The 60,948-nt window shown below is 35.3% G+C and overlaps 1 protein-coding gene and 1 pseudogene across 3 annotated transcripts; both read right to left on the bottom strand.

Annotated features, from left to right (window-relative positions):
- Positions 1–1,685: 1,685 nt before the first annotated feature.
- ADAM28 (ADAM metallopeptidase domain 28) lies at positions 1,686–53,430 on the bottom strand. 3 transcript variants are annotated; one of them, XM_016148177.2, is made up of 24 exons: positions 53,273–53,429; positions 47,790–47,893; positions 44,181–44,257; positions 41,500–41,578; positions 40,084–40,160; positions 38,302–38,494; positions 35,517–35,588; positions 34,354–34,425; positions 30,002–30,171; positions 27,362–27,446; positions 26,027–26,157; positions 24,839–25,016; positions 23,215–23,304; positions 20,759–20,954; positions 12,128–12,230; positions 10,243–10,402; positions 9,477–9,557; positions 9,091–9,169; positions 6,988–7,096; positions 5,989–6,067; positions 5,261–5,326; positions 4,680–4,745; positions 3,740–3,802; positions 1,686–3,182 (listed from the first exon to the last, which is right to left on the bottom strand). In XM_016148177.2, exons 1-24 carry the CDS (start codon positions 53,322–53,324, stop codon positions 3,162–3,164), a joined length of 2,403 nt encoding a protein of 800 aa, XP_016003663.2. In that variant the 5' UTR covers positions 53,325–53,429; the 3' UTR covers positions 1,686–3,161. The 3 variants fall into 3 exon arrangements, with proteins under 3 accessions (XP_016003663.2, XP_016003664.2, XP_036089517.1); XM_016148178.2 differs by lacking the exon at positions 4,680–4,745 and having other exon boundaries at positions 53,273–53,430; XM_036233624.1 differs by lacking the exons at positions 1,686–3,182; positions 3,740–3,802 and adding an exon at positions 3,822–4,042 and having other exon boundaries at positions 53,273–53,430.
- On the bottom strand, positions 23,871–23,989 carry LOC118612656 (annotated as a pseudogene).
- Positions 53,431–60,948: the final 7,518 nt, after the last annotated feature.

Here is a 60,948-nt window from a genome sequence, read left to right as displayed (position 1 = left end):
AGAACATATTATTTGAGAAGAGTGGATATCAGAGATGTCAAGCGATTAATCAGTGCCACTAAAAAAGAGAGAAAAATGAATGAGAATATAGAGAGATAAAGAAAGGGGAAAAAAATTGAGATAATGGAGGTCCTGTTTAAATACAGTGGTTAATTCAATTAAACCTGTCTGGAATATTTGAAACATTTGCTCTCTAAGCTCCTTATAGGAGTTACTATTGTCATATAACAAATTTCCTCCAAACCATAGCAGCTTAAAAGAATAATACAAAGTTATTACCTCACGGTTTCTGTGTTTGTAGGATCTAGGCAAAACTTAGCTGAGTCTGCTGCTTCAGTTTCTCTCACAAGGTGTCTGTCAAGATCCCATTGGGGTGAGAGCTGTTTTCAAGCTCATTCAATGGTCATTGACAGGATTAGTTTCTGGAGGACTATTGGACCGAAGTGCTTGGTTCTTTGCTGGCTATTGGTCAGAGGCCATTCTCAATGTTTTGCTACACAAGTATCATTATTACCAACTTAAATAATATAGCTCCACCCTTTCCATAACTTCTGGTTGCAACTGAAATTTGCTTTTTTTTTTCTTTTATACTTCATTATTTCATAGGAAATTAGAAGCATTCTCAAAACTCATAAAAAAGCAGTAACTGGGTGAAGTGCTAAGGAATATTTAGAGAAACTCCATGGTATACCAAAGACTACATGGAAAAGACCACAATTTAATCTATTAAAAAAAAATAGAAGGCAAAAATCACTAATTGTAAAAACAGGCTTGGTGACATAACTGAGATGGTTAAATTTAATATCAGTGGAATTCCTTTAAAGTTAGCTGCGAATTTAGTTTGGAAACAGAACTGTGAAATCAAAGTCTTTGCTTTAAAGTGTCTGAATTGTTCTATAGTTCAGCCCAACAGGAAACGTAGTGCTTTGGTTCAAAGTGAGGATAAAAGAATGGTTTTTTAGTCATTGTCCTTCAGTCATCTGTCTCCATAAGGGACCTATAGTGCCTATGCCTCAAGAACCTACTGTAATTATTTCAGAATCCACAGGAATATTCAGACACCACTTCTTGAGAGCATGGGTTTTACTTCTAGTTCGGGTTATGCAAATGGCTAATTGAAGATTTACAGGTTCAGAATTTCCATTCCATCAATATTAAAAAGAATGAGATAGGAACAGGTATTAAGGCAAAACAAACAAACAAATCTTACTTGATCACAAGTAAGATTATGGCCTTACTGAAAATAGTGATTTATTGCTAGGTCTGTCAGGGTCTTCTGAAACTTCACACTACAGATAAAGCTATATTTTAAATGTATTCTTGAGTAAATTCCCACATGGAAAGAAAAGATACCACCATGAGAATGATTTGATGGGTGAGTACTGGGTTTGTTGGGGATTACGTTTCACTTTTGAGGCCAAAATAAGCTTATCTAGAAATTCACACTGCAAGGCCCCAATGAACTTCTTGTGGGCAAATCCCTCATGTTAAAAAAAAAAAAAAAAATGGCCTGTAGGGCCAGGTCCATGTTGCAAATGGGTAAAACATGCCAAGTACAAATATATATATATATATTTATAGCAGTAATGATGAAGTGAAAAGTATGTGCACTAATAATGAAAGTAGCTATTTATGAATTGGGATGATTTCTGTTACAAGTAGTAAGAGAAAAATACAACTTGAAATGACTTAAACAATTAGAGATTTTATTGATTATATAACAGGAGGTCCCAACAAAGTATGGGGTGACTCTAGTAGTTACTAATCTATCAGTTCAATGACATCATTAAAAAACAGGGCTTTTTTTCCTTTTCATTTTTCTGCTCTGCCTTACTCAGAATATCAGCCTTGACCTCATAATTGGAACAATTAGAGATAGACTATCCAGATGCCAACATCCTGAAGGGACAAGGATATCTTTCCTAGAAATTCCCCAGCATATCTCTTCTCTTGTCTCATTGACTAAAAGGGCAGAGGGGCATATGTACTCACCTCCAAATCAACAACTGGTAAGGGACATGAGATTATTATGTTGATGTAGAGTTATGGAGATTTTCCCTTGAGATGGTATTAGGATTCTCATTTTTAAAGTATGGACAATGGAACAAATAGAGGGTTTGAAAGCAGGAAAGAAGAGGGTTATTTGGTGGGCGACCAACGATGTTTGTTTTACCACCAGCTAACTAATTTGTATGAGCAATGTGATTCCAGTAATCCAGTTTGATTACTTTTAAAAAGCTGGAAATCTAGATGTTTATGCAAAATATCTCAATTTTAAAATGTTGGCAAAAAATTCAAAACATGTTAGAATACTTTATGGCCCAAATCATTCAGGTTTAATAAAATAAACCTGTAGTCCAGACTTGTTCTGTAGGCCACCAGTTTACAATCTCTGATCTTTTAAAAATTTAACTAAAACATTCTCTACCTAGAAAGGGAAATTCACTTTAACCTTGCCAGTAACTGAATTCCACAAATTTCTAACAAAAAATTTTAATTAATAATAAATTTTATTCCATTGTAGTAAACCTCAAATAGCATAGCTAATAAGGATTATAGAAGATAGTGTAAGAAAGAGATACTACATAAGTCAAAAATGTTTATATAATATTCTTAACTGAGGGCTCTGTTTTGATAGGGTAATAGTTAAAACAATCAAGTTGTTGTTAGCCTTCTAATGATGAATGTATAATTTCCTTCCATCTGTCCCAGTTTCCTGTGATTTCTTGTGGGTTTTTTTTTTGTTTGTTTTGTTTTATTTTGTTTTCATTAGAGGGTGAATTAATTCCTACCAAATGAGAAAATCAAGGCATTCAAAATATTTTAACAACTATTAGTCAACATTATAATAAAAAAAAAGTAGAGCGTCTAAAAAAGTCACTTAATTCACGATTTCAGCTTCATAGCTGTATCTTTAGAGTTATCTTCCTCCTTCTGAGTAGGGAGAATAGAAATGTTAAATTTAGACAAAGATTTTCAAGAATATGTATCTCTTGAAAATTTTTGTTTATCTTTCAAAGTGTAACAGGAATCAAGAAATGTTGACCTCTTTGGGTATCAAGACCAATAGTAGTGAGAAAATTTGTATATTTCTCTTCCATCCAGATTGTCCAGTCTTCCAAGCTGATCATTTACCCACCAATCCTTGCTTAGCTGTTGCTTCAGACATTTGAATTGGAGTCCTAAAAAAGACAAAACTCTTGAATGATCATCAACGTTTCCTAAAAATTTATGTTTCTCATAACTTTGAAATATTAAGAAATTAAAATCAATTCTCTACAGTCACAGGTCCTAGTTTATAGATTGTTTGATACATCACAGTGAAAGAGTGAAAACATGGATGTGCAGGGAAAGAAACTGAGAAAAATACTACACTGTGGTCTAAATATCCATCTAGCTAATTAGCATAATATGGAGAGGGTGAGGGATCAGGAGAATTATGAGATATTGAGTAATTATTTTATATGTATCTTTCTCCATTTCATATCCTTGGTGAGTATTTCTGAGAAAATTGAGAATGTTTCAATTATCATACTTTTTTTGCTAAGACCCTTCCATCTTGTTCCCTTTGGTTGTTGGCCAACTCAGAAGGAAGACATATGTTAGCATCCATTCTACAATACCACACCAGTGCTGTTCTTAGTGAACATCTCCTAGGAAGACATAGAACTTCTCTCCTTGACACTAGGCATGCTACAAGATTATAATAGTTTGGCTATGGATCTCTTGGATCTCTTACCTTAGGTGTAGACATTGGCTTATCCTTAAAAGCAGTAGAGGGAAATACTTTTGTGTCTTTATGCTATATTAAGGATAAAAATAATGGTAAGTTATTAGAAATGCTATGTATTTCCCATCTTAGCTATATTTATTTGCTTATTTAAATCATTCTTTACCTCTTTGTCACTCATTTAAATAATGTACAAATTTCAGGGTCCAATTCAAATTTCAACTACTTAATCAATGGATCTTTCTCTTGCTTTAACCACTCAAACCCCATTCATTCATTTTCCCTTCACCACATTCTTCTCATTAGTATCACCTGCATTGGCACAAATAATTTATGAGGAATTAAGTGCTTCATATGTATATGACTGGTTTTCCCACTAAAATTGTAAAAATTCTTGAAAAAAAAAAACCTTAAATTTTAGTTCTTTCATTTACCCACAACAGAGTACCAAGTATGAGGAAATATGCTCAGTAACTACTTGAGTGAATGAATTCTACCTTTTACTTCATATGTGCCTGATTTTTATCCCAGGTTTGCCCATATATTGTCTATTCTTCATTTCTTACCTTCTATAGAAAACTGTGACTAATACAGGCCTTATTCTACTGGTAATAAATAAGAAAGTAAAATATAACTTATAAAAAAATTTTATATCCTCCAGTCATCATCTAGAAACTGTCTTTTGAAGGAGATAGTTTGCCTTCTACAGTAGAACTACTTTTCATTTCTTAATAATTATATAACAGAACTACCTTTAATAATAAGAAATACTCATAATAATTTATAGATATTAAGTAGGCCTTCTTTCTCAAATATACCTATGTGCTATGACATCTCAGATTACCCTAGACAGCACAAATCTTGATAATAAACCCATGGAATTAGAGACACTATTCACCTTGGGCATAAGAGACATTTAAAAAATCACCAGCAACCATTTGATACTTACAAGGAAAGAGAAAGATGATAAAGATGTAGGAATCGGTGGTGGTGGAAAATCTGGCTTTGTAATTAGCTATAAGAGGTAAAATAATAATAGTAATAATAATAATAATAATAATAATAATTCAAAGATGGGGCCTTGAAAACACATGTGCTAAATAGAAAGGCTTAAATCATTTTCTGATATGGAGAACTCAGGACTGTACCCTTGAGAAGAGTCTAAGCCCATAAGTTCAGTTGCTTTTATTTAAGCATACACATACAATTCAGACATAAGTCAGTGCCAATAGACACGTGATGTAGATGGCACTCTGTGAAGCAGACTGGCACTTTTCTTGTAATGAGTTATCAGCTTTATCGACCTGGTAATTCTGGTTTAGGGGATAAACGTGGGAGTATAATGGGGAGGCACACATTTTCACACTTTGTAGTTTTAAAAAGTTTTGCAGAAGAACCTATATTTTTATTCATATTCACTCAGATTGCAACATTCTTCTGAAGAAATAATTGGGCACTGTGGGTTGTCTTTTATGAGCATTTCCATGAAGCTAGATTGGAAGTGATAGCTAAGAGAAGTCGCTAACTTACAAAAGAAGCTGGAGGCTCACTGCCCTCTACTGGCAGATCAGGTGCATGAAGCTTCATTTGACTGATCTAAAAAGAAAAAAGCAAACCTAATTTTAAAATGAAATTATCCATTTTCTAAGTTCAGTTTTCAAATAGGCAGACCCTTCAAGACAGGGGAGATGAGAACTAAGATGACACTAATAGACCAGATGGAAAATCTCTTGGGCCAGCTGCTTGGATTTTTGCTGTGGCCAGATTAGAGAATGGTAAATTTCCATACAACACATTCTTACCAATGTCTTTGTCATTAACCAACTTCTGCTAAAATTTCTTAATTTGCAAAACACAACCATGGCATGGGGGGTTAGACATATTACATATATTATCATACAAATATACATACTGCTATCTTCACTGGGATAGTTCCAAAAGGAAGGACTCACCAGAGAGAGAGAGAGAGAGATCTGACATCTGCCTTTTTTGTTTCCTTTATTCTTTTTGCAATTTGTAAACCATAGCAAAGCAGCCTCTGCATTTTAGGGAGCCTCTTCTGCATTCAATAAAAGGCAAAGGAGAACTTTCTTCCTGAATTTATAGTTGTGGAGCCCACAATCCTTGCTACATATTCACTAGTGAGGTGGATTTATTAAACACTGCTGAGTAGAAGTGATAGATAAATGGTCAGGACAAGAGAGGGAGAGAATCACAAACTGGGGTTCACAGCAAGCACAGCGCAAACTATGGTTCACCTCTTGGGGTTGAACAGCCTTCACCGTCTGTGGTTTCTTCTTCTGTTGATGCAGCCTGCTGCCGGTGGTAGACAGTGACCTGTTGGTGAAAGGATGGCATACGAATTGACTTAGTAGTTCCTCCACCAGGAGTGGGAAACTCAAGAGAAGTTTACCTATTTCTTTTGCCCTCTGTGTCATCCTTGGCTATTGATTGGCTTTTCATATGTTCCATAGAACATTCTGTAGGTTTCCATGTCCTGTAATTCATAACCACCACCATTGATTTTCTTTTTGATTCTCTTACAGAGTCCTGTAATAATGATGGTGTCTAATCCAACTTTTATCGAAATGAGATCTTTTGATTGATTATTTATTTTATTCATTTAATATTTATTAATTGCTCATCCTGGGTGAATAAGTCAATCTTTAAAACATACGAGAATGATACTGTGGCAAGACCTCGTTTGAAAGACTGATCCATCAGGTAAAAGTCAAGGGTCCATCACTTACTCTGCATGACTTTGAACATGTTTATTAACATGTCTGAATTTGTTTCCACATCAGTAAAATATGAAGTGCCTGACCTTGTGTGTTTGTTATAAAATTAATGTATAACATATTTTTATCTATGAGATAGAAATAATACTTACAATCTCATGCAGTTCTTGTGAAGATTAAATAAGATATATGTAAAAAGACTTATCATAGTTCTTGTCATAAAGATAGTGATCAATAAATGTTAGATATTGTACTCTCATAATTGATGCAAAATCTTTAATAATGAGTTATTAATCTTATTAATTATAAATACAGTAATCAACAGAAGCAAAAGACATGTCTTGCTGTAAAGGATTTCTTTATAAAAGGGATATACAGTCTCTAGTCCAAGAAAAATGTATCTGTACTTATTACTGAGTAGTTGATGTAAACCAAAATTAAATTTGAGAATTTGGGTCATATGCTTGAATTTAAAGTAAATTAAAGTCAACAAGCCCCCAAAGCAAGATAAAAACCTACCTCCGGACTTTCTTCTGTTTCCCTCGGGTGCCTTGGTGTCTGATTACTATAGCAACCACAACAAATATGACTGTCACAGGGAACAGCACCCCAACCACAATGGAGAAGTCTGCAAGAAAGAGAGCCCAGGTCTAGTGAGAATATGAGAAATTCACAAATATACACTACTCTAGTCCTTATTTCTTCACTTGTTACAAATTCCATCTGTCCTTTTCCCTAGAGAACATGCATTCCCTAGAAAATCCCTAATAGCCAGTAAAAATGCATTTCGATCATGAATATTGTAATATTATTTAGATAGAAGAAATAAAGGGGAATTGTATAGAAATCTCAAGCAAATACTACTGAGAATTCTGAGAAGGAATAATGTTTATAATAATTGAAAATGAATGGCTGGTAGATTAGAGAGCATATAAAGTAAGGTGGATGGCAGAAGAGTGGTGAAACATCTTTAAGATTCAGCCTTGAAATAAAACAAGGAAAAAGAAGTTTGAAATCATATTCCAAGGAGCTGAGACATGAGTAAGAGACATAACTGAGTGTTCTGATGTTCGCTCTGTATTGCAGTTAATATGAGCAGGAAAAAAAAAAAAAAATATGTGCTCCTGTGAATTGGAGAATGGTTTGAATGAATTTCCTGGGTCTATATAGTGTTTTTTCTTTTACCTACTAATCTAAGTAATGAATATAACTTCAATCTTTTGCTATTTCAATCATTCAATTCTCTTATAATAATCAGAAACTACAGGAACCATGAGGCACAAATTTGAAGAATAATTCAAAGAGCTCCACTTTGTTATTACAGAGATCAGCAAATCAATAACAAGATTAATTTTTGTATAAATGCAACAAAAATTCACAAATGCAAACACACATACATGCAGACAGAGGTAGATACATCAGAAGTAGAATTCTAGGTAAAATAACAACTGCAGTTCAAATATCTGATACTCTCTACCCTCCATAAAAATTAAAAGAATTTCCGAAATATAGAAAGTAAAGGGATTTAGGTAGACATAAATAGAGTAAATTATGGCTCCAAACATCAGAATTAAATGCTATTCTTTCTTGGGAATCTAATGAAGAATCAACTAATTAAAAAAAAAAGTCCCATTATCAAAAGTAGATGCTATTCTTTCTTGGGAAGTCAACAGAGAATCTGAACTTGGGACAGATGGTTCATTCAGGCCCATGCCCATCCCTTGTTTATATAGAACAAGAGCTGCTCATGCCTCAGGGCAAAGCCCTGAGAACCTCTCTCCAGAAGCAATGGGGCATGCAAGAGCCTGAGAAGCTTCACAGAGGCTAATTGCAGATACCCATACTAAATCAGAGAGAGAAGGGAAAATCAAGGAGTTAATGAGTACAGAGGAAAAGCAACTCTCTTCAGGAAGTAAATGACATGAAGACCTCTTTCCTCGAGGCAAAGTACTCTTCACCATGGCAACTAAAGGTGAGGATCCCCACTCTGGCTTCTTCCCACTCTGATGGCCTGTAAAGAGATGTGCTTATCCAGTGGTAGAGCTCATAACTAGATCTCCCATGAGGAGAAGCATTGGTAGATACAATAAACACACAACATACAAAGAAAAACCACGTGAGCTAATTCAAGTCAACCTAAATCCATATTCAAGGAAAGATCACAAACCCTGAAGAGAACCAGCACAATGAAATACAAGAGACAGGGTGAAAAAATAGTCAAACTCAGAAGAAATAGAGATAAGTCAAAGAACAGAATTAAACCTATGAAAATAATCTGTCATATATTTGGAGAGGTTTATGAGGATGTCATATTTATGCATTAAGTCAAGACTGCTATAATAATGGAACAATTATAAAGTAAGAAAATTTGTGGAATTGAAATAAAATTACAAATATAAAATCAGAGGAGATCTTTTTGTATGTAGAGTAAAAACAGAAGGACGTGGAAAATATGAATAAAAAGTTGTTAACGAGACTTTGACGATGAATATTGTAAATTCAGTGTCTATAGAACAGAAATTCCAAGAGAGAGAACAGAGGCCATGCAATCTTATCTTATATGAAATAAAAGCTTAGAGAAGAAGAGCCATTTTCTCAGGCTAAATGTGTAATGTTACCTACGGAAGACCACTGAAGAGTCATCACAGTCGGGAGGGGCCCAGCCTTCTTTACACTGACACTGGAGCTCGTGGTCACACACCTGGGGGGGTGGGTAATAATTCTGTCAGTTTCCCCTCCTGACTGACAACCAAACTAAGGGCCTAATCATCCACAGGTAATCTATTCTGAAAAAGGAATAAGCCCTGTTGTGTGGCTTTTAGCTATCTACATAACATACAAGTCAATAATAGGAATTTCAGTACATGCCAGGTTCATAGAACTTTTCTTTTGATCCAAACTACTGAGGAGTTAGACAAACTTAATTTTAATCATTTCATGCTAGAACATGATATCATATGAAATTATGTAAGCTTCAGCAAGCTTGGGGAAACATTGTCAAAACTCACAGCGTGTCCTTTGCACTTAGATGAACAATTGGCGGATTTGTAGGCTCTCTCGATATCCACACATTCTGCATTGATGCAAACCTGAAAGTGATGTGAAACACGTGAAGTTGACGCTAACGTCCAACGGCTTCGGCTCTGCAAATTGTTGACTCTTTGGAATTTAGTCTTATATTATCAGCCACTATCACTTTTATCAAATTTACTATTTTCTTAGGGAAATCGGCATTCTTTGGAAAATGGGAAGATGGGATCTAGGTAATTTTTATAATAAAATATTTGAAAGTCCTCTTTAAAGTTTCCTCACTTCGTTCCATTCCTCAGGGGTCATGCCCTTAACCCTTTTCTTCAGTCCAACTCTTAAGAGTGACATTCAGTACTGAGCTGACCACTGCTTATGACTCAAAGTACCTGTTCCAAACAAAAGTATTATGGAAAACATATCAGTAGTACATCATCTGCAATAGTAAAAAATATTATTTATGTAAAAATGAATATCATTGTTATTATTCTCTTTATTATCCTTAGAGTGACTGTTGTTCTTTGAGAACCTACCATTTGGAGGCAATAAAACTTTTGTAAGTTTAACAACCTACCACTAAATACATAATTGGTACTTATTAAATAATATCGAAGAAATTCAAGCAGACCCAAATGAAGGACATAAGTTTGAAAACGGCTCCCATAAAACACAAAAAGGCCTTGAGAAATAAAACACAAAATAAAAACTAAAATAACACTTTGAATAAAAGCCATAATTTCAACTTACCTTCTTGTTTCCACACTTCGTTCCATTGGCAACCATGCCTATTTCTTGACTGCTTTCTTCGGGATCAAATGTTTTACATGTCAGGAAAGTTACTATGCGTCCTTTCCAGGGCAAATTGTTTGATCCACCTTGACAGAACAACTTCCCACATGTAATATCACTGAGGAAAAGACAAAATTTGCTGCAGTTGAAATACCGGGCTCCAAATTGCAGTTTTATACAAATGTGAATAAGCTCCTGGACTATCAATTTTTAACTAATGGTATTTCTCCCTATAGCACAGACTCCTACTTCTCCTTCAGATTAATTTTACCCCTTATTCTTTAGTGAAAGAACCATTGAATATTGGCAGGCACATTGTTGCTATTAAAAAAAGAAAATACACACTCATTTCCCAGCTTCTCATGCAGCTACTTTTGGCCAATTGCCTAAGGTCTGGCCAATGGAGAGAAAGCAGAGTCTTAAGTGTTAGGGAGTATGTCCTTCTCTATTTATTTTTTCCTTTTCCTTTTTACTTATTGGAAAGTGATAGCTGGAGCTGGAGAAGTCAACATAGACTAAGAGAAACAGTTAAGAATGGAGGTCGTAACCACGATGGAGTTAGAAGATATGAGGTTGGCTTACTAACATCGCAGAGGACACCTAGGAAATTGTTTTCTATCCTGTTTTAGCTAACATTTCTTATTTATTTCCATGAATTACAGAAGAATAATTCTCTCAGCTATGGTTGTGTTACTATAAAGCTGAGCCTTGGTGTATACGCCAAGGCATCATGTGAGGTTACACAAAGGACTGTCTACCTGCAAATACAGATGAAACTGCTCAGCACTCAATGAAACCATTCATCTACCACCAAGGTGAATAAAGTCAATGCCAATAAAATTGCAGTCAATTTTAGAGAATTCAGAAGAGGGCTGAGAAAAAGTATTCTCAGAATAGATAGAATCAGATTCTTCCGATGTCTTTGGTGGTTGTTAGAAAATATGATTGAGGCGTGGAGAAAGACATTCATTTTCTCCAAACTTGAGAGGGTGTTTTTCTTGAATCGTTTAAGTCTTATAAGGAAGATTTGAGGACACAGGGAATTCCAGGCTTACTCTCCAGTCAGTTACTATTAACAAGTGATTACAAGTGATTTCACTATTACAAGTGAAACCCAGGTTGTGGGAAGAATTAAAGGCTTGTATTTCTAGTTGTAGAAATTATCCAGCACTCATACAAATGGTGATATGGGACAATGGTGTGAGCACATGCTATAGAGGAAAATAACCCCATTCTCTTTTCCTACATGCTAGTCCTCATACTAAATATTGCCCATTCTCCCTTTATTTCTTTTTACATAATTTTTTTTCTTTTGAATCTGCCCTCATATCCTATAAAAGATAGACCACAGGATATGACTATCCATTCTTTAGACCCAAACGTCCCAAAAGATGAGGCTATGTTCAAAATATATTTTGTTTGGTAATATCTATCATTTAGAAAAGTTCGTATTTAATAGAAAAACTTTGAGAAATGCTCATCTTGTTCAACCTTTTGTTGTATATTACTTTGTATATGCAAAATTTTGACCAGGTACAAGGAATTTAATCTATTATAATTTGAATTTTAAACATTAGCTTAAAATTGCAGAATCAAAATAAGTCTTAAAAATCTCAAGTTCATTGAGTGTAATATTCTATAATTTTCTAGAATATCAATACAAAAATTAAAACAAATTCTTCAGGTGAACTGACAATTTTTTCTCTTACCATGTTTTTTTCTTTATGTAATTCTATGGCAAGTTTAAATAAAACTGTACAAACATTGTATTGGCTATTTCTCTGGCCGAAGTGAGTGTCCCTAGTCTGTGGAACAGAAAGATTCAAACAATAAGGTCACTTACCTTGCTTTACAGGGCAAGTGTGTGTCATTCACTTTGCGACAGTACCCGTACTTTGACCCACCTTCATTCTTGCTGTAACATGATTTATCTGCAACCTCGGTTCCTGGGATGAGGCACAATCAGTAGGGATATATTTAAAAAGAAAAAAGATAGAAAATTCAATGCTATAAATTATTAATGAAATATAAAACCAGCAAGAAAAATACTATTTTAGCATAAGTCTTGCATTGCTTAACAATGGCACTTCTCAGTAACAGGTCATTAGATGATTTCATCATTGTGAAAACGTTATAGAGTGCACTTACACAAATCTAAATGGTATAGCTTACTACATACCTAAGCTATATCGTATAGCTGTACAAAAACATTTTCTTTCTTTATATCTTTATTCTGTAAGCTTTTATAACTTTTTTTTTTTTTTTTGCTTTTTACACTTCAAAAAACTGTACACAAATGACAACAGAAAAAACTGACACAAACACACACAATAGCCTAGGCGTAAACAGGATCAGGGTCATCAATATCACTGTCTTCCACCTCCACGTCTCCTCCCTCTGGAAGGTGTTCAGAGGCAACAACACATATGGAGCTGTCACCTCCTAGGGTAACAATGCCTTCTTCTGGAACACCTCCTGAAGGACCTGCCTGAGGCTCTTATTGAGAAGGTGTCACAATTTTCAGGAATATGTCCATGGTAGTTGCGTGGTTTCTGTTTCTCATCATAGATTTGCTTGTAAATGGATAATGCACCATGAGCATTCCTCCCTATTAATGAAAACCTTTCAGTGTTCGGGTCCATGTTTTCAAACTTTTAAAGGAGCTTATTGAGGTCTGCAAAATATTCTCTTCTTTAAATTTTATATTAGCTTCATGTATACAGTACAATGGTTAGACATTTACATAATTTACAAAGTGATCACCTCGATTACTCTAGCACCCATATGACACTACAAAAGTTTCTTTTAAACCCTTCACTGTGAATTTTGGGGGGCATTCTTCCTTTTCTTCTCCTACAGTTTCCTTTTCTTTTGCTTCTTCTTCAGCTTCTGTTCCAGTTCCAGTTCCAATTACTCTTCATTAGTCAGTTCCTTCAGAGCCACCTCTAGGAGCTCCTCAGTGTCATCCTCATCCACACCCAGGTTAAAGTTTTTTGCTGTCTCAACCACAGACTTATTGATTATTGTAGCCTCCTCATCCTTGGCAAATCCTTTGAAGTCATGAATAAACCCCCTAGGTATCTTCATCCAGATGACATTTATACACTCACTTCTTGGTGATGTCACTCCAAGCCCAAGCAAGGTTCTTTTTTTTAAAATTAATTTTTGTTTTATTGAAATATAATAGACAATTATTTGCTTGTATTTACATCATACAATTCAATGAGGTTTTTTTTCAATTATAATTGGCATAATTATAGTTATGCCAATAATTGAAATTATAATTATTCCAATTATACTTGACAATAATATACCAGTTTCAGATGTATAGCATATTGATCAGAGGTCCACATAACTCTCAAAGTGATCACCCTACTAAGTCTAGTACCCCTTTACCCCATTATGTATTTATTCCAACATTAACCATCTTCTCCATGCTACACTCTGCATCTCCATATCTATTCTGCAACTATCCATTTGTACCTCTTAATCCATATACCCTTTTTTGTCCCCCCTAAACCCCTCCCATCTAATATCCCTCTAAATATTCTTTGTATTTATGCATTTATTTCCACTTTTGTTGTTGTTGTTGATTTCGTTCTTTAGATTCCACTTGTATGTGAAATCATGTGGTATTTGTCTTTCTCTATCTGACCCATTTCATTCAGCGCAATACCCTCTAGGTCCATCAAGGCAATATCTTTTTCTATCCTCTTCTTTTTAGTCTGTGTGTGTCTTTTAACCAAAGTGAGTCTTTTGTAGGCATCATTTATAGGGATTTTGTTTTCTTATCCATTCAGCCACTCTATCTTTTGGTTGGAGCACTTAGTTCTTTTCCATTTGAGGTTCTTGTTAATAGGGATGTAGTTGTTACTATTCTTTATTCATGTTTTGATACATGTTTCTTATTCTTAAAGAAGTCCCTCCAACATTTCGTGTAGTACTGACTTGGTGGTGATAAATTCCTTTAGCTTTTTTTTTTGGGGGGGGGGTGGGGCGGCGGTCTGGAAGCTCTTGATCTGTCCTTTAAATCTAGATGATAGGTTTGCTGGATAAAGTATTCTTAGTTGTAGATCCTGGGTTTTCATCATGTCGACTATTTTGTGCCAAGTCCTTCTGTCTTATAGTTTCTTTTGAGAAATCAACTGCTAGTCTTATGGGTGCTCCATTTGTAGCTAAGTAACTGCTTTTCTCCTGCTTTTAAGATTCTCTCTTTGTATTTAACCTTTGGCATTTTAATTATAATGTATCTTGGTGTGGGCCTCTTTAAGTTCCTGGTTTTGGGGACTGTCTGAACTTCTTGGGGCTTTATGTCTATTTCCTTCACCTGGTTAGGGAAGTTTTCCAACATTATTTCTTCAAATAGCTGTTCAACATCTTGTTTTCTTTCAGGTACCCCGATGACATGGATATTTTTACCTTTAATTGTGTCCCATAGGCTCCTTAAATTATTATATTCTTGGCTTCTTTCTTCTTACCATTCTGATTGAGTGTCCTTGGCTTTCCCATCCTCTATATAGGTCATTTGATTCTCTTCTTTATTCACTTTGTTTTTTCCATTTAAGTTACTTCTCATCTCAGATAATGTGTTCTTCATTTCAGACTGGTTCCCTTTTATAATTTCCACTTCCATTTTTATGTTTTTTTTTTTATCTTTGTTGAAATTCTCACTGAATTTATCTATACTTCCCATAAATTCACTGAGCAACTTTAGAGTCAGCTTGTTAAACTCTGCATCTTTGAGATTACTTGACTCCATTATTTCTGGATCTCTGTTCTGTTCTCTCATATGGTTTCTGCTTGTTTTCCCATTTTGGCTGCCTTGCTGTGTTTTTTTCCATGTACTAAGCAAAGCTCCTAAGTCTCCCAGTGTTACTAGTGTAGGTTTGTGAAGTAGGTGTCCAGAGGCGAAGTCCTGAGAGGAGTTCAGCTGCAGGCCAAATTTAGCTCAAGGCTGTGTCCCTTCAGGGCTACCTGTTAAGATTCAGCAAGCAATCCACAGATGCTGTGCTAATAGTTGCCTCAAAAGGCCACACCAGAAACCGAGGCCAGCTGCCTCTGGTATGAGTCTAGGCACTGCTCGGAGTGCAAGGAGCACCTGACTCGCAGAGGATACACCTGGATGTGGTGTATCCTCTTGGGTGGGGCTGTGAGTTGGGAGAGGCGGGGTTTCGGGGAATCCTCTAGGTGGAGAGGCTTCTGTTATCCAGTTTGATGACATTTTGGCTATGGCAGCGCTGAATCTGCACATTGGGAGGGGAGAAGACTCAACAAGAAATGATGGATACCACCAGCACTTCTGTACAGAGTGAGTATCCCCTTGGTCCTCACTCTGACAACTCAGTGTCCCCCTGTAAGTCCCTGCACAGCCGAACCGGCACTGGTGCTCAGAGCAAGTGAGTCTGTCACTGCGAAAGTCCGCTCACGGACAAGGCCCATTTAAGAGGCGTCTGCTGCTGCCGCTGCCACAGCCACAGCCACACTCAGCCGCTTGGGTCGGGCAGCCTCGCGTCTTCTTAGATTTCTCTCTAGTTGTATGGCTTGATCATCTAGATACCAGGCAATTTTTCCTTGCTATTTGCTCCTTGTTTCTGTCACAATTTTGATTTGGTTGCCAAAGGGATGAACAGAGCCTTTATTATCTACGCTATTCCCCAGCCCAAGCAATGTTCTCGACGTGGTCACAGATGTTGTAATCCTCCCAGAATTGCATCAGTGTCTTCTCAGTTTCTTCCTTAGCAATAGCCTGGGCAATGGTCCTCCTCAGGTAGTAGGTCTTAAAAGCCACTATGACTCTTTGACCCGTTGGTTGGATCAAAGAGGTGACGTTTGAAAGGAGAAACATCACCTTGATGCTGGGATGAAGCTCACCAATAAAAGGAAGATATCTGAGAGCGTTATCAACAATAAGCAAAATCCTGAAAGGTGTGTTATTCTCCAAACAGTACTTCTCCATTTCACTGGTGTAGCAATTCAGGAGGACATCTTGGAAGAGGAGCTGTGTCATCCATGACTTCTTATTGCTCTTGTAGTGCACTGGTTGCATGCACTTACTGATACGCCTAAATGCACTTGTGTTCTTGCTGTGCCAGATCACAAAGGGTTTCAGTTTGTAGCCCTCAACCAATACTTTTATCCTGTCCTTAAAAGACTAAAAACCTGGCATTGATTTGATTTCCTCATGAATGAAATCCTCTCAAACATTAGTTTTCAGAACAGGGAGTTTTCATCCATATTCAATATTTGCTCTGGCAAGTTATTTTCCTCCACAATCAGTTCATCTAGAGTGTCCAAAAATTTTTCAGCTGCCTTCATATCAGCACTCACGTACTCACCACTAACTTTCACATTATGCAATGAATTATGACTCTTGAATTGTTTAAATCACTCAGAGCTAGCAGTGAATTCAAGATTGTAGTCAGATACAGGCTTTATCTTTTGAAATTATAAACAAACTTTTTGTCTTGGCCATGATCATCGTGGTGATGTGAGGGTCACTGTTCTGTGTCTGGTCTTCAGTCCAGATCATTAGATGTTTCTCCCTGTCTGATACAGGCCCTTCTCGAATTTTTGTTAGTCTTGTTGCCTTCAGTAAACAGATCATGTACAGCTTCTGTCACTTTGCTCTTGTTCTTCAAGATCGTAGCTATGGTGGAAAGGGCCGTGCCTGACTGTAGAGAAATACGTCACTGATTTTCCACCTTTGTAGTCCTTAATCACTTTTAATTTGTTTCCAGGTCAATCACTTGATGCGGCCTCTTACTGGTAACATTAGCAGTGGATTTTGTAACTTTAGAGGCCATGATGAAGAAAACACAAGATGAAATCAAGGACAATAGAAAATGATGCGATTAAGAGATGCAGAGTCCATCAACAGATGAATGGATAAATAAGAGGTGGTGCATATATACAATGGAAGATTATTCATCCATAAAAAAGAATGAAATCTTGGCATCCGCAACAATATGGATGGACCTAGAGGGTATTGTGCTGAGTGGAGTAAGTCAGGCAGAGAAAGGTAAGTGCCAAATAATTTCACTTATATGTGTAATCTGAAGAATAGAATAAACAAAAAAGAAATAAACTCACAAATACAGAGAACATTTAGATGGTTGCCAGATGGAAGGAGGTTTGGGGGGATGGGTGAAAAAGGGGAAAGGATTAAGAAGTACAACTTGGTAGTTACGAAATAGTCACAGGGATGTAAAACATAGCATAAGAAATGTAGTTAATAATATTGTAATGAATGTGTATGGTGTCAGATGGGTCCTAGATTTATTGGGATGATAATTTTGTAGGTTATGTGGATGTCTGATCACTATGTTGTACACCTGAAACTATTATACTATTGTATGTCATTGAAAAATTAAAAAATGTATATTTTTAAAAAGAGATTTGGTAAACATGAGACTTATGAGGCTGCTGCTGGCATCACCTGGCATGTTGTTTTACAGCCAACATTTTTTTATAAGCAGAAAGAGTATACTCTAAAATAATAATAAAAAGTACAGTATAGTAAATACATTAAGCAGTAAGTCAGTTATCATTATTATCATCAAGTATCAAGTACTATACATGATTTTATGTGCTGTATTTTTACAGCATTGATAAGGCAGTAGGTTTGTTCACAGCAGCATCACCACAAACATGTGAGTAAAGCATGGTGCTATGATGTTACAATGGCACTAAGAAATAGGAATTTTTCATCTCCATTATAATCTTATGGAACCGCCATCATATATGCAGTACATTGTTGACCAAAACATCATTGTGTGGCACATGATGTACTTGTACTGGCCATTCTAGGAAATACAGGCTGCAATATTGGATATCAAGAGAGCTGTCTGGATTAAAAAAAAAATTTTTTATAGTTTATTTTTGAGTAATGGATACATATTTGGAAACATCTGGATGATTTGCTGAAGGTTAAAAGAAATCTATATAAATATGAAGATTTAGCCAGGAGAGCTGCAGTCATTATATTAACAGCCTATGGGCAGATATTGGAACACTACACTACTCTGCTACAGTGACAGCTACATTCTATGCTTAGTTATGTAGCTGTGCCAAGCACAGTGACAAGCGTCACATATTTGATTCCTCAGATCTCCATCAGATAAGCAGAACACGGTGGTTAGGAACTCAGGCATTAAGACTGTGGGCAAGTGCCTTAACCCCTCGGTTTGCTCTGCTGTGAAATGAGGGTATATAATAGCACCAACCTCACAGCGTTTTGGTGAGGATTAAATGAGTTAATGTATGTGATCACTTAGAATAGTAATATGTAGCTGAGAAATATTAGCAATTCTTATCATTCCATTTTATCAATAAGGAAATGAAAAATCATATTAAGTCACAGAAAGAGATGAAAACCTAGACTTCACACCCAGTTCTATCTGAGTCTAAGACTTGTGCTCCTGTTCTGCGTGGGATGCCCCTTGGAAATATCAATAAATAACATGGAAATTTGAATCCAGATTTTCAAGAAACAACAAACTAGGTTAAAATGATGAAATATCTATGAAAATATTGCATTGGTTTCAAGAAAAAATTATTATAATGATTTGTAAACTCAAACCATTTTAAATGAATTGTGTATTTCAATGTTCAAGTTGATAAAATTAGTTCATTATCATATTTTCTTGATTATTTGCATCTTAACGACAATTTAGTTCCTCATTATAATAAAATATCTACACTAAAAAACTGAATAATAAGACATAAATAATTTGAAAAACACATATTCCTAATCCCAAACTTCAGAGTTACTATGGCTAATATTATAGAAATATCATTCATATACCTGTTATCACATAGCTTCACAAATTATTTTTCCCTATTAACAATATATTTATCCTTTCCTCGGGCATTAAATATTCTATAATATCATAGCTGCAATAAATCATTGGAAATATACACTATAATTTATTTGACTAATACTTGTTCTTGGACTTTAAGATGTTTCTCAATTACTCACTTATTTTTTTTAAGTGCTGGGTGAAAATACTTGTAAATAAATATTCTTGGGTATAATCTTTAGGGAAAAGAGTATGGTTTTCAGGTTGTATATGCATTTTTCAATATTCTCTCTTGAAAAGATTATATTAAGTCATATTATTACCAGAATGTGTGGAATTAGCTGTTCTGTCACATTCTTACCAACACTAAGCAGTAACTATAACCGAGCTTTGCCAATATGATGAGTATGGGAGATTAACTTGTTTTCACACTTTTTTTTTTTTTTTACTGCATATTGTACTTGCTGATATACTTATGGTATCAAGCTTTTCCTCAAATTATGTCTCAGCCCACCCTTGCCTGACACATAGGGTTTCACCAAATAATTTTTCAAAGTTCTTGTCTATTTATTTCCTAGGTTTCTTTTATTCTGGGTGAATCAATGATTTCTGTTGATTTCCTTAATCTTGTCTTTTGTATCTTTTCAGGAATTATGAATTGTTTCTGGCATGTGATAACCCTCTTCAAATACTTTTAGAAATATGTATTATTCTTATTCAAAAAAATTTTCTTCAGCCATTTTAGTAGCAAAAAAAAAGCCTATGAAAATTAATATATATTCAATATACATCAATCATATCCAGGAAGTCTAAAGAATATTTTTAAAAATTGCCTTTCTAATTAAGTTAACTGGAAAAATTTCAATTTCAATTTAGAGTTTCTGGAGATTTTCAAGTTATGTTTTTATTTTTATTTTTTTTATGATATAATTAGAGAATACTAAAATTCTAGTATTGTGGACAAAATGAACATTAAAGGCCTTTCACTTTTCCTGATTGCTCCTCTATATTCCCATGCCCTTCTTTTTCTTTCTTTTCCTTTCCTTATTCTCTGCCATCTCTGAGCTTCTTTTATCCTCTACACACACATACACACTTATCTGGGCAGGATCTTGGTTATGGCTGCCAAATAGTGTACTGAAAACCCAGTTATATCTGAATCTCAGATAAATAAAAAATAATTTTTTTTAATGTCAGATTTTTTTCCAACTAAGTTGCCCTTTTTATTTATTTGTTTATTTTGCCTACAGCACCTGGTCTTGCTAGGTGTTCTCCCATTCAAGTACTAACCAGGCCTGATCCTGCTTAGCTTCCGAGATCAGGTGATGTTCAACATGTTCAGGGTGTCAAGGCCATAGAAAAACAAAAAAATATTTTTAAGTATGAGTTTGCCTCATATATTGCTTGATATATATTGATATTAAAAAAATGTTAATCTGAAATTAAAATTCCACTGGGTCATCTTTATTTTGATTTGCTAAATCTAGCAAACCTGAAATTGATCTTAAGTTCTAAAATACACTTATCCAGCAATACAGTTTCTAAGAAAGAAGATTGGGACAGAATGTTTCTTTGGCCGTGACTAAACACTGCCACATAGAATAATATGATTTTTTTTTTTTTTTGTATGTTTATAGAGGCGGGAATGCCAGCAATGCTGGGGTTTGTCCTCTTACCTGGTCCCCACATCTCCATGCACTGCTCCTGCAGTGTGGGGCACATCCCCATCAAGCAGTAGCCCTTCCCATTCTGGCATGGGAAGCCATTGATTCGGAATCGATCATCGGGGCAAATACCGGATTTACCATCACACATTTCTGGCAGGTCACACTCGTCTTTTGCTGGTCTGCACACCGTACCAGCCTTTTTAAGCTGTTGGGAATCCAAAAGGGAGAAAAGCTTTTTCCACCTGACTTACCCCAATACCTCAAACTAATACAAGTAATATTTCCCCTTTGATTTTTTTTTTGGGGGGGGAGGGAGGCAAAGTATTTAGAGGCATCATTCCATTCCAGTTGACATTAGCATTGTATTAACTAAAGCCATCTCCTATTATACCACTTCTATTGACTTTGCCCAATCCCCTTCGGTCTTTAAGCAACCAGTATTTCTGAATTTGGAGCACAAATACTATAAAATATCAATGAGAAAAAATGCAGGAAAAAAAAAAAAGCAACATCCTAGATGCAAAGAAGGAAATTATCTCTCCCTTTGTTGAATGCATCTTTGTCAAAAATTTTAAGATTTCAATCTGCCACTTCAGGGATTTATTGGGGAAATGGGTCTTTTGTATTAAGGAAGATAAGTTTACAAGCACCAGATCAGCACGCTCTGAGACTTTCCCAGGCATCATATTTCCTAATCCTTAATTCCTTTTGTTATTGTATGTTGAGATATTTTAACTCACTTCTTCCTATGGAATGATTCATCATGAGGAAGAAATAATCAAATATCCATTTGATGTATCAATTCCATCGTAATCTATTTCTGCAAATCTTGCTCTTATTTCCTCAGGTAAACCTTAATAAAACAATTTCAGTCATTCGTGCGAATCTGAAGAAGCCTGTGGGGGCCTTGAAAGCATACCTTTCTCTAGCTGAAGTGAGAGGGGAGGCTCTCATATCAAAAATCTTCAATATCTTTATGCTGGTGATAGAATAAAATTTGAATTTTAATTGGAACATATGAAACTCTCCAAATTCAACCCTCACTGCTCCTCCAGCCGGAGTAGCTTTCTTAACAGCTGCCACACCAACCATGCTCATACTTTCTGTCCTTTGTTCTTTCTCTCAGCCTCCTTATTTGACATTTTTTTCTCTTTCTGTCTACTTCTCTAAAGTTATTTATTACTTTCTAGACTAGTTTCCAAGAAGGTGTCTCTTGACTTCTTCCGTGAACATTGCTATTTCTCCTTTTTACATATGCTAGAAGAAGTGGCCTGAACCTGGATTTGGAAGATGCAGGTTTGAATCTTGGTTCTTCCGGTGGGTAAATGTGTAACCTTAAAAAAATTGATTTAATCTCTGAAAATTCTTTTCTACATGTCATACTTACGAGGTCATTTTGAAAATTAAGTAAATACATAGATGCAAAGTATTATGCAAAGGACATATACCATTATAATTTCTATCTGAGCATTTATATTTATATTTTTTATATATTTTCATCTGTTTCGGGTATACATTTCATTGCCCTAAGGAAATAGCAAGTTCTCTGAGGTCAAAGACTACTTTTTTCTTTTTAAATCTTCCATAATCTCTAACAAATAGCACTTAATAAACACTTGCTAAATACTACTTAAGTTCTCAAATTTTCTTCCCTTTGGCATTCTTTATTTCTTTCTTCTCCCTCTGACATTTAAAAAAAAAATCTATCCCAAATACTATAACTCGGTATGCCATCTATACATTCCTTCTACAAACAGTTATGAAGCATTTCCAATATACGAAATTCTGTGCTAGGTGAAGATGCCAGTCCCCTACCCTTAGGATTCAATCTAACAAAGGAGACAGATACAAAAACAAATAATCATGATTTAGTATTCTATGCAACAATGGAATGCAAAATGCTAAACCCTAACTTGCAGAGAAAGTCAAGAAGCCTCACAGAAAAATGACAGGGCTTCTTCACTTTGTATCTTTTTTTCTACAAATTTTACCCTGAAGTAACTTTGAAGGTTACTTCCTCCCCCCGCCCCCCCCCCAAAAAAAAAAGCTTTTCCACCAAACCCATTATTAAATAAAGGACTATGAAACCAATTATGAGGTTTGGTCTAAGAAGGCCATGTAGCATCTTAGGCAGGCAGGCAGTTGAAGTGACCAGTATTTACAACTTTGGAACCCAAATATTTGGAGTGTGACATTTAGTGACTCTAGTCTGTACATTTTCTGTTCTGAGCCTCTGTTCCCTTAAAAGCAAAATGAGATAATAATATCCATCTCAAAGGGGTGTTGGAGGACAAACAGCCCATGTTTGTCAAGTACTCAGTGAGAACTTGATAAATGGCAGGTAGCATTACTTTACAAAAAGTAAAACATTGTTTTGCCTATTTCATTTAATGCAACCCCTGAGATTATAACATAGAAAAATAAAGGGTAATTATAGTTATCAAAATAGAATAAAATAATCTTACCTGGCACTTTTCACAGCATTCTCCTAAAGCACATTGAAGACCTGCTTTGATTTTACATGTTTTAGCATCACAGCAAATGTTGGTACATTCCTAACGAATACCAGAAAGAAATGCAAAGGCTGAATTATCTTCAGCACAATCCATAATATATAGTTTACCATCACACAGACCTTACTTTAATGTAGTCTAAAAATAATTTTCAGAAAAATAAAAGATAAAACAAAGCTTAACAGAAAAACTGAGATTTGGGGCAACTGAGGGTTTGTTATTTATCTGAATTCTACTTACACTTTTTTAAAAATTGAATATCTTTCTAGTTTCCCCAGTCTCTTAGGGTAATTTTAAAGAAGTTATATTTTTGGTAAAATATAAGAGCAAACAAAAGAAAAAAAGGACAGTTGTTCAAAAAACAAATTCATCTAAAAAGTTAAAGAACACAATTAGTTGAACTCATCAGTTTTGTACCTATATAATAGTAAATTTAATCTCTAGAGCATGTAACTGAAAATCTAAAAATATAGTTCTTTATTTCTTTATTCGATTTTGATTTTTTTTTTTTTTAAGGCAAGGCAACCCTTGGTTGACCTCACAGGTTGCAAGGACCCTGTCAGCTTACAATCCCTTATTTTTTTTTTTTATTTATTTTTTATTTTTTATGCCTACAGCACCTGGTGTTCCTAAGTGGTCTCCCATCCAAGTACTAACCAGGCCTGACCCTGCTTAGCTTCTGAGATCAGACAGCATCAGGCTTGTTCAGAGTGGCATGGTCATAGACAACAATTTTAACATTTAATTCAACTCTGCTTAAAGTAATATACTTTGTTTTGCTTTCCTTGCCTTGTTTTGGAGAAATTAGGCACCTTTCCGATTGCAGCTGTTTAGATTCTCAGAGGAGTGATACATTTAGAATTATAAAATTTAGGGTTAAAATTCTGCCCTCATTTTAGATAAAAACATCATCTGGGAAAGATTATTCTTTCACATAGAATAAATACATTTATAATCCTATTCTGAATTTACTGAGAAGCTGACCCCCTGAGATCTTGATGTGTCACTCATATTAAGAGTTAGTAAAATGGGAGGAAATGAACCATTTAGAATCCTGGCTGCCCTGTGCACAGGGTGGGGTCAGGCCAGACACTTCTAAGGATAACAAGTTTAGTAGCAAAGAGATGAACTAAATCCTAGTGCAGGGTGGTTCTGGGACTGCAGAAATAACAGATCAGAATCCATATCTTGCTCCTCCATTTATCAGCTAGGTGACCTTGGGCAAGCTACCTACTCTGAGTACTGTCGCAGTGCTGTGCCTAAAGTAACCACTCAACAGTCATAGGCACATAAGAAATGTGAAGCGCTTCAGTCAGGGAGGGATGAAGACACAAAGCTCAAGTTGGTGACTGGTGCTTAAAAAACAGGAAATGAGGACAAACCCCAAGAAGTTCTGCTGAGCTAATGCAATTTTTGTTGTTAGAAAGGTGGCCTGACAAATATCTACAAATGAATATACACAACATCTTGGTAAAGAAACGTGCAATTTCTAATGAACCACACTCTATAGTTTTATACTCTATCTTCTTAGCATTTGGAAATCAAACTAGACTCTTTTGGAAAGAACTGGTAGTACCTCAGAAGTCCCACAATCACAGTCTTCTCCCATTTCTACCAACTGGTTCCCACAGACCGGGTTGGATATGATATCTGTAGGCAATGGAGCATTAAAGAGGCAGTTTGATAATTTATCTTCAAAGAACTTGTCATAGCTGACACGGCTGCAGGAGCTGAAATCCGTAGGTATATAAAAGCTGTGAAGATAAGGGAAGGGAAAGGATGCGGTCATGTTGAGCACGTAGGGAACAACATCAGATTTGGGAGCCGATGTACCCAAATCCTGCCTTATAAGATCACATCAAATCCGCTGATCAATTACTAAATCATAAGCTCATTTATGTGCCCGAATTAGCCCACCTGGGTAGACATAAACACCTCCAGCTTAGTGAGCAAATATGGTCATATCTCAAAGAACAACCTCCAGGCTGATGTTTATAAAAACAAAACTGTACCTGACTTATCCAGATAATCTTATTTAGCCTTTGGTCATTTTAGTTGTAAAATCCTAAAAGTGGTGAAGTCATACTTATTTACATGTCTAAGAATTCACTTTCCTTCAAAGGAATTCTTCTTGACAGAATTTTTCATTCTACAAATAAAGGTGAGGTTTAAAAATGCAGTAATATTTGGAAGATATAACTGACATGCAGCCATATAGTATTTTGTGGAAAGGCATGGGAAACTAACCCTAGATTGAATGAGTTGAGAGAGGAAAATAGAAAAGAGGAAATTAATGTATAAAAGAATCGTGGAATTTTTAAAGATAAAATCCCCTGGCAATTTCCCCAAAGTAAAGACAGAAATGTGTAATCTCTTTTCACAGACTTATCTTTATTCTCCTGTGATAACTTTCTTCTTTAGATTTTACTAGAACTTTTTTCCTACCACCACCCAATCTGAACTTATTGAAAATTTGATAAAAATTAATGATTTTCTGAAGCCAGGTCTCACGTAGATAAAATGAGGATAAAATGACAGAGAATGCCCAAAACAAAAAGACGACATGTTTAGATGATGTCTTAGTTAATGAAAAAATATTAAATACATATAATGCATAAGGTGGTTTGATATAGCTACACATTCATGACTATGCTATTAAATCATTTAACAGCTTGACCATGTTGCTAAAGATGATATGAAAGGGTAGAAGAGCCCAGAGTGAATTAAAAACAGGCATATATAGCATCTTCCCAGATAGCCTCACCTTAGTGCTTTGTCCATTACACATATTGTAGAAGGGCACTTGCAAACATAGGAGTCATGGAACATTCCAAAGTTATGGCCCATTTCATGGGCCATTGTTCCTGCAACTCTAAGCACATTGTCACTGTGATCCTAAAGGTGAGAAGAAGAAAATGGATCCTCTGGTTTACAAACTGGATTATCACTCAGGGTATAATTAAATATGTCTGGCTGGTTGGCTCATGTTCTGTCTTGTTTTCTCTCTCTTTCTCTCTCGTTCTCTCTCTCATTCTCTCTCTCTCTCTCTCATACACACACACACACACACACACACACACACACACACACACACAATTGGTACTAAATGCCTATCATAGGGCACAAACCCTACTCTTTGTTCTTGTGAATGAGGAACATTTATAATGAGGAAATTTTTTGTGGTTTCCTGTCATGTCTTTATCAATGATAAGGAATCAGAAGTGTTTTTAGATAATCTACCTCCCTCCTCCTGGCCTGCTTTCTAAAACCCTCTAATTCAGTTGCAGGGCTTTGATATGTTTATCTAATGGGGCTCTAAAAGTTTTTTTTTAACTAGAACTTAAGCACCATTGGTATTTTTTTCAACTATTACCAACGCTAGACATGGGTCAATTCCAGACTCGTCCCAGTGATCAACTTCATTCGAGATTGCTTCTGATTAGAGGTGTTGGACTGGGGGCTTCAAGTTATCCAGGAGCAATAAAACAAAACTAGGGAATCATTGCTGGTTGTAATTTCCCAATGGGGAGACTAAAATCTATGGATAACACTCACCCACAGAAACCTGATTCCCTCATCTACTTCATTTCCAAATAAAGAGATTTGTAAGGCACAGTGCAGGACTGGCAAATAAGGAACACCTGTGTAAGGTGAGCATTTAATACCTACCACTCACAATACTGTTTCATCCTATTGAGATGAATTTGGTAAACCTTGCTATCTAGTAAGATGGAGTTCCTCAAATGGGAACAGAAGTAAACCAAAAAATTAAGAAAAAAATAGAAACAGGTTTAAACAAAGACTTTATCAATTTTTTTGAGGTTCTTTAAAATTTAAGGTATCTTCCCTTAAATAATTATTTTTATAATTTAAATGGGTTTTTTCTCCCTTGAAATTACCTCCACAAACAAGACAATACGATAAGACTAGGCTGGGTTTACACTGGATATGCAAGATTGATTAAACATTTGAAATTCAATCAATGTTAATCAATCATGTCAACAGATTGAAGGAGAAAAATTATACTATCTTCTCAATAGATTCATAAAACAGAGCATTTGACAGGTTTGAACTTAAAACCAACTGTCTTCAAACAGACCTGAACAATGCCAACAGAATGATAAGGAGAGCACATTGAATTCATGAAAGCAAGACCAACAGTTGTTCCAGAAAGTTCTGTTGCCCTGCAAAAAAGAAATTGATATGACAATTTATGATTCTAAGCTCTATATTCTACAGATAATTCATCTAGAACTCTAAATGGTTAGCAGACAAACTCACATTGTGAATTGTCACTCTTAAATATTTCCTTCAGTTTTTGAATTTGAATGAGGTACTTTTTTCTTATACAATGGTTATCATATCACCTAAATCCAAGCACCTGAATGTAATTACTTTTAACAGTTTATATCTCTAATCCATGGTTATTATATTTTTCATTATGGAATTCATCCCTTGTCAGAAAATAAAAGGATATTTTTTATCCTAATAAATTTTTTGTATATATGTATATGCTTATATATATGTTTATATATATATACGCACATATTTTGATATTAGAATTGTCACACAGGGTTTGTTTTAATTTATATTTTCCTCATATAGTTTTATCTCTATTTGATTTTGTTTTCCTTTTGCACTGTTTTAACTGTAGTAGGATTTGGAGTTTGGTCCCATTCGGAAAGTATTTGTGTTAATGAAGCATTTATTGTTATTGAAATATTTGTCTTATTTAAGAGGGATTTGAAAGCACCAATTCCTAACCACTAGACCACGAGAAATGTTAGCCAAAGAGGAATTTGAACCACTTGTATGTATTTACACCGATGCTATGCTTGGCCTTTAGTATTTTACTTTTTCTTTGGTTTCATTTCATTTTCCTCCCAATTTGTAATCTTTCCTTACTATTATTTTGCTTTCTGGTTCTGGTTTGTCTTGCTGCTTTCTTCTAGAAATTTGCAGAATATAGAACATTTAAAAAATTCCCTTAGTAGATGTATTTACATAAAAAGTTGAACCTTTATTTTCCCACTTATCAACATTGAGAATGTAAATATTGATTTTGCCATGCAAAATGAGGAAATTAGATAACTTTATCTCACTTTTCATTCACTATGGACTTTTGAAATTATATTTTGCATCATACATATTTTAAAGATTCATGCATTCATATCTTCTTTTAAAATGATATTATAAAATTACTTATATTTAAGTCTACATTTATTTGGGTTTAATTCTTACTGTTAGATCATTTATAAACTCATTATGGAGTTATCCAGTTTAGTTTCTCTGTTTAGTGGGTAGAGTATATTTGGACTCTAAGGTTCTTACTGGTTATGCCTAAATATAGGTACCTTTTGTTAATTTGTCAGGTAAATGGTAAAACTTTCAATTTATGAGAAAGGACAATTATTTCTATCATCTCTTTTTAAGCTTTTATCCTGTTTATTTTGGTCTATCTGGGAAATTTACTCTTGACATTGGATTGCCATTTTTTAACTACACATCTGTCATCTTGAATATAATTTTTACATCTCTACCCTACTACTTCACATACAGAAATATGCTACAATTTGAGCATAGCCGTGGAGCCAGTGGAGACCTTAAAAAAATTTCTAAACGTCTCCAAAAAATATGCTTGTTCTTGTGGCAGGCTCTTGAGTCTGGAATTCATCTTTCCAAATTAAGGAACTGTGGCAGCTATTCTTTATAGACAACTCTCAGTGAACGGCCTTGCAGTATTCACATCTTGTGGCATGCCTTCCCTGAATCTGGATGAGTCAATGACTTACTTTTGAACCAACAGAAAAAATACTAGAAATGAAACTAATTTCTGAGGTTGAGTCATAACAAACCTTAACGTTTCCCCCTGGACGTTTTAGAATACTTCTTCTACACCTTGTAAAATGTCCAAAACCCTGAGATTACCATGTTGGGGGCAATCCAAGTTAGCCACGTGAAAAGCTGTTTATACAGAGAAATGACCAACCAGTCCTCCTCCTCCAGCCACTCCAAGGCACCAGCCATATAAATGAGGAAGACTTAGTTTATGAGGAAGTGGTGGGCTGATGTGTTATGTGGTAATAAGTAACCAGCAGAGGATATTAATGAATTCTGACAGGATCCAGTCCATTATTTACCATGACACCCACAGTTTTCTTGGGAATTGAAACAGTAATTTCAAGTCACTTCTTGCTACTTCCTTCTAGCTGATTCCAGCTACAAGGTATCCAACAGAATTTTCTTGATTTCTTTTGAGGCATAGGTTCAGCACTATTGCATAATTTACAGCTGTCAAATTTATTTCTCATTTGTCATTTCAGCAGGATGGTAGATGTGTGTAATTAGAATACAATATTCAATTTTTCTTGTATCCTTAAAGTTTGTACTGAGTCATGCTTAAAGCTAACCTGTTCTTTTTAAAATCAAATCTAAATCTTTCTTGTCGTTCTCTAAACCTATCTTTCTTTTCTGTCCACCCGATCAAAACAGACAAACTTCTATGATTCACTGTTAAACTAGTAGCTTCTCTTTTAAAGAAAAGAAAAAGAAAATACGTGGATCAAAACCAAGAGCATATTCAACATAAGATCCAAATGAGTACTTTTTAAACTTTTAACCTTCTATAGATAAACCACTTCTTATCCTATACCCAGAGATATCACTTGTTTCGCTCAAGCTTTGAAAAATTTATATGCTAACTATCATGTAGTGTAAAAAGGGAGAAATCTATACACACGTGATTAACTGAGCGGTATCGTGACGCTTTCTCCTTGGGAGGACGCTCCCTCTCCATTTAGAAAAGTTTTCCAAGGTGACACTTGCATTTGGCGAAATCTTTATCTTATCCTCATCATTCCAGATTTCCATCCCAACTAAGGCCACGTGAGTATTGAGCTTTTTATAAAGCTGTCCGAAGAGAGTAAATGGTAAAGCAATGACTCCTAGTGGTGACATTATCATTTAATATTTTCAATGTACTTTAGATTTTCAAACTTATTTATAATACCACTGTAAAAAAATGTCTTTTCAAGCATAGTTGTAAAATAGAAGTTACCATCTCTTTTTGCAGACACTAGCATCCCCATTCTCAGGTAAAGCAGACACCCTGAAGTAGTTCAGGTCTGTGGATTTCTTTTTTTTGGAGCAAAAGTCCCATTGAAACAAATTTTTCCCTCTTGTGTCTCAAAAAATATAATTTTCTGTTAGTAGCTCCTTACTATTACTTCATTTTAAGTATATTTACTCAAAAGCTTTGTGATGTTTTCAGAATCATAAAATTTCAGAATTAGCAAGGTTGACCCACTGCTAGTTTGGATATTAGAAAAGAAACATGCTGTGTGAAAGACTTGCATCTGTAAGTGACAATAGAGTAAGTGGTTCTCTAATTCTTAAACCTGGAATGAATCAAATAATCTATAATGCACATAGGATAACTTTTAGAAATAACAAGTTCAGCTCATGGGACAATATGCTTACTCAAAAGACAAAAGCTTAAATAGCTACCATAGTTTATAAAATTGTACAGTGTTGATCAAGGGTGCAAACTTCCAATTATAAGATAAATAAATTCTGGTGATCAAATGTATAGCATGGTGATTATAGTTCATAACACTGTATTATATAATATACTTGAAAATTGCTAAAAAAAATAGATCTTAAATGTTCTCACCACAAAAAATAATAATAATAATTTGGTAATAATGTGATGTAATGGAGGAGTTGCCTAGCTGATGGTGGTAATACATAAGTATATTACAATACATAAGTGTATTAAAACAAAACATTGAACATCTTGAATTTGTACAATGTTTGTTATATACCAATTATATCTTAATACAGCTTGAAAAAAAAACTCCACAGTGACAAGCTTTCTCATGGGGCAACTTTCTGCTGAGAAAAGTAGTTTGGAAAGTAATAAAAGCATTGAGGAATGGAATGATCACAGAAAGAGACGTAAAACTCTAACCAGATTAAAATCTTCCCCTTTATTATTCTCTCAACTTTCTTATTCATTTCTTGCTTTATTCTACTCGCCTGACAGAACTCTAATCCTGGTTAAAACTAACTCTCCGCTATGTCTCTTTACCAAGCGCCAAAACACGGATGGGGAAAGCAACTATGCTGAGCTCTTCCAACTTTGAAACCATGACTACAAACCTCAGGTGGGCTGTCGCCCTCTCCAGCAAACCGGCTGCATTTCCAAAATCCACTCACTCTCTGAACATTTTTTCATATCAGCTTCTCTTTCTTAGAAATTTCGGTACTTTATTTTTACTCCCTATACTAAGCAGATACCTCTGCTTCCAAATTCACTGAGATTATAAAAGCAATCGGACGAGAATTTCCACAAGTTCTTACCACCCATCTACCCGCTGCACTATACACCTGATCGAACAACCTGTGCCTCCTGTTCTTACCAAATGCATGAAAGAGCTGTGAGCCTAAGGCCAACCTCTCTACTCATGCACTAGATCTCCTACCTCTCTCCAGCTCAAAGAGATTGTTCCAGCAGCTCTCATCTTCCTTGCATTGTCAGTGCTTAGCCTCCTATGGAATTATTCCCATCAAATGTGGATAAAAAAGGATGCCCCATGGTGGTGGCGGGTGATGAGTTGGAGGAGAATTTCTCTTTGTGACCTTCTCTCCTCTCTAACTTATGCACCGTTTCTTTGCTCCCACTTATAGCAAAACTCGTGGGAAGACTTTTCTGTGTTTGCTGTCTCTAATTCCACTTCTCTCATTCTCTCTGGACTCATTCTAATCAGGCTTTTATCCTTACACTCCTACACTCCATGGAAACTTGCTTCTCTCCAGGTCAATTCCAATGGCCAATCCTTAGTGCTCAGAAGCATGTAAAATCACCAGTAATTTCCTTTGGCAAATTTTTATTCTAAGTAGCTCCCGGGACAACACCCTCTCTTGGTTTTCCTCCTGCTTCACTATCACCACTTCTTGGTCTCTTTGTCAGTTTTTCCTCCATTTTAATCTCTTCTCAAAAACATACTTAAAGGATCTCTCTTCAGGTCTCTTTTCTACCTATCCATATCTGGTATTTTATACCAGGGTTGGCAAACTTTTTCTGTAAAAGTCTGCATAGAAAATACGTTAAGCTTTGAGGATGTGTGGTCTCGATTGAAACTGCTCACCACCTCTGGCAATGTAGCAGGAAAGGAGCCACGGACAGTGTGTAAACAAATGAAGGTAGCTGTGTTCTGAGAAATCTTTATTTTGTAAAAAAGCACGAGGCCGGCTTTGGCCCACAAGCTATAGTTTGCTGACTCATGTCTTATGTCATCTATATGTGCTGAACACATAGATTTATATCTCCGCCCAGACCTTGCCCCTGAACTGCAATCTTGTTATTCAGCATCTCCACCAAGAAATCTTTACACACACACACAAAAAAAATCTCAATGTGTTTAAAACAGAAATCATAATCTTTCCTCTGGGTCACCATCCCTTACCATATTTTCTTATTCCTGAAGCTGTTCGGGTCAAAATGCTTGATGTCACTTGACTCCTCCCTTTTTCTTAAGTCTTCCATCTCCCACCCATCTCATAAACCCCATTGACTCTATCCAGAAGTCGGCTATTATCAATAGATTCATTCCCACTACTTTTTCTCAAACCATCATCATCTCTTGCCTGAATTGTGGCACAATTTCCCCATCTGATTTTGTTTCTGCCCTTGCTTTCCCTGTTTATTTTTGATGTAATGGTCAAGATAATCTTTTAAGAACACACATCTGCTCTCCAGTGTCCTCCTCACTCATGAAGAATAACAAAATTCTTACACAGGCCCACCAGAGACTTCAGGTTTCATCTACTGCTACTTGTCAAATGTCACCTAATCCCACCCTTGCCCTGGCTTACTACATTCCTGACCCGATGGCTTTCTCACTGGTCCTCAAACAGGGCATGCTGGATTCTTCCCTCAGGTCCTTTGCTCTGCTTTGAAGACCCTCCTTTAGGGATACACACTTCTCTCCCTTCAGGCCTCCACTCAAATATCACCTTATTTAAGAGGCCTTTTCTGTTTAACATAGTACCCAAAATAAATCTCTCTCTCTCTGCTTTATTTTTCTTTATAGCACTTATCACCATTCTATGTACTCTTTATTTGATTTATGTTTGTCTTTTTTAATAAGAATGTAAACTCCTTGAAGGAAAGACTATTTGTCAGTTTCATTCCCTACTTTCTTGTTTTATTTGTACCTGGCGCAAAGTAGGTGCTCAATAAATATGGCCAGTTTTTGGGTTTCCTTAAGAGGAATCAGAGTGATCTTTGTGGTGAGAAGATGAGATATGACCTTGGTCATTGAATTCACTTTCATTTTCTTTCTATCCTTAGAGGATTCGCAGGACACCCACCCCAAAGAGACACTCCTTTCAACTGAGCAGGCTAATCATATGTTCGACTAACAAGAAACTAACAGTTAAGATTTAAATAGAAGAGATATAGAAATGATTTTTTAAGAGAGTTTGGAAATTAGATGATAAAATCATACTTAAAAAACAGAATCAACAATTATACAATCAAAATGGGCTTGAAATCTAAGTTCAAATCTTACCTCTACCATTCTCTAATTTTGTGATTTTAGGTGTTACTTTGCTTCTCAGAATCTAGTTTCTTAACCATAAATTTGAGTTAATAATATATTAGAGGGTTTTTTTTTGAGTGTTAAATGAAATAATGTATAAAAAATGTCACTGTGCCAGAGCTTAGTTTATTTTGTTTTTTGTTTTTTTTTTATGTTTTTTTTCCTTAGGTTGGCTTTCTATTGAGATTAATTTGTCAGCATCTTCTTACTGAGCTTTAGAAAAACCAAAACTGCACAAGTAAAACCACACAAACAAAACCACCTTTTATACTTTCATAGACCTATGAATAGTGTGATAAGAAAATCTCTATTATGTATTATTTATATTTGAGTAGTAAAAGTTATGGCCACTCTTCGAGAGTCAGTCAGTAGTGTTAGTCTTAAGAGTAATTAATGACTTTCTCCACTGTTTCATGAGCATTCATAGAAACACCAATGACACCAACTAGCTAATTGTTAAAATTGCATTTAATAAAATATATCATACCATGTTGACATAATTGGCCATCTCAAACATTCTCTTTCTTATTTCCTCTGGATCTTGATTGTATTTTTTAAACTAAAAAACAAACAAGACAAAATATGAACACTGATAAAAATGAACATAATAGGAAGGCAAAAAAAGCAATTTCAGGGTCTGGCCTGGTTAGAACTTTGATGGGAGACCACCTAGGAAGGTGCTGCAGGTGTAAAAAATAAAAAATAAAAAATAAGGGATCGCAAACTGACAAGGTCCTAGCAATCTGTGAGGTCAACCAAGAATTGCCTCGCCTAAAAATTTTTTTTAAAAATTTAAAAAAAAGACAACTTCAGTTTATTTTACCTATCAGTGGTTATAATTCATTATCAGTTATAAAAGTTAACACGTAGAAGTTAGAAACAAAGTGCTTCCTATTTCTCTAGCTGAATTAAAATGCTTTAGAAGTAGAAATAATGTTTGTCTTCTGAAGAACTAACTCAGTGTAATGCTCTGAAAATTTATTCCAAATGTATTTTTGGTAAAATATCATGATTTCTTAAGCCATGTAGAATTGGTGCAAGAAACAGCTTTTTTTTATTTAAAAATACCTAGGCAGCAAATAAACTTAATATAATGAGAGGCCAATGCTTTAGGGCCTCAACTAATTAACTTGCTAATATTATCATAGCATAGATTTTTTTTTCTTTGGAAATTACAATGTAGACCTCAGGTTTAGAATATTCAACAGGTGAAAATGCATTCTCATAAAAGAAGATAAACAATGAATATTAGCAAAAAATTGCCATTTTTAGAAGTTTCTATTCATTAGCCTTTTATATTTACCACTCTATGATGAGCATAAATTCTAATTCACCAATAATTTAACTACTTAACAGAAGACAAAATGACAAAGGAATTTATGGAAAAACTAAGTTGGAACTCTTAAGACAACAGAAAGGAGCATAGTAGTGCAAAGAATTCAGTTTATGCATATTGTATCAGCTGCATATCCCTGAGAAAGAGCAATTATATCAGTCTAATTATATGTTAAATTTCCTAGACTCAGAACAATTTGTAAAAAAGGATAGCTCACAGTCATGATTTTTCTAAACTAATCTACATATTTAATAGCTCACATAATACATTTAGGTAGAAGGGGATTTTAAAAGATATTTATCTGATATAATTACCTCACCATTATCCAGGACCAAGTAATATTCTATATATTTCTTATGTTCCCAAACCTTCCGATCATTTGATTTCTGTAATAAATATTAAAAGATAAATTACTAAGACAACATCTCTCTCTACAAAAGTCATTCTTTTATTGGAAATGTGTTATTTCATGAGATTGGTTGATATCTAGGAATAAAGAAAGACAATATTACCATTTTAACTCTAATCAGCCAGAATTATCTACAGGCAAGGTTCAGAACATCAGAGCTAGAAGAGACATCAGTGATATTCTACTCTGATTCTTTTATTTCACCAAAGAGTTTAAATGATTACACAACTGATTAGTAGGCATGCTGGAATTATAACTCAAGTCTTTGGATTTTTTTTGAACAGTGGACTTTTTCTACTCTCCTGAAATGAAATTGACCAACTTCAACTTCAGTCTCCTTCTAACATTTTGTTTGTTTGGTATGTATCCTTTTATTTCTAGCCCAGTGAATACCCACTCCTTTACCAATGGTGCAATGCCCGAAGCCATCATGAAGCCTAATCTATTCTTTTCTTCTCAGACAGAACTAAATCTCTTTCTCACATTCCGAGCTTTCCTATTTTCTGTTCTTTTCTCTTTATAAAACAAAACAAAACAAAACAAAACAAAACAACAACAAAAAACATGTATCTTAGTGGACCGTCCCATCCAAAAATAGCAGACATATTATTTGTACTAAATAATAAACCATTAAAGTTTATTAGGTTGCATTTCTAGAAGTGCTTGTCTTTTAACAAGTAAATAAGGTTCTATTAACAAGAACGGATTACTGAAGGTAGACTTTTAAGTGTTATCTAACGAGGTATGTACTTACCTCCCATTTTCCATGAGAGCAACATACTTATTAGCCCTTACTATGCACCAACTGTGTTCTGGGCACTAAGGATACAGCAGTGAAAAGGTCCATGTGCTTAAAATGCTCACAGCAGACAAATAAACATAGATATATCAGATGGGAATTAGTGCTATGTAGAGTATCAAATGGAGGGAATGATATTGAGTGATGAGGTCGTCATTTTAGAATAGATGCTTAGGAAAAACTTTAAAGAATTGGTCCCGAAGCTGACATATTAATGAAAATGAGAAGCCAGGCAAGAGAAGATTACTTGGAAGACAATTGCAGCAGAGGAAAAATTAAAAGAAAAAAAAAGTGAAAGGACTCTAAGGTGAATCGTTATTGGCATGTTTAAAGCATGGAAAAAGTTCGGATTTGTCAGAACATAATGGGGAGGTCATTGATGGGTGGCGAGTAGAAGATAGGAAGTGATTAGAGAGGTATGTGGGGCCCTAATCATACAGGGTTTGTAACGCATGGTCAGCTCTTTTAGATTTTGTACTAAAGGTAATGAGAAACTATTTGAGGGTTTTAAACAGAAAAGTGACATGATGTGACTTAGAATAAAAGAATCACTCCAGGTATTGTATGGAGAGTGGATTCTACTGAGGCAGAAATGAGAGCGAGAGTGAGAGGCTGCTGCTGTGATTATTGTGGTAGTTGGAAAGAGGGAACAAAACGAAATATCTGAACTACATGAAGGCATTTGCTGACAAACACCAGATAAAGAGGAATGAAGAAAAGAGGAACTAAGGATAATTTCTATATTTGGGCCTGAGACATAATGAATGGTGGTACCACCAACTGAGTTAGAGGAGAATGAGGGAGAAGCACGTTTTGTTTAGGGCTTAGAAATTTGTAGTTCTATTTTGACCACGTTAAGTTTGTGCTATCAGACATTCAAATGATGCATGAAGTAAGTAGCTAATTATAATAGTCTGGCCTTTAGAGGAGATTCCAAAATTGGAGATATACATTTGATAGTAATTAATGCAGAGTTCTTATTTAAATAGAGCATATAGCACAGGATGAGATTACCTAGGAAGAATGTGTAGATAAAGCAAAGAATGCGACCCAGGATGGAGCTTTTTGAGGGTCTCTAATATTTAGTAGTCAATTAAAGGAGAGATCATAGTGAGAGGTGCTAAGAAGGAGTAGGTAGCACTAATGAGGTAGGAGGAAAAACAAAACAATAGGATGTCATGGAAACACAGCTATTTGCACATGGTTTGCAAGAAATTACGACAGAGAGACAAGAGGTCTGTACCAGCTAAAACAGGAAATCAACATTTATGGAATTATATAGCTATAAGTGGTGATTCTGGGTTCTTAGATGTTATATATGGCTGGTAGAATTTACGCTCACAGCAAATAGAACCCAACAGATTATATTTTATCCAGACCAATTCTGCCCACTGTTTATAGATTCTGAGGACATTTAGAAAAGATGATTCTTCCATGACTGGAAACTGAATTTCATATGTGAAAGAATATTCTAAGATCCTGTGGGCAGAGCCTATATTAATTTCTCTTACTGCTACATCTCTAGCACTTACAACAGTATTTGAAGATTTGCTGAATGAGTTCATTAACGAAGACAGCAGGATAATATATCTCAAAGTGATAATAATATTGTACACCTTTGTGAATGTTGTAGTATTGGTAAAGTTGCCTGCTCCTGGAGGGCGAGCCTTATACTTCTTTTTAGCCCTTGCACGTTGTTGTTAATAATAGCTGATCCATAGGTACTTATTAAATAAATCAATGTATGACAATGTTTTAGTGTCTCTATACCTTACTAGTTTCAACAATGACTGTAAAGTTCCCTTCAGTTACAGCTGCTAAGACTGGAACCCAGGTCAGTCAGGACAGAATACACAGGAATGTTGCAAATAAAAAATAAAGGTATACATACAACCAGACTGGTGGCAGGTAGGGCTATATTCTGGCGAGATCCATGTGCCCATGATATGTCATCTGTCCCACAGGTGCTGTCATTCTTCTTTTCTTCAGGATCATGCTTGAAGAGTGCATGTTCCTGTTCATCCTGATATGTGGGGCTTAAAGGTTCAATGAAGTACCTTTCATCTCCCTGACTGAAGTAGCCCCTGGAAAACATGAGAATCCGAGCTTCTTAAAAAATATTTCTGCTTGCAAGTGCTACAGATAGAGATTCTAAAAAGTTACCAAGGCCAAAACATTCCAAGCTCATGGCAGTAGAATATAGTGTAACATTATAGCTGAAGATCTCCTTAGATAAAACCTAAACTTATTTTCTCTATGAGGAAATAAGACCCCTTGGGGAGAAGTGACAATTGCAATATCATATAGCTAATGTAGGTCAGGGCTGGTACTAGAATGAAATTTCATGAATTTCCACTGTTCTTCTATTCCCTATGCCTTGTTTGCTCTAAAGGTGTACTGAAAATGAAAGAGATTTTGGAGTTTTATGGAAAAGGGTTAAAATTTTGGGTCGACGATTTATTAGCTGTGATTCTGTAGGAAATTACTTAAACTCACATAGCCTCAGTTTCTACAACTATAAAATGAGAATAATAATACCAACATAATAGGAAAGTTATAAAATTGGAGGACATAATATGTAAAGCACGTGATCAATAAATAATACCAATTTTACCTCACTTTTCTCTGCTGAAGCCCTGAGTTTTGCTAAGACTCATTCAACCAAAATTCAGACAGCACCCATTATTCATTAGGCATTGGACTAAAGGCCGATAGTGAAAAAGAGTCATGGTCTCTCCTCTCACAGAGTTTATAATCAAATGAGAAATATAGATGTGGATTAACTTATCACATTAGATCCACAAATATGTATAATTATATGACATAATTATATGCATAGAATTAGAATACAAGAATAGGCTCGAGGAGATAAGTTGGGTGGTTTATTGCAATGGTCTGCATGATGATCGTGGTAGTTTGAATTAGGATATGGCAGTAGAGAGAGAATGTAGTGGATAATCTCAGGAAATATTTAAAACATATAATCAATAAGGCTTGATAGTAGATTGAAAATGGATATTTGGGAGGTAACAAGTCAAGAAACCTAGGTTTCTGGATTGAGCAAGTAGTTGGTTGATTATATCATTCATTGAGATAGAAAACACCAGACAAATATCAGGTTTTGGAGAGAATTATTGGCTTGATTAGGAGTATTTTAAGATTCAGATTTCATTAAGACATCCAGATATTAAAGAGATATGGAGATATGTAACAAGAAATTGGGCAATCAAGGATAGATATAAGAAGATATCTTACTGTGGACAAATACTTGGGAGTCCTTAAAACACACACACACACACACACACACACACACACACACACACACAATGGATATCACGGGTGTGGATGGACAAGTTAGAGATTTTAGAATGAAAAGAGAAGATGGAGAGGGGCTGCCATTCCCCGAATATTCTAACTTGAAAACTGGGACTCAAAACCTATAGTTTGAAAACAAGCAAGCAAACAACAAAAGCAACTCTGCAAGCAATTCGGATGTGTAATTTTTAAACTACTATCAACAAAAGCCACGTTTCCTTCAAATTTCAAAATTTGTGAGTCCTTAGAATTCATACTCAACTATTATATAGGTAATTATATGTGATATTCTTCAGGTTTATTAAAACACACACTCACCATCATCACCGGCACATACAAAGCATTCATGAAGTCTTACCTTAGACCCCTACATGTGCTGATGCTAGCTTCAGAAACTTTTTCATTAATGATGTGTCCTTGGTAATAACAGTCATCCTAAAGAAAAGAGAAAAGGGGTTTTATAAAGGAAAATGTGTATGTTTTTTAGATCTATTGCTAAATTTAAATTTGAAATATTGAGATAAGATCTATAATGTTTTAAAATCATTTTATACTGAGGAATAGCCAACTTAGAGATATAACAAATATTTAAATTTTATATGGTTAAAATCTTTAATATTTAGCTAGTGATCTCAAATGCTTAGTGTTAACTAAATGTAGGTATAAATGTTGATATTGCAGACAAAGAATAACAGGTGAATACAATCTGGAAGAAAAATTTACAGATGTATGTTTAAAACCTGAGATCCCAAACATCAGATATTCACTCTTTTCCTTGATAGTTTATTATTTTTTTCTAATACCTATTAACTCTTTTCAATGAATTTGTCATTCAAATTGTCTTGTTAATTTTTTGATTTATCCAAAGAGTTTCGCGACACTAATTGGATTAATATAGCACCCCTTGCTTCCCTTTGGAGCAAAATGCCCAATCCTAATCCTTTTTCATGTGGATGTGCTTCAATCAAGTATAACATTCTCCTCTGGGACAGAAGAGGTATTGGCTCATGTAAACCTCTGTGTCACTGTTATAGAAAAGGGAGCCCCAACCCCTGGGCCATGGACTGATACTAGTCCATGGCCTGTTAGGAACCAGGCTGTACAGCAGGTGAACAGCGGGCAAGCGAGAGAAACTTCATCTGTATTTGCAGCTGCTCCCCAGCACTAGCATCACCGCCTTGGCTCCATCTCAGATCACTAGGCATTAGATTCTCATAGGAACACAGGCCCCTAGTGCCAAAAAGGTTGGGGACTACTACAGAAGAGAATGTGTGAGGGCCTTATAATACAAAACAGAGCTCAGAAAAGATGGCAAAGATAAACTACCCCTCATGTTACTTTACACTGTCATCTTCTCTAAATAAAAGTCAAGAGTATAAATTATTTAAAGAATATAGAATTCTGCAGTTCTATCATTGAAGAAATAGTTTTGAGTTTGAGAGACTGAATGATCTAGATAGGTGATTGGCATTGACTAAGAACACTAGATGTATTTAATTCTTCACTCCTCTAATAAAAATCAGAAACTCCTTCTGCCCACTCTCTTGGTGGGAACCCTTGAAGGCTGGAAAGATGTATCATGGTTGTTAAGGAATGAGTTTGTTCTTGACAAACTGTACAAATGTTGGAAGATCTATTAAGAAATTAGTATACTGAATAAAGCACCAGTGCTATAAATGCTGTTTCCCTTTCACTATTTGTCAGGCAACGACACTGCATTTAGGTGTGTGGGTTATACCCCAATTAACAATTAATCTAGAATACTCTGTTTTACCATGATCTGCGGGCTGGTGGTGACTTCCTTTCCAGTGGAATTGTAATGTGTTTCCGTGTAGCCGGGTGCAAGGAGATCCCTGGAATGGGAAAAAGAAAAAAGCCATAATTACTCATGCTAATTGTAAAGTCCAGTGATTAAAGGGAGAGCTCTCACGGAGTGGGGTGGGGGTGGCGGACAGGGAAATTTCAACTCCCAAGCTCCTCCTCCTAAACTTTCAAGACAAGTCCAAGAATAAAAGGGATGCTAAAATGGGAAGACAGAGGGGCAGGGACATTCCTGAATAATATGGGACAATGTCTGCTTTGTCATCAGATTTCGCAGAATTGTCTGAAGGGAGATTTGAGGATCAAATGGAACCTGAGAAGGGCAACATTTTAAAAATGATGCAAAAGAGTAATGTTCCACACCAGTTTAGGATGAGTGTATTTCCATCCTAACAGTGACTATTAACAGCTAGTAGTGGTGAAGAGTTTAATGGAAATTAATTTATATTTTCTAGTTAGGGCCCTTTCAGCTTTTTCACTGAGTTTCTAAAAAGTCTTTTATTATCTTCAATTATCCGCCAGGAAATAGGAGCCCAAATATATTTTTTAAAGAGTCGAGGTGAGGAGAAAAGGAAATGATTAAGTATTAAGTGCTATCTCTCTACTGGCCACTCACTGGGTTAGACATGTTACATGAGTCATTTAATATAATCTTTTCAACAATCCTATAAGGTAAATACTACTCTCTTTATTTTCCGGATAAGATTAAATAGTTCAAGTGGCATAAGATCATATCCAGGTCGACCTCAATTCAAAGCCTGTATTATTTCCATTATATCAGTTTCCAAAATCTGGCCAGTTGTGATTTTTTGCAATAGGTCTATTTGTCTCTCTTTCTTTCCTATATAGAACAATTTAGGGACTGAAAGAGCCCGAAAGCACAGAAGTTTAAAAAAAAATTGCTTTTGAAGTAGTCTAAATATAGGATGATCAAGATCTGAGTGAGAGTGGAGGCAGTGAAATTTTTTTAAAAATGTTGAATTTTAATGAATTGACTGAAAAGTATGAAGGAATAAGAGCACAATGTAACAAATGAGAAAAATTGACAGGTAAGTGAATAGCTGGGTAGAAAGGGCAATGGTGTTAGCCTCGGGAGAGCCCAGCTCTGGTTTTATCACTGATTTGTTCTTTGGCCCTAGAGTTTATTGACTTATATATGACTTGTTTTTTTGTTTGTTTATTTGTTTGTTTGTTTGTTTGCAATGATGAAAATGGTTGTAAATTGTTTTCATATCTAATCTTTCTTTTTTAAAATTACAGTTGTTCTCAATATTATTTTATATTAGTTTCAGGTTTACAGACAGCATAGTGATTGGTTAGACATTTATATACAATGATTCCCCCCAATAAGTCTAGTACCAACCTGGCACCATACATAGTTTTACAATATTAATGACCATATTCCCTGCGCTGTAATTTACATCCCTGTGACTATTTTGTACTTCTTAATCATTTGTCTGACTCTTTAATTGACTCTTTAATTGCAAGACTTTTAAAAAGTTCAGTGAAAAAGCTGAAAGTGCCCTAACTAGTACCGCCCAGCCCTCCAACACTCCTCTCATCTGCCAACCATCAGTTTGTTATCTGTTTCTCTGACTCTGTTTCTGCTTTTTTTATTCATTTATTTTGTTCCTTAGATTCCACATATAAGTGAGATTATATGGTATTTGTTTTTCTCTGTCTGGTTTATTTTACTTAGCATAATACTCTCTAGGTTCATTCATGTTGTCACAAATGGTAAGATTTCATTTTTTTTTATGGCCAAGTAATATTCCATTGTATATATGTACAACCTCTTCTTTATCCATTAGTTTATTGATGGGCATTTATGTTGCTTCCATATCTTGGCTATTGTAAATAAAGCTGCAATGAACATGGGAGTACATATGAATTTTCAAATTAGTGTTTTGGATTTTTGCAGAAAAAATACCCATAACTGGAATTTCTGGGTCATAAGTTCTGTTTTTAATTTTTTTTGAGGAATTTCCACACTGTTTTTCATAGTGGCTGCACCAATTTACAATCCCACTAACAGTGCATGAAGGTTTCTTTTTCTCCACATTCTTGCCAAAACTTGTTTGTTGATTTCTTGATGATAGGCATTCTAACAGGTATGAGGCGATATCTCATTATGATTTTAATTTGCATTTCTCTGATGATTAAGGATGCTGAGCATCTTTTCATTTAACTGTTGACCATCTATATGTCCTCTTTGGAAAAATGTCTATTCAGGTTCTCTGATCATTTTTTAATTGAATTGTTTGTTTTTTGTTGTTGTCGTTGTTGTTGAGTATTATCTAATCTTTCAGTATTAGAATAATAAAATGCAATAACATGGGGGAAGAGTTAAAAATCTACCTGTTATGTCATAGAATTGGATAAAATATATATCTGCCTACTTCTCATTCACTGCTTTATTACTAGAAGTATCAAAACTCTAGTAAACTGTTATTTTATCCAAGGTGTTTCTACTACTTCAAGTGGAAGGAAATATTTGCTGAACTCCTCAAACTAGTTGCGAGAAAAAGCTGAGTAGCCAAAGTTTGTGAGAGCCATAAGCAGTAATAGATTCAATTAGCACACTTTCCATATGCTAACTATTGATGAAGATTATATCAGAAGTATGACACTTACTTGGATTTTTTCAAATAAAGCACTGCAATTTTTCCATTGACTGTCATTTCATACTTCAATTCAGTTTCAAATTTTTCCTGCAAAAATGCACAAATATTTACTGGTAATTAAAAACACATAAATATTCATTTTGCTAGGTCCATCTGTTTAATCACGAATAAACAATGCCTGCTTTTCTTTAACACTGTTCTTTATAATACCAATTGTCTGCTTCTGTCTCTTTTAATCAATCAAACAACTCTGCCAACTAGGTAGTCAAACTATCTGAGAACTTTATATCCATCCATCTACCCATCCATCCATCCATCCATCCATGTATTCTACAAATATTATTTGAGTGCTGATTATATGCAAGACACTTCTCGGTTCTGGACATTTAAATTTAAGCAAGAAAAATTGGTACCTGCTGTCAGAAAGCTTACATTCTTGTGGAAAGACAGACAGTAAATGTTAGTTACATTCTTGTGGAAAGACAGACAGTAAATGTTAGTTACATTGTATAATAAGTGAAATACATGTGAAAAGCAATGTAGGATGTCTATATAACATCTTGAGGGCAGGAAAGGCTTTCTTGAGAAAGTAATGTGCAAGCTGAGATAAGTATTAACCTGATGGAAAAGGGTAGGGTATTATTTGAGAGGGAATTGTGTGCACACAGACCCACAGGCCTCCAAGCCTCTCACTAACGAGTTTCGGTTTGGAGAACTTCTCAAGGCCAAGTGGATGTTACAATATGGGCAAAATTAAAGGAGCATGCACCTTAAGATAGGGAGAAGTCATCAAGAAGAAAATATGGTCTAAGGCATTCAGAAAGAGAAACAATCACTTTAAGTAAACCATGTGAATCAGGAGAACGGTTTTAACTTTAGATTCATATACACAGGAGAAGCTATAGGTGACTATACAGAAGAACTTAAAAAATCTTATTGGGTTCTGAGTTTTGACTATTCTATAAAACAGAGTTATTAGCCACAGTTACATACAGTATCTAAAAATTCACTGGGAAGCGTCAGCACAATGCTATTAAAGAGATCTAAATATAGCAGATCACATATGATTGAGAATCACTTATTATAGACTGTGCTGTTCTCTCTGCTGCGTTGCACCGAGGGCCAAGTTATTTTCTCTCCTCCCCTCTTCTGGTCTGAAGAGTATCTAAGCTCACTGAGGGACAAGAATGAGTTAGACCCATCAGATCAGGGGTATCGTGCAGAGATTTTTCCATTTCCAAGATCAGGTATTTTGACCCATATTTTCTTTAAATTATCAATTACTGAAGTCCTCTTTGGGGTCAAAAATCCATGAATATAGACATTCTATACTATGGGACTAGATGAGGAGAAGCTACTGTAATTCAATCCATTTTCATGAATAACAGGAGCTAGAAAGAAATCTGAGAGTGAAAAATAAAAGTCGTGGGGAATTGTGACCACTTATGGTTCAGGTTTAAGAAAGACCAGATAGAATGAACATATTAGAATACTAGATATGACCTTCTAACTAGAATAGCCTTCTAGATATCTGTTTCCCACAATCGTGAATATACTTCAAGGTTCTATCTTGGTCTTTAGTGTCTCCAGAAAATTTCAAAGGATTATTTTTAGGATTATGAGCTACATGTATTTATGAGTCACCTTGGAAGCATTAAGTGCTCATCTGTAATATTCATCATGCAACTAAAAGGAATAAGGAGAAATCTGTAAATATACTAGATAAAACTACAAAAATAAAAATAAGATTTACTATATAAAGAAACATTAAAGCTTTCAAATTATTTAAGCAAAATTTCCTTCAATTCTCTATGAGATTTGACCTAATACTTTTATTTTCTTCGAACGATAAAATTGTTGTGTCTTGCAAGAAATTCTTTGAATCAATGAGGATTTATGGAATATTTTCTATAGGACAGGGGCTGAGAGATGAGGGTGATGGAGAGGCAGAGACATGTCAAAGACATAAAAAACACTTTTTTTATTTGACCTGGGCAGTTCAAACCAGTAGAAACTACATACACAATCACACACACACATACATGCATTTTCACTACAATAAAATCTATGTTTTTAAAAAAATTAAGAGCCAAATGGTGTAAAAGCATAAGTTCAAAATAAGGATCTATTAGTATGTACATGAATATTTCATGTTGCCTTGGCAAACAATGTAAGATGGGCCAGACGTTCCATACAAAGAGAATGTTTTAAGTAGCAAGAAATTCATAAGGAAGGGCATAGAGGTAGAAACAAGCATATTATTAAGAAAGGCCTTGAGAATACCCAGGCTGACTGAAAAGAAGATTATGTTGAGAAGCAGAAAGAAAACAAAATGACCTGATGAACCATAGCATTAAGCACAAAGAGCCTTGAAAGTTAGTCAGAAGTACAGTCTGATGAGGTTACACAGGGCAGAGTCATAAGATACTCTTGAACAGAGAGTTAATAAATTGCATCCCACTTTGATTTTCACCTACATTATTTCAAAATAGCCATATAAAGTAAGCATTCCTATTATTATTTCAAATTTTAGGCAAAATTTAGACTTTGAAGTTTGCATCTGTCTAAATTTACACAGGATGAATTAACAAAGCTAAGACATGAACATAAATAAGCCCCCTGAATTCAGATTCTTTTACTTTCACGATGGATAAGAAAAATGTAAGGTTCATATGACCAGTTAACTGAGTAGTAGACTAGATAAATAATGTATTTGCAATAAATATCAAGTACTTTATATTGATTGCATCCATCCGCTCAATCATTTAAAACATTAATTGATCATTTAATATATGCCAGTAGCTACTGTATGGTTTTTCATCAAAATAAATTGTCCAAAGCTTATATTTATTTTTACAGTTTTGAACAACTCACTTTATAACTGTGATGAAAAACAGTGGACTTGTATTGAAAATTTTCTCAAAATATTTAGTGAAAAAAGGTTTCTGGCATTTTTAAAATACTTCCAAAAAGTATTTGAAGAAAGCTATATTGAGTGTTGACAGGGAAGCCAAGGCATATGGGACCCCTTTAAATTGAGAGATTTAGCAGAAATATGTTGTTGAGAGATAACTTCAGGGAATAGGGCCTACTACAGGTCCTGCTGTTATAAGTACGTCTGCTTTAGAAGAAATAGTCTGTGAGGAACCTTGCCCGGTAAGGGGAACATGAACTCCCCAGTGAGTTGTATCTTACGATCGATAGATGCAAGTTATTATTTATGTCTCATTTATATGAATTTTCCAGGCTCCCTATAGAATATTTCCACGTATAGGTAATTAGAAAATTGTTGTCAAATGAATTATGTTTTAGCTTTCTTTTTTTGACTGTGAATATGTCATCTCATTATGTAGTAAGAATTATACAATTTTTAATAGCTGCCTTTTTAGAAGAGACAGAAGTAAATTTCATGTTTAATTACAGTAATTAATCTTAATTTAATTGCATATATACATGCATTTATCCACAATATTTTATTTTCTACTTCAATTTTAATGTTCATGGTATTGTTTGTATGTGTGCATGTGTAGATGATAGATAGATGATAGATAGATAGATAGATAGATAGATAGATAGATAGATAGATATTCAAAATTCTTTGTTAAGTCAAAAGCTATACCTGTTGATCTGGCATCTTGACCTCTCTTTTGTGTAGTGGATGAAGTCTTCTAGGATAAACCACTTCATACTCCTTTACTTCAAAAAGTTCTTTTATTGCATTTACTGAGAAAAAAAAGTAACAGAAAATTTAGCAAAGCAAAACTGATATAGACTGATAGGCAATGGGCATCCTTACTGTATTTCTGAGGAACGATGCTACACACAGAGGCTCTGAGTTACGAAAGAGCATTATTGAAGTGCAGACACTGGAAGAGATCGACAAAATCAGAAACCCACTCCTCTTCTCAAACCTTTATTATAATCTATATCTTCAAATATTATCTCACTGAAAGTTTATAAGTGTTTTTCAATTTAGTGAAAATATTTCTTTTGAGTTTTCCTACTTCTCTTTACTAACTTGGATCCCCTGCAAAGAAATGCAGCAAATAGTATAGGCACAAGCCTGTGAGGAAGGCAGAACCCCAAAGAATTCTTTAGGAAGCTAATCAGTGTCAGAATAATTAAGTTGAAGCACTCTGAAAACTACCCTGAGAGAAAAATGAAATAGCTAATGGCTTTTAATATAGTTTTGATTTTAATATATTTTTCTTGGGTTTTCCAATAGCAATGTTTTCCCCTAATGAAAGAAACTAAGTAAGAAAAGGTTCCAATACCAGTTTGATAGAATTAGCTTGTCTTGCAATACAGACACACCTTCATTTTTGCATATAAAATATGAGGAAAAAAAATTAGAGAAGCATACAATTAGAACTAGTAGTGGCCTAGAAGAAAAAAAAATTGTGCTTGCATTTATATTGAAAGAAAATTAGAAAGCTATCTCATTCAGTTTTCTATCTGTATCTTGAATTCCCATTTTAATATTGTTTCTAGAAGTTATTTTTGAGAGAAATTCAGTTTTTCAAAGCTAACACTGGACTTTCTATTTTCTTTTTTATCTGCCCACATGGTCCGGTCTCTGCTCTGTATAGTGTGGCACCTGAGGAAATGTCGACAGACCTGATTACTGGCCGCTGAAGGGGCTGTAGGTCCATGCAGAAGGTAGATGCAGTGGGAATCAGGCCCTGACCCAGCCATACCAACTGAGAAGGCTTTAGTTCTTTTTGTAAGGACCAGAAGCCTCTCTAACAGTAGTCCTAGTTCATTAAAACACTCAAACTACATTCTATTGTAATCCAAATTTATGTTACTATGGTTGATCTTTTAACAAATAAAGCTGAACGTTTTTCGTTGGTCATCTTAGATGGCTGTACACTTATCCCAATATAGCCCAAAGAATAAATATTTATTTAAAAAAAAATTTCTTCAGAATCTAAAGAAGGAACTTTCAAAAAATTCTTTTATTTTATAATGGCTTTAATTCATTTCATCATTCAAGAGCCATTTACATTTAACTTTGAAATACAGAATATGCGATTACATTGGCTAAAAACTCATTGGGTCAGAATTGAGGTGGTAAAGTGATAAAGCTGCTTTTCTCTCAGTGACCTGAGATTCACTCTTCAAAACATTTCAAAAGCACTCGAAGTCATGGCATCAACACTAGGATACATAACTTTGGGTTTAATTTGTGTTTTTTAATTGTTTGAAAAGAGGGGACAGATACAATGATCTCTTAGTCCAGTCAAGTAGACTATGATTTTCAGCAAATAAATACAGAATCCTCTATAATCTCTTTGAGGAGGCAGTGATCCTTCAGATAGAGTTCTAATCAGTTGGGATAAAAAAAAAAATCTCATTACATAGACATATTTCCAGAATTATATCACAAAGTCTCTCTGTTACTTTGTACTCTTATAGACATAATTATCTTTTTTATTTCTATTTAGTTAATTTTTGGTAAAGGACAATAATAACATTAGTTACAAGCAATTTTTATAACAAAATTCAAAAGTCAAAAGAAATATTAAATTGGTCTTTGCCTTTCAATTGAGTAAAAAATTTTCATGATTGTAATTATTTCAAAATAAGATTTCAAGAGGTAAGAAAATTATCCCTGCCAGAAATTAAGGACATGATTCCCTATAGCCTCCTGTAAACTCTGTGACATCAAACAAGCATGCCACAAGGCGCACATGCTGGCTGGTGGGCTGTGTCCATTCGGGGCAAGTGATCCCATTATCACAGAGCTCAGGAAGTCATATATTTACCAACGTTGCAAACAGAGTAACTTAAAAAATATACTATATAAAAAATGGTTTTCATCCATAATACACCTTATTCTGATACAAATATTAGTCAAAGCTGTCCTCGGGTCATAAAATTATAACTACTTGATTCTTTTTATAAAAACAGGAAGTGATTAACACATGCACATTCTTCATTCAGAAGGGGTGAGAAAGGAATAGGTCAATGCAACCAGCACGAGTTCTCTTTGATATAGACACTGATCTCCATGCTTCTAGGCAGTAGCTAAATTCCAATATTTCAAGGGTAAAGGGGGTCAACAATATGGTGACAGAAGGAAATTTGACTTTGGGTGGTTAACACACAATACAATATACATATGACGTATTATTGAAATGGGCACTTGAAACCTATATAATTTTATTAACCAATGTCTCCCGAATAAATTTAATAAAAAATAAAAATAATAAATTATGACATTTTATGAAATAGGAAATTACCAATAACCTCTTAAATATGGAGTTGAAATATGAAAATTAGCAAAGAAATTTATTTCTAACTCTGATGGTACAGTGCTTCAAAATGGCAACACCAAAAAACCAATGTATCAAATAAACCAGAATATTTTTTAAAAACCTTCAGTAATCTCTCACTTTCTTTAGTTTGAAATGAACAATTTCCAGCTCTTGCCAAACTCTTGCGACAGAGTACTTTCTCTACAGAAAAGGATAGAATTTCCCTTAACGACCCTTATTTCTTTAAAACCAGGATGGCCCCTGAATGAATGCAGTTTGAGATATAACGAATTACACAGCAGCTGGAGAGATGCAGCAGACCTAAATATTGTTTAGCTCGTTTATCCTTAAGGCTGAGAGAGATGGTTCAGCCTCCTCCCAGCTGAATAATACAGGCTAATTATTTTGAAGCTTGTGGAACAAACATAACTAACTGCCATCCAGGGATTACGCAAATCCGAGATGTAACACAATATGTTTCTACTAATTCATTTTAATACTTGCTTTCTCTTTCCCACAGAACTTACATGTGCTTGATTAGTTTTGACTATCAAACTGGATCAAGAAAAATAAACCTGTTATTTTGGTTTAGATTAGATAGTTATTTTTATGTTTATTAGTTTTTAAAAAGCTAAAGCTTATTGACAAGATTAATATAACAGACACTGGTCTGGAAGCTATTTTATTTTTCTAATGTGCTTGGGGTCATTTTGTAGTTTAGCACATTTGTACATAACATTGACATTTTTGTTCAGATCTGTTCAAAACTGTTTAAAGCAATGTCTTTACAAACCGAACATATGACATTAAGCCCTGAATAAAAGTTTATGCAACGATATTGACTTAAATTCTAGGGTTCTCTGTACCCCTTCAAATCATCCGATGATTTCAAATTTTGTGTAGGAAAAGTGAGTACACACATTGAGGAAAAACACAACTTAATTAAGTTTATCATTTTGGCTATTAAAATGAAATTTTATATATAGGGTCCTCTAGTCAGCTTTTCAAGATAAGCAAGAATTGCTAATTTGAAATAAAATAATTTCAAATTACTGTACTCCCAGGAAATTCTGCTAGACATTTTCTCTTTGTGCATTTAATTCATCTCCCTAAATACCTGTTACACCCTTTTAGACATTTTTTTCTTTCCTATGATGAAATCTCATAAGTTATTTTTCTCTAGGGGATTCTTGAGCTCATTACAAACAATTGGCCGATTTTACCTCATTCTTTTATTTCATATACATGAGAATCGGGCAAAAGCCATGCTCCCAGAAGCACACATTTGTTCTTTGAATGATGGGGTAGAAAAACAAAAAAAGAGATGGGAAAATGAAAATCACTTTACTTCTTATCTTCTTGCTGGGAAATAAATCTATAGGAAACAATATCAGGGTATTTCAGTGACTGGGAGACCGTCTTGAAAATACAAGATGGAAGGTAAAAGGAGGGGGCAGTTTTTTGATTGAGATGAAGGATAAGGTGAGCAGCTGTCTGTCTGCCCCCCTGTTCTCATAAGAGCTACTTCAGAACCTCTGTTGCTACCACCAAATACTTGGAGATTTTAGGCATGACATCTAAGGAAATTGCATCTCCTGGTGCCATGCTGTGAATACAAACACAAGGGGGAACAGAATCAGTCAGTAGGTCCAATTTAACTGACAAGGCTATAATGTGGGTAGACTCCGGCATTAGCTATGTGATTCTGTTAATGGATTCGGATTGATCTTTACGCTGTCGCATTAAGGTTGTACCCAAGCAATTCTTATGTTCCAACCATGCAAAGTGTCCCAAAGAGTTTTTGGTAAAAGTATTTTTGGACAACATACAAAAAGAAGATTTCTATCAAATGTGACTCAAAGAGTAAGAATTTTAAGTCAATAACTTAAATGCTTAACAGTTCTGTATTTAAAGATATTATGTAAAACTTTCACAAGTCTGAAAAACAAATCAGAAACAAAGGGAAAAGGAAAAGTACCGAGTGAGTACCGGTTTCTTCCCTAAACCCATCCTTCTTGTTGATAATCTGTTCCTGTTCTAGGTCCCAGCAAGCATTCTGAAACCCAAGAAAAGTTTGACCAGGGATGGATTCCAAGGTATTAAAGATAGTGTGGTAACTTAAATAAGCTCTAGAAATAAAAATTGGCGAAGGAAATGTGTTTCCCAATCTACTTTAACCAAAATCTAATTGGAGGATTTATCAGAAATGGAGAGACATGCTAGACATGATTTATTATTAGGAAATAGGATTCCTCTACTTTTAAATTCTTAAACATTTAAGAGTGAAAGATCAACTCGAGCTTAGTAACATTGCTTTGATCAAGTAATATCATAGTGATTTATAAAATAAAATTGGTCAATTACTTATTTCCATTTATTTCTATTTATTATCTCCAGTAAAGAAAGGACTAAAAATGTAAGCTCAAAAGGTACTGGATGAACCAACTGGTCTCAATAATAATGACAGATACATTCTGATGCCTTTCGCACACCAATAACCAGACAAATCTATTGCATTTTTACTGCTTAAAAATGACAAGGTGGGTTTTGATGAATTTCACTTTTCAACTCAAAGATCATATTCATTATTTAAATTATGCTGAATGAAAACTTCCACTTGATTTCTATATTCTCAGGTCAGACACGTAAATAAGGATTAAGGATGTCTCTTTGCCTCTCTTTTACACTGAGTGTTTACATTAGTTACAGCCCCCCAAAGCAACAGATTAAAACCAGCTCAACCAGTTAGTAAAATCAGTGAAAAAAAGATATTGAGAGAAGATGAAAAGCAAGCAGTTTACTGACATATTTAATAGAACCTAAAAAGGAGTCAAACACTTACCTGGAAGTGGAAAGAGGAAGAAAGTGGCCGCCAGAAGAAGCCCTTGCAACATCCTGGGTGATCCCAGGAACGCAGTGTCTGCTCTTCTCCCTCAAACAGACATGCCCTGCTTGGTGTGTGGCTGCCTCCGCTCCAGTGAGACAGAATGAAACTCCGGGGTTCATTCCAGTCTCTGCTCCAGGAAGTGTTTACTGAAGGTGTTGCACAACCTTGAAGCTGTGGCCCTGCAACGGTGGCACGGCGGGAGGAAGTCCTGGCTGCCTCCTCGCTCTCAGATGCCTTCAGCACAGCTACGTTTTCTTTTTCCTTCAGACCCACATTCCCTACTCAAAAGTCGTGCATTCTAGTATATCCTTGTAGCCCAATAAACCTCCAAGAGGTTGTGGTTTTGCCGTGTCTTGATAAAAGTAGGTGCTTATCAGGATCTGGATGCAGATAGGAGCAGTTCTACTTTGAACTAATATTCCAAATTGTATAGCTCTTGTATATTGTAATTTCCCTTTAATACATGCCTGATACCATTTGAAGTGCATGCTATTTAGTGTCATTAGTTCTCATAAAAATGTTTTTAATGCAGGTCTTAACATCTGCAAGTTACATATGAGGAAACTGAAGCCCAGAGGTGTGAAGGGAGCTATACTAGGGACTCCAGCTATGTGCATAAAGGTCATAAAGGTTATTTGTGGTAGCATTCACCAGCAGGGGTTGCCCAGATCCTAACCCTTTTCCTCAGGGAACATAGTTCACTGGGAAATAATTGTCAGAAAGAGAAAATTCTTCAGAGATGCTGGCTGGGGAGAAGTTGACAGTGAAAGGATCCTACAGCATCAAGCAAGAGGCAGATAATAAGGATTACTGTAAGGGAAGAGCTGGTGTTTTTATTGGTACTGCCTTTTTATTGGTGATGGGGAGGAGTTTCTGGGGGCCGATAATCTGTAGCACAGTATTATATTCTCTCCTGTTTTTCTTCTTGGTACATACCTCAAAAAAGAAACTATTGAAAAAACAGATGCAGATAAATGGAGAGGGGAGGTATCTTTATGGTAGATGGCCCCTCCTTCATAGGGGTCCATGGACCTATGACCTGAGAGTGGGAGAATGGGAAAGAAGGACCCAACAATGGGTAGTTTCCTAAGATTCTTGGGTTGGATCTAATTAAATAAATAGAATTGTCCTGCTGTGTTCTCTGGGAATTTATTTTATTCATGGAATTCAAAACATCTTCAAAAATAATTATTTAGAACCATTAAATTATATGAGTGAGAGATCATTATTTGAACTCTGCCCAAGGTGGGTCATTGCTAAAGCACCAGAAGACCTCATTGTCACTCTGTTCCATAGCCCAGGACCATAACACCTCTGATCCCAGGTCCTCTTGTCACAAAAGGAAGAAGAGAGATTGCATACATGGAAGACTGTATCTTTCCTCAAAAGAACTTTACATTTGCAACATCATAGATGGATCGAGAGGGTGTTACGCTGAATGAAGTAAGTCGGAGAAAGACGAATAGCATATGATTTCACTTATATGTGGAATCTAAGGAACAAAAGAAAGGAATAAACAAATAGAAACAGACTCATAGATACAGAAGACAAACTGGTGATTGCCAGAGGGGAGGGTGGTCAAGGTGCAGTGTGAAATAGGTAAAAGGATGAAGTACAACTTAGTAGTTAGGAGTCAGTCACAGGGATGCAAAGTACAGCGTAGGGAATACAGTCCATAATCCTGTGATAGCTATGTGTAGTGTCAGGTGGGTAGAGTAATTGAGGGGATCACTTAATTAGTTCTATAAATGCCTACCCATTGTGTTGTATAACTGAAACTAATTTAAAAAGAAAAAAAGAAAAAAGGAGAAAAAGATAATTCTGTTGCCATATACTAAGCCCCACAATGGCAAATGCTATACAAGATCTTCTTAAGGGGAAAGGAGATGAATACAATGTTTATTTGGTGATTAGAATGTGCCTGTTGCTTTATATTACCAAGTATCAATCTTTACCACAACTCTTGGAGGGAAGTATTAAAATCAAAGACAATAGATCTTTTCTGAGCACGTGCGGCAAATCTTGGGACCATGGGATATAGGATCTTCAATACATGTCTTTATTTAAGTAAAACATTTCTAAACAGCCATACCTCTACAATTGCTTAGGGAATGGACAGAGGAGTACACTCCTTCAATCCAAAGAGAGATATAGAGTCACTGAGAACTGAGGCACTGCTTTCTTTGCTTTCCCCGTACTCAGAAATGAACCACACGGAGTTGGCGTAGAGTAAGTGTTTCTAGTGATGCTAATTAAGGGATGTGCTGGGGTGGGGGCTAGGTTAAGAAACCATGTTCAGGTTTGAATATGGATGAACACATTTCTTCTCTCTGCTTTATACACTTGTGTACATGTTGCAAATTTATCTGATCACATCTCTTCCACTACTTAAGGTAACAGAACAAACAAAGTGAAAGCGTAGAGTTTGAAAGTAACCTCCAAAAGAAGATTGGTCACTGTCAAATTTAAACATTTTAAACATTTGCTTATATTTTAAATAAATAATTCAACCACTAAGATTTTTTCTAAAAAGTTATCCGAAATATAAAATGGATTTTATGCATCAAGATGTTAATTACATTATTTATAAAAGATAAAACTGAAATTATCTGAAAATAAGAAGGTAGATATGTAAGCTGCTACATACTTACTCAATAAAATATTAAGCCAATATTTAAAATTACCTGTAAAATGATTTTTAATATTATGGGAAATCTTTGCATCATAATATTAGGGCAAAAATAAAGCAATAAACTTATATACAAAATTATCAAAATTAAATAAAAACTTCAAATATTTATTCAGAAGAAAAAGCAAAAACAGAAAAAAAAATTTCCAAATTTAGAGAGACTTTGTGTCTGTGTATGCTGGGAAGATGTGTTTTCATGTTTTTTCTTTCTGTATTTCTGAAATTTAAAGTAGTGCTTAGCATTACTTTTATCATTTAAGAATTATGTAAAATAAACATATATCTAACAAAACATCTAAATCTCTTCCAAAATTATCGATTCATCTTCCTTACCCTAAACTGATCCCACCTTCAGCATATTTATTAGTTATCACAGTTGCATCATCAAGACCCCAACAGAGTGTTAAGAAAATAGTAGTGACTGAATATATGTTTGCACACAGAATTAATGATTGAAGGAGGATCACTCTTAAAAAGCAAGCAAATGCGGGGAGGGAGAAGGTAGGTGGGGTAAAAGGGGTTAAATATGTGGTGACAGAAATAAATCTAACTATAGGAGGTGAGCACACAATATAAATATATATATGCTTCACTGTTAAAATGTACAGCTGAAACTTACCAGATTTTGTTAACCAATGTCACCATTAAAATAATTAATTAATTAAAAAAAAAACTAAAAAAAAAAAAAAAGCAAAGCCTCTGAACCACAAGGCATGAGCAACTGAGTCTTAAAAGAAGAGGAGAACAAAGAGCTGTTAGCAATTTAAAGCCTTAGGTTTCCCAGTTCTAACTTATCATGTTCCCACCTGTGGTAAGTAGATAATGTGACACAAAGGAAAAAAAGCTATTTGCTTCTAAGCTTAGTAAATACATTTTTACATAAGAAAGCTGAGAGATTTTGTTATCATCTTTCAGGTACTATATTTACATAAGATTTTACTTTCTTGCTTGTGTGTTAGTATTATAATCAGCCAATAACCCCTCTGTCCCTGAATTACTTGCTATATGCTTAAGACATGCTACATTTTATTTGATTCTTTGTCATATGAAGTGGCCTTTCCTCTTATTGTACATCTAAATTTAAAGCAGTAGGTAATCAGCAGAAATTCATTGGGCCTAATCAAACTGATGCACCATTTGTATAATTTGATGTACTTAACTAGCATACAAGGGCTGGGAGAGCACTCTTTCTTCCAGGTAGAAAGAGAATAGACACTGTACAGTTTTATATCTGTTATTCCTACTTTTTCTGTGCTCCGCAAACTGACACTCTTCCCCTACTCGCCTTCTGGTATAAGAACTAAAATTAAGTTGAACACGGATGAACATATTCCTCCTAATATTTACATCTGTAGAAAACTAAGAGGGCCTGTGCTGGCCTAAGCACAAGTTTCTCTCCCTACACTGCCCCTAGGGATGAGGCCCCCTAGTCAAACTTCTCTTATTACAGAGACCAGGCACGGTACCTCTCAGTAGTGGACTTCAGTTTCCTGCCAAACTACAGCCTATCACATACTCCTGTGGGAACAGGGGCATCTCACCCCCTTGGTACTGCTAAGCCTGTCTCCCACAGCTGCTGGTTGTTCATTCTTCTGAAGTGCAACCCTTGCGTGTTTGGGTACGGCATACCCAGCATGGACAGCCTCCAACTATGGACTTTAAGTATATGTGACATAAACTGTTGTCGATCTCATTTGTCCAGTGACAAGTGTTGTGTGTTCAGCCATCTAACACTAGGATCTAACACTAGGGAATCTCTCCTTCGCCAATGGGGTAAATAAGAGGCAAATAAGACACTCTAGCACATACAACTCTAGTGGCAGTTACATGTCCTTGGGAGGTGTTCTGTGTATATCTGCTTTGATTCATTACGTTTTGATTTCACAGTTAAACTCCCACAGGGAAATGTCATTCATCTTATTTATAATTAGAGGTAGAGAGAGGTTTTTTATGTTTACTCCCATGGTCTGCCTACACATGAAAATTCAGACTGACTGAAAATCTTAGCTATCCCAATTAAACTCAATTCATTACAATGACTTTCAAGATTATATAGGACCTGTGCTCCATACTCAGTGACCACTCATCAATCCCTTCTGCTGAGTTTCTCCTTTTGTTCACTCTGATCTAGCCACACTGGATTACTCCATATTCCTTGAACACGCAGAAATATGCTTGCCTCAGTATTTGCTTTGACTATTCCTTCTTCCTCAGCTGCCCTTCTTACAGATATCTACTTAAATGGTTAACTACTTCAAATATTTGGTCTAAGATCACCTTTTCAATGAAATATAACCCGATGGGAAATTTTCATTTTTCTCTTTTCTAGCACAACCTATCCCCATTCTGTTTTATGTTGCTGCATTGTACCTATCACATACAACCACTCTATATTATGTATTTGTTTATTTATTCATTCATTTTTACAGTCTGTCTTTCACCACTTGAATGAAAGTTCCATGAGGGCAAGTGATTGTTCAGTAAGTCATCCTCAGCACCTAGAACTGCGAGTGTTTCAGAGTAAGTGCCCAAGGAACATTTGTTAATATTTCTCAATTAATGTAAATTAAATTTTTGGAGCAAGAGTTTTTTTGTTGTTGTTATTATTATTACTAGAATTACGATATATATATTTTTAACCTTAAAAAAGGTTTTAGTAATACACTTGATCCCACAGAGCACATTATTAGCAGGACACTCACTTTATTCCTCTTTAATACACCTTTCTCCTCCAAAATCATCCAACACTTAGAGATTTACATCGTCGGAAGAATGTCATGCTTGTTTACAATCTTAAATGGAAAGTGAGGAGTAGATTCTGTTTGGTCTGTTATAGCATTTCTTTTGTCACTGGGTGGAAACTGGTCCATAACATAAAAGTATTTTTACAGGCTCCGGACCTTCCCTAGACAGTGATGGTATCCCAGAGAGGACACAAAGTTTCTGAATTTACATTGAGTTGGTTTGCTATTTTTCTCCAATTAAATTTCTTTTTCCCACATGTTATTTAATTTCTATCTTCGGTCATCATACTCTGAAGTATTATCTGATTTACCTCACACAATTGTGGAGGCTGGCAGGACTGAAATCTGGTGGGCTGGCAGGCTGGAAATTCTGAAGAGTTGATGTTTCAGGTCAAATCTGAGAGCCCGAAACATACTAATAGAATGCCCTTCTTCTCAGGGTAGGTTGGTCCTCTCTCTATGAAGGCCTTCAGCTAATTAGATGAGGCCCACACCATTATTGACTCCAACAAAGATGCTGCTGAACTACAGAATAACTAGTTACGTGAGAAGAATGCTTAGTGAGCCTTCTGCTCAAATCCATTAATTCTCCTAAAAGAAGGCTGAGGTCAGTAAGGTCAAGTTACTTTAAAAAAAAAATCCTCCTATCAATTACTACCAAAGTGGGACATGCACACAATTTATATTCTGTTTCTCAATCATGTTTGTTGTTGTTGTTGTTGTTGTTGTTATTGTTGTTAATTTAGGCAGAAATAGACCAGGGCCAGAGCAAGAAGTTTCTAAATGTAGACTGAGAGAGGGGGGCACCCCTGCAACAGTGTGATAAATAAAGGTTTGAAGGCCTTGTATTTGGAGGTAAGACTAATTAAAAAAAAAAAAAAGTGATATATAATTCAGAAGCTCATTGTACAAAACAAATTTCTCTAAGGCCATCTGTTTCACTGTTTTTAGGTGGGAAAAGGAATGGAACTTGCCATGTTTGTACACAGAGGATGTAATTTGTATTAGATTACAAAGTGAGTCATGATTAATTTATACTTCTCTTTATTACTTCCCCTTAAAACTCGACCTCAGAGTGAATTGTGTATTGTTCACTGTCTTCTCCAAAAGCTGTACATGCATATAAACCACAGCTCTTTTCTTCTTACTGTTGTCCTAGCTTTGTTTCAGCCTGTTAATATTTGCTTCAAATAAATGTCAGATGGCATTTTGAGCAAACATGGTCTCCTAGGTCAGAATTAGATATTCAAGAGATATCAAGTAGATAATTTGAGCTCGAGTTTCCCAGAAACCTCAATTGTATTGCATTTCAGACTAATAATCAGTGCTGTCATCCTGGGTTCTGTCTAGCCCACTCCTGAAATGAAGACCTTTTCTGATCCAGAAAGGACATTTGATAAGCAAAAGCTTTTATTCAGTTGTAAAGTATCTATTTTGGCAAAATTAGAAAAGTAACAATATACATAAAAGCATAAGTTTAGCCTCTAATGAAATATTTCAGAAACAATCTGTAATACCAAGTAGAAGTAGAGGGCTTTTCTAAGGTGTTTTTCAATATTCTCTGTGAAACACTGATTTTTTAGGTATTAAGAGTTGTTTCTACCAAAAAGGTGGGGTGGAGGTACTTGTTGAATGCACCAGTTAAACTATGAGAGATAGATAGGTTTTCTTTATTGTAAGACTTACCAGAAATTTTATTATGTTAGTATGCCTGGTGAAATACCAAGACGGTACAGAATTGCCAGAATATATTTGATAATGGAACTATTTTTGGTGGAAGAATGATTACCACCTGTTCCAGTTATCCATTACTACATACCACCTATAATCTTTAATACTTACAAAACAATCGCATATGACTACTGTTATCCCACATATTTCTGTGATTTGACTGGGCTAGCCAGTCCTTTCTTGGGGTCTCTTATGCAATTTCAGCATGACAGTGGCTGAGTCTTAAAATACCTAAGGGCTCATTCTTTCACATGTCTGGAAGTTTAGCACTAGCTGTTGCCTGGGTCCCAACCCAGGCGTCATCTGGACCACACTCATAAGGTCTCACCACATGGCCTGGACATTCCTTCAGAGCACTGCATATGAGTTTCAAGATCAGGTGTCCCACGAGACACCCAGGTAGAATTTATATTTAATACCTAGCCTCAAAAATTATGCAGCATTATTTTTACCAGATTCTATTCATT

This window comes from Rousettus aegyptiacus, unplaced genomic scaffold (genome assembly GCF_014176215.1).
Source record: "Rousettus aegyptiacus isolate mRouAeg1 unplaced genomic scaffold, mRouAeg1.p scaffold_m13_p_16, whole genome shotgun sequence".
NCBI lineage: Eukaryota > Metazoa > Chordata > Mammalia > Chiroptera > Pteropodidae > Rousettus > Rousettus aegyptiacus.
The sequence above is the reverse complement of the archived record's forward strand: the minus strand, read 5'-3'. Positions and strand labels throughout refer to the sequence as shown.

Bases quoted from the DNA above. Each gene is read 5' to 3' on its own strand.
- ADAM28 (XM_016148177.2), bottom strand. From the start codon at position 53,324: ATGTTGCAAGGGCTTCTTCTGGCGGCCACTTTCTTCCTCTTTCCACTT. The intron at 44,258-47,789 runs GTATAGCTTTTG...GCATTTTTGCAG, and splicing joins TCAAGATGCCAGATCAACAG to GAAAAATTTGAAACTGAATT. The intron at 5,327-5,988 runs GTGAACCATAGT...TTTTCTTTTTAG, and splicing joins AGGCTGTTCAACCCCAAGAG to ATCAGTCAAATGAAGCTTCA.